Source organism: Neomonachus schauinslandi, chromosome 5, assembly GCF_002201575.2.
Source record: "Neomonachus schauinslandi chromosome 5, ASM220157v2, whole genome shotgun sequence".
Classification (NCBI taxonomy): Eukaryota; Metazoa; Chordata; class Mammalia; order Carnivora; family Phocidae; genus Neomonachus; species Neomonachus schauinslandi.
Window position 1 is genome coordinate 12,794,195 of NC_058407.1, and position 71,544 is coordinate 12,865,738.

Here is a 71,544-nt window from a genome sequence, read left to right on the forward strand (position 1 = left end):
CAGGTGTGAGGTCATCGTGGTTTGGATTTACATTTCCCTGATGATGAGTGATGTTGAGCACCTTTTCATGTACTTGGCCATCTGTGTGTCTTCTTTGGAAAAATGTCTCTTGTCCCTTGCCCATTTTTTAATTGGGTTCTTCGTTTTTTTGTTTTGTTTTGTTTTTCTTTGTTATTGAGTTGTAAGAGTTCTTATATATTTATCAGATACATGGTTTGCAAATATTTTCTCCCATTCTTTGCATTTTGTTGGTGGTTTCCTCTGCTGTGTGGAAGCTTTTTAGTTTGATGTAATTACTTCTTTATTTTTGCTTTTGTTGTCTGTGCTTTTGATGTTATATCCAAATAATTATTGCCAAGACCCATGTCAAGGAGGCTTTTCCCCTTTGTGTTCTTCCAGGCATTTTATGGTTTCAGGTCTTACATGGAAGCCTTTAATCCATTTGAGTTAATTTTTGTGAGTGGTGTAAGATAAGGGCTCAATGGAAACCCTTTTGCATGTGAATATGCAAATTTCCCAGCACCATTGATTGAAGAGACTATCCTTTTTCCATTGTGTATTCTTGGCACCCTCGTAATAGATTAGTTGGCTACATATGTGCGGGTTTCTTTCTGGACTCTATTCTCTTCCATTGGTCTATGTGTCTATTTTTATGCCAGTTCACACTATTTTGATTACTATAGCTTTATAATACAGTTAGAAATCAGGTCACGTGATGCTTCCAGCTTTGTTCCGCTTTGTCAGGATTGGTCTGGCTATTTGGGGTCTTTTGTGGTTCTGTACACATTTTGGGATCACTTTTTTTTTTTCCTGTTTCTGTGCAACATGCCATTGGAATTTCGACTCGAATGACTGCAAGACTCTTGATTATCCTCATGCTTTAGAGGTAGGTTATATATATCAATGCCACATGATTCATTTGAGTAATTTCCTACTGAGAATTTACAAGGTTGTGTAGAAGTTCCTAATTGAGAGCTCTGAAAATGGGGGTGAGGGAACACAAAAACCTTAGAGAATATTTTATTTACACCCCCTAGAAAATTTCAGTGTAAGCATATGCTAACTAAGGTGTACTTAGCATCTACTATGTACCAGGTGGTGCTAGGTGATTCTCTGTGCCTCTGTTTCCCATTGACAAAATAGGAATAGTAACAGTGTCTACCTCCTAAGGCTGTCAGGAGGGATCAATGAGTAATATTCATGAAGTGCTTCTAATGGCACGTAGTATTGTACCTTTGCTTCATAGATCAATATATAGGCACTGACCCATGCAGCAACTTTGCAAACGAGGCTTATGGCTTCCAATCGTCAGATAAGGGAACTAGGCCTGAGCCTAAGATTGTTGACCTTTGTCAAGGGAGAGAGACTCTACCATCTCTTTCTACTCAGTCGTGGGGGTAATCATGGATTCCCAGAACCACAAGGGTGCACAGGGCTGGAGGCCACTGGATGCTAGAATATGCCATACCTTTCTGCTCTCCGCCACAGTGTTCTCCCACCCCACTCACCCAAGCGCCACCACTCTGGCCTTCCTTGCATCTGCGAACATGCCCAAACTATTCTCCCTGCAGAGCCTGCGGACTTGCTGCATTGAATGCAGGGGACACTGCTCTGATCCCCTCAGAGCAGGCTTCCTCCCACTGCTTAGGCCTCAGCTCAAGTGTCTTGATCCGATAGAAGCTTCTCTTGCTCACCCTAACTCAGTTAGCCCCTGTCCTCTTACTATCACATCACTCATTCAAAATCACTATAGCTCTCTGAAATTATGATGTTTATTTTTGTCTGCTCAGTTCTTATCTGTTTGTCTTTCCTCCCCATCAGAATATAAACTCCAATACAGAAGGGAGTTTAACTTGCTCACTATTGTTTTTCTACCTTCACCTTCAGATAGTGCTTTGAACGATACAGATTCTCAAATATTTACTAATTGACTGCATACTACACTCCTGAGGGCCCGTTCAGCTTCGGGTCAGATGCACGTGCTGCCAGGGAGCTTGTTCCTTCCTGAGGCCGTCTGCTCTTCTGTCTATGACTTTGACTGTTAGAAATTTCCTTCTTTAACTGGATTAGTTCTGCCCCTTTGGTACCCACAGAATAAATCTATTCCTATTCTCTTTGGAGATGAGCTTCAGTTGGTGGCCCCATTTTTGGCTTGTCAAAAGCTTCTCTTTGTCCTTCTTTTTCCCCTTTCACATGGCCTTCCAGGGAAGACATAAAAATGGAGGTTGTGCCCCCCTGCCTTTATCTTCCGAAAGTATCCACTGATGGCAGACTGCCAACTGCTAAGTGCAATGACCTGTCCTAACCAGGGGGCTTGTAATGTCATGGAGCAGAAACCCACTCAGTCTTTCAGGCCAAGAATGAGAAGGAAACTTGGACAAATAGGCTCATGTTTCTAGAGGTTTATTGTGCTATTAATAGATTTCCTGTGGGAGGGAAAATGTTCAGTGGTCAAAGTCTGAGACACACGGGGTTTTACCGAGTTCAACTTTCCTGTAAATCCTGGTTTCTTTTCTGTAGATCTTCCAGAAACTTTGAGATGCCATGGGCTCTCTAATTCTCTCTGAGGGACCCAGGTTACAGATTTCCCAAATGGATTCACCCTCGGAATGCTCTTCATCCAACACCTGTGAACATCTAATGAACCCTAGATGTATACAGGGTTTCTAATTTGGGAGATACTTTACTAGATGTTTCTTTAGCCTTTTTGGCTCTGAGATTTCATGATTCTGGAGAGGAGCCAGCTAGGGATAGAACGTTTTTCTCCTAAATCCACAAGGAGAGGGCTGCCTTGTCCCCATCTGATGAAGGGGCAGGCACACCGATGGGGTGTTTACATTTTTCTCTTTTCCCATCACCATGGGCAGCCATTTTCCTCGTCTTCTCTTGTCTATCCCCCCATCCCCCAACCAGGTTCTTAGTTTATGACCCCCTTCAAATAACATCTCAAGATTCTTGGGGAGATAAGATCACCAGGTAATTGTTTAGGAGCTGTAAAATGACTTAAATTGGTTAGGATTCTAATTACCACAAAATGATTTTATTGCCTCCTGGTGATAACAGGGCTGTAACCTTCCTACCCTGGGGAGTACAGGTCCCCACCCCCAGGGTCACACAGCGGTCAGGGCCCTGGCAGCTGGGGAAGAGGAGAGATGCCTTCTTCTCCCAAACACCCACTCTCTGACCGCACCAGGGAGCAGCCCGGGCTGGTGGAGGTGACCCCATTGGGACCCCATCAACTCCTCCTCTCCTTCCATCACTCCGTTGACTTCCCGGGGATCTTGGCAGGTGGCCAGTGGCAGGAGCCACTCTCTGAGTCTACATACTTATCTGCAAGGACTTCACTTCTACTCCATATGGAGTTCTGGAGGCTAGTCCTGTTGATTTAGCCTAACTATCCAGAAGTCTACCATGGTGAGCAGTATTGTGGGGGAAAGCATATACAAAACTAGTCATAATGCAATATTTATTCATTCACCTATCCATCCATTCTCAAATATTTACTGAGCATTTACCATATGCTGGACAGCATATGTGTCTCTGTAGATTTAGACATGCATACATGTGCCATTGATCCACTCATATGATGAATAATAATGTGTACATACGCAGGGGGTCAAAGGCAAATCTGAGTTTAAACGAGACCTCTGCTATGTGATACAAAATAAACTGTGTCCCCCTCTGACACTTACAAAGCCTACGTCACGGGACTGGTGTGAGAATGAAAGCATCTGGCACATAGTAGGTCCTCAAACACACGGGAGCCACTGTTATCCTAATAGAGGTACACCATATTGCAGGAGGAAGAAGGAAGATCCACTATAAAAGATAAGATATAACTGATCTTTGTTATTGGTCTATAAAGATAACGTAAGCTCTTTCTAAACTTCCAAATCACATGCATGTAGTAGCCACCAGCGTGTTCTAAGCACTTGTAGGATGTTATTATTTCAAAGGGGAGATGGAGGGCAATGGGGGAGGGCAGGGTTGAGTCGGGCCTTGCAGCATGAGTAGATTCCAACTGCTGGGTTGAGGGGAGGGCATTCCTGGCCGAGGAACGCTCAGGGCAAAGGGCCTGAGATAGGAATGTACCTGGTGCCTTCTGGGAGCCTCACATGATGTCTTGTGGCTGACACGCGGGGCTCTTAAAGGGCTGTGCTCGAAGAAGAGGTTGGAGAAGGGGGGCAGAGAAGGGACCTTTGGAAAACCTTGTCTGTTAGTTCTTTGCACTGATCTTAAACTTACCTTCCTGTAATTTCACTTAGGTCCCGTGTTGTCCACTGGGGCTGCACAGAGCTAACCTTCCTTTTTAGTCCAGACAAGCTCTTCAAACACTTGAGTGCATGCTTAGGTCTCCCGGAAACCCTCATTTGCCTCCCAAGCATCCCTGGCTCCTTCACACCACCCTCGGGAGACCTGGTTTTGAGAAGCTGTCCCTTCCAGATCTTTTCTTTTCTGTTCTTCTTTTTGATTTTTAATAGATGAATGGCTTCTGTATTAAAATATTTTTAGTATGGAAATTTTCTGGTGTATACTAAAGTAGAGAAGAGAGCTTATGAACCCCCATGTGCCTGTCAACAAGTCTCAACAATTGACATTTCTCCAGCCACGTTTGCTCTATTCCCTCCTTCCCTCTTTTGCTTGTGCATTTGTTTGCTGGAGTATTTTCAAGAAAATCCCAATCATTTTCAAGCAAATCCCAAGATTTTAGTCTCTAATGAAAAGGGATGTTAGAAAACCAGACCATATTGTTTTGATAATCAACACAATTAATAGGAAGTTACAGTATTTTTTAAAAATGTTTTATTTATTTATTCATGAGAGTGAGAGAGAGAGAGTGAGAGAGAGAGAGGCAGAGGGAGAAGCAGGCCCCCCGATGAGCAGGGAGCCCGATGCGGGACTTGATCCCAGGACCCTGGGATCATTACCTGAGCCGAAGGCAGACGCTTAACCATCTGCGCCACCCAGGTGCCCCAGAAGTTACAGTATTTTTGATTACTCAGTCTATATTCAGAATTCTTGATGGTATCTAAGATTTTTTTATAGTTGTTTTTTAAAAATCAGGATGCAAAGAAGATTCCTATCTTGCATTTGCTTGTTGTATCTTCTAAGCTTCTTTTTATTCTGTAACACTTCTGTCCCCATTTTTTTTCCATCTGCCAGAGATTTGTTGGAGAAACAGAATCATTTGTCCTGTTGACTAGCTTATATTCTGAATATGGCTGATTGTTTATTCATGGTATTTAATTTGTTCTTCTATCCTCTATACTTCCTGTATATAGGTAGTTAAGTCTAGAGCATGATTGGAGTCAAGTGCAATTTTTAAGGCAAGAACAACTCACAGATGGTGCTGTGTGTTCCCCTCCCCACTGCCTTACATCAGGATTCACACGGTGGTGGGTTGATCCACTCTTAGTGAGACCAAGGCTTTTGGGGGTTCATATGGTGTCAGCCTCATCTCCCTACAGGTCATCACTGCTGAACAGAGTCTAGTTGGTCTATTCTTCTCTCATAAGAGGAAGCACCAAGAAGGGAATGCATCACTACCTCTGGGGTTGGATTACAGAGAAGAGTATCACCTCCTTCAATCTGCACCTAATGCTTCTACTCATGCAGCTGAAGGCTCCATCATTAATTCATTTGGGGGCTGCAGCACCCTGCTAACTTCCACCGAGTTCAGCTTTGAATAAACCACCTACACCTTTTTCTCATGGACCATTGATAAGCCATCTTTCTTCCTGGAACCTTCTGGTTCCAAGGGAACTTTCTATTTATATTATATATTTATATATATAAACTTTATATCTATATTATATATGATATTTACATATATTATATCTATATTATATTATTCAGAGTGAAGTTTTGTCTTGTTTCAGCCAATCTTCAAGGTTCATTTCAATTGTGATTTTGTCATTATAGGAAGGCTGATAGGAGGAGGGACTACCAAGAGCAGTGATTTAAGGTCTTCCTCTTTATAGCTGAGGGAAGTGAAGTGCAGAGAAATTTTCTGTTTTTAGTTAAGTTGCTCAGGATCATGTGCTATGGGGCTGATGGTTACTCAGGCGACCGCCGTAAACTGCACTTCTGGATCTTCCTTCAGTTGCGTAGTCCCCGCCCACATGGGTGCCGGGCGTGGCCATGTGACTTTCTTTGGCCAATGAGACGTTAGCAAACAATGTTCGCATGGGCTCCCTGAGCACTTAGCAGGTGCGTGTCTTCCGGGAGTGCTGGGTCTGGGAAGGCTGTTGGGGAAGGACCTTGAGAGCAAAGATGTGGGCTGATGGGCAGGGACCTTGAGAGCAAAGATGTGGGCTGATGGGCAGGGACCTTGAGAGCAAAGATGTGGGCACAGAGTGCTGCCTGGGTAACTGAGACACCTGGTAACTGCCTGCATCCTGCTGCTCCATGAACAAGGACAGCAGAGGGCTGACTTTTGGGGCATCTCCAAGTAGAGTCTTCTGTTGAAATCCTTCAACAGAGACTCAGGGCTTCAAACCTGACTCCAAGCAAATGAACCAACAAAGACCAAGACGTGATCTTGAGGGCCTGGAAGTAAGGAATGGTGACCCCCTACGTAATAGTATGGTGTGAGCATGGCATGGGACACACAAGGTACTTGAAACCGGATATCCATCCCTTGGTTACACTGCTTTGAGGATCCTCTCCAGGGTTTAGTACAAATAGCCTGGCTTTGCTATTAGGAAATACAGGCTGCCCTTGACAGTTTGGAGTCAAAGTCTGCAGAGAAATTTCCATTGAGTTCTCCTTCCAGGTTGTGTGTGGGGTGTGCCATCTGCAGCCAATCTTTTGGTTGTCTGCGATTACTGAACCGATTGTCTGCATAGATACCTGGATTGGGTAGGTGGCCCCTACCTGATTACACCAAGGGAGATTTGGGGATCTGGCTTGGCATAGAAGAAAAATACAATCCCAGACATCCTTATTTCTGGGATTGTGTACCATCTTTTACATTTGGCGGCAGATACAATTTTGTGGAGCCTGAAGTTTAAGCAATTTGGGGGTCCCTTTAAAAGCAAGAAAATGCAAAATTAGATCTTGGAAGGGGCTTGTGCAAGGTAGGGCCCTGAAGTTTAAGCTTCATAGCTTTCAATAAATCCAGCTCCATTTCTTTTTTTTTTTTTCTATGTATACAATCATTCCTTCAGCCAGAGTGCTCTTCCCCCTACTTCTTTACCTCTCAAACTCCTACTCAACCTTCAAGGCCCAAGTCAAATGTTTCTTCCTCTGGGAAGTCTTCTCTGGCTTACCTCGGTAAATTGAATCACCTCAGTACAGTGCTCCCAAGTGGCTCCATATGACTCCTATTCCCCCAGGTTCTAATGTTCTGCTCAAGTGTCTGTCCCCTCTTGCTAGACTGTCTACTCATGAGACCAGCACCCCTGGTCTTTGATTTTCTGGTACCAAGAAGACAGGCGAGGACTCTGTAAATGTTTCTGGGATGCATGTAACCCTTGTTTGAATCTGGAGATTACCCATTCCATTGTCAGACTCAAGGTCAAACCAGCTTCTTTAAAGCTGGAACATGCCTGGTAGGGAGGAGAAACAGTAAATTGTGGTCAGAGACCTTTCTCTACTACACACACACACACACACACACACACACACACACACACATGCATACCCACAGACTCACAGCTTCCCAAGATGATACCAGTGGGTAGGGCTCCATTGTAAGGAGTGGAAAAAGCCCTATAGTGTGATGGCATGAGATCCTTCTGCTCTTCCACTGCATTTCACTCCAGATCAGGGAACCAAACAATTGGCTGGAGTGACTCAGACCTGAGGGGGCCATTTTGTTATTGGTGACCCCAGAGAAACATTAGTAATAGCTTCCATTTGGAAGCTTTCTCGGCAGAACCTGAGGCTCGTGGCAAACCACAGTTATTAATCTTGATCTCTGCCTTTCTGGAGAAAAGGGGTCAGTGCTTATTTGGGCCAGTTTCTGACTAGGACCCTGGGGATCATAAAGGAAGCCAGTCAATGTCTCCTGGGAACTCAGGCAACAAGTCTGGGCTCAGACCCTGGCTTTCTGAGGAACAAAGAATATCAGAACCGGAAGAGATCTCAGGGGCCATCTTGACCAGTGTTATTTTACAGATGAGGACACTGAGTTGCAGAAAGGGGGAACAAATTGACCCACAGCCACACGTGATAGAGATGGGACCCAGCTCAGGCTTCCTGAATTCCCAGGCAGAAGTTTATTTTATACCATGAAAGTCTGAATAAAGAGCGCCTAGAGACCCATTATGGAAGAGGTTAGGTCTTAACAGGTCCCCGGAAGGGGAGAAGGAGAGAGAAGCAGATGACTGCCATTCATCCTCTCCACCTTCTCGGGGCTTGTTATCTTTTAATGAAGTGATTCTCCTCCTTTGTGTAAAAGAAACATAATCTGTTTACTTGGTTGCTCTTGGCTCCCAGACTGGGTTTCAGAGAAATCATGGCAAAGGAGAGAAGACTGTGGTTCTGGATTCAAAAGTTTTAAGATCTAGCTTTGTGCTTTCTGACCTTGTCATCCCAGCAAGTCACTGCCACAATGCCTGTGTGGCAGATAGAGTTGTTTTTGATTACTGGACACCCATTCCCAACCTCCTACCCCATTGCCAGCCTCCGCTATGGATGCTTGGAAAATCTAAATACTTGCTTTCTCTGCTTCCCTTGCATCTACATGTGGCTTTGTGACAAAGTCTTGGATCAAGAGTCTTAAAGAGTGGAAGTCTGCTGGGGGGGTTTCTGAGAGAGCTTTGTTTTTCCTAATAGAAGAATCAGATGCCACTGACACTGCTTTCTCTGCTTCTTCCTAACTTGAATGCAGATGTGATGGTTGGAGCTCAGGCAGCACTTGATGGCCATGAGAGAAAGATCAAGAGAGTTATTGACATGCTGGTCCTATCTCCAGGTTTCTTATTATGTGAGAAATTTAAGTCCATATTTGCATAAGCCACTGTTGGGTTGGGTTTCTATTTTTTTTTTTTTTACAGCTGAAAGCATTCCTATGTGTATAACGTAGATAACATTTTGGGCTTTATAGCAAATACCTGTTGTTTATCAACCCAGAATCCATTTTCCTTTCTTCTGGTACCGGCATCCCAATTTTTCCAGGGGGATCCCCTGTTTCTCTACTCTCAATCCACGTGGTTTTGGTGGAGCTGACTTTACTTCTGTCTGCACGCCAGGGTTGGTCAGAACATTGGGCCCCCACCTCAGCCTTATGGATAAATAGACTGAGGGATGGCCTGTGTCTCAGACATGACCAGTGGCGCTCAATCCCAGGACCTTTGTGTTAATTCTTGGAAAGAGAATCTCTGTCTCGGCATGACCTTGGGAAGATCTGAACTGGAAAGTTCCGCTGATGCAGAGGGGAGCAGTGTGGAGAAATGGGCTCCAGGCCCAGAGACGTGACTGAGTTTTAGATCCAACCACACTTGGATTTTTCAGTTACTTCTGTTGACTTGCATTCATTTCAGGAGTCCAGACTGGGTGATTCGGTGGGGCCAGGTAGCCCTGAATCAAGGTTCTGAGCACAGGGCAGGGGCTGAACATCTTGCAAAGGTGAATCCCACGTTTGGCCGAATTCTGCAGATGCTTCGTTTATGGCAGGACACCAGGAGCCAGTCCTCCGGCACCTCATCCTCGAATCTCCGATAATGTGTTGTTCAGAACTTTACGCGAGCATTTAGCTCAAGGTGTTGCTTCTGCTCCTATGTGGATCTACCCTCTTGCTAGATTGAGAGGCAGTGAATGAGCTTCTTGGCCTAGTTGCCATAAGGGGTGTTTTCCTACCTGACTGTCTTCTGCATTTATCTCCCCGAGATTACACTAAAAATCCATCCTATGGGGGCACCTATGTGGCTCAGTCGGTTAAGTGTCTGCCTTCAGCTCAGGTCATGATCCCAGGGTCCTGGGATGGAGACTCGCATGGGGCTCCCTGATTGGCGGGGAGTCTGCTTCTTCTCCCTCTGCCCCTCCCCCTTCTCGTGTTCTCTCATGCTCTGCTCTCTCTCTTTCTCTCAAATAAATAAATAAAATCTTAAAAAAAAAATCCATCCTACACTTAAGGGTCTTGGCCAGGTACTTTCTCTTCCTGGATTCTGGTCCTACCTGCTCTGTGTGCTGTTTTCTGTGAATGGACTTGATGTTCCTTTCTTTTAGTCCCAGATCCCTCCATCCACTTTTCCTCATTGTCCCCTGTGTCTGTCTTCCCCGCATCAGAGAATGAGTTCCAGCCCTCTCTTCTCCCTCCTGGGATTTTCAGCATTGACTCATTGGGTAACCCCCTTTCCCAAAGGGGGTCCCTCCAGCACCAGAGGAGGCAGAAAACCATTTTCTTTGATAACAGAATGGAAATCACTAAAGCACAGGGAAAGTGAGAAAAAGCATTTATTGTTCTCTTTTTTATTAACATTTTTTTTTAAGATTTTATTTATTTGAGAGAGAGAGAATGAGAGACAGAGAGCATGAGAGGGAGGAGGGTCAGAGGGAGAAGCAGACTCCCTGCCGAGCAGGGAGCCCGATGCGGGACTCGATCCTGGGACTCCAGGATCATGACCTGAGCCGAAGGCAGTCGCTTAACCAACTGAGCCACCCAGGTGCCCTTTTTTATTAACATTTTGATTTATAAAATTATATACTTATGACAAACAGTTCAAACATTCAAACATTGCAGGGCAGCGGGAAAACAAACATTTCTCTCTCCATCACGTGATACCACCAGCCCACTTTCTGGAAGTAATTGCTGTCCCTCTTTGTGTATCTGTCTAGGAACCGTCTCTGCATATATAGATGTGTGTGTGTGTGTGTGTATGCGTGTGCATCTTCATGCATGTATAGCAAATATCGAGTGCCTACTATGTACCAAGTCCTCTTTTGATTACTGAGAACATAACAGTGTACGAATCACTTAAGATCCCTGACCTGATGGAGTTTTCATTCTAGTGTCAGGAGACAGACAATAAACAAATGTATAATATATCAGGTGTTGATAAGTGCTGTAAAACTAATAAGATGGGGCAAGGGGCTACATGGTGACAGGCTGTGTATGTGTGTGCTATTTTTGATAGGATGGTCAGGTGGGAGTGGATCTATGGGTGCTTTGTGAGTGGAGACTGGGAGGAAGTAAGGGAGGGAGCTAGGCAAATAGCTGGAGAAGGATGGTTCAGGCAGAGTGACAGTAGGTGCAAAAGCCTGGGGGCAGGTTGTACTTGGCTCCTTGGAGCAGTGGCTGGTAGGAAGCCAGGGTGGCTAGTACAGAGAGTACTGGGGACAGAGCCAGGAGGCAGGACCTTTCATGTAGGCCACAGGAAGGACTTGGACTTTTTTCCAAGTGAGACAGAAAAGAACGTGAGCATTTTGAGAGTCGTGATCCGACTCACGTTCTCCCAGGATCACTGGGTGCCGAGTGAAGAAGAGAGCCCAGGTGTGGGTCGGGAAACACAGGGAGGCAGTGGGGCGATGCCTGTGGCCGGCATCAAGGAGGGGACGCTGGATTCGCTGCTCCATTAGAAAAGAGAGTGGTCAAGAGCACTCTCGGGACCCTAGCCTGAGTGACCAGCGGAAACCTGTCACCATTGCTGAGAGGAGGAAGGCTAAAAAAAAGGCAGGTTTGGGGTGGGTAGAAATAGAGTTTGGTTTTATTTATTTATTTATTTTAAAGATTTTATTTATTTATTTGATGGAGAGAGACACAGTGAGAGAGGGAACACAAGCAGGGGGAGTGGGGGAGGGAGAAGCAGGCTTCCCGCGGAGCAGGGAGCCTGATGCAGGGCTTGATCCCAGGACCCTGGGATCATGACCTGAGCCGAAGGCAGACACTTAACCACTGAACCACCCAGGCGCCCCTAGAGTTTGGTTTTATACACATTAAGCTCGAGGTACCTATTACACGTTCAGAAGGAGGTGTGGAGAGAATGCAGGGAAGAAACCTGATGAGGTCGCCATTCGGGGGGTTATGGTAGATTGTAGACATGGTCACACACTTTGCAGCTCTTCCTGTCAAGAGGAGTCCGTTTTCCATCCCTTTGAATCAGGGCTGGTCTTGTGAATTGCGCTGACTGATAAAATGCAGCAGAAGTGACCTGTGAAGTCTGAGCCCAAACCTCAAGAGCCTTGGATCCTGTGACCGCTATCCTCAGAAGCCCAGCGACAGACACATAGCCAGGTCCCCCTGTCACCCAGCTGACAGCGTGCCGGACCCCCAGACCTGTCTGTGAGTGAGGCCGGCCCAGAACACCTGGCGGCTGTCCACTGGCCAGCTGACCCCGGCCACATGTGCAAGCCCGGGCTGACATGAGCCCAGTCAGCCCAGACCCGACGAAGAACTGGTCAAGCCAGAGTCACAAGTCAAAGAAATTGTTTCAAGCAACCGAGTTTTGGAGTGATTTGTTAGGGAGTGAAAGCCAAAGTATGCAGAAATTCTCAGCACAGACGTAATGTTTTTATGTATCAGGACATCGTTATCCTTTTCTTACTCAAATGAGATCATAATGCCCTTCTGTAGCTTGCTTTTTCCACTTAATGACATGTCTAATGACAATTTCCCACGAGGTGCATTTCAATCTCTCTCATTATTTTTAATAGCTGGATGAATATACTGTAATCGGCTCAGCCAATATCCTGCGTAGGTGGTCTCCGGTTTTTGCGATCACAGAGCCTTGGTGAACATTCTTATATACGATATTTATACCCATGTGTATTTATCAGATCAGTTCTTGCAAATAACGATTATGGGTCAAAGAGCTTTGCATTTAGAATATTAATATTTGTCAAGTTATCTTCCAAAATGATTTCCTAATTCCTACTTCCTTACATGTGAGAGCGAGTGTATATATCAACCCCTTACCAACACTAAGTATTTGCCAATCTGAAGGAAAAAAATGTATTCCCTTACTGTTTTATTTGCATTTTAAAATTATGGATGAGGTTGAGCATATTTTTATATGTTTAGTATCTATTTGTATGTTTTTTTCCCCTATGAATCTCTTATTTCTGCTCTTTGCTCATTTTCCTTGGTTTTTTTAGCCTTCTTAAGAATTGAACTTAAAAGGTCAATGGATATTAAGGAAATGTTACCATCTTTCAAAACAGCTTCTAGATATAGACGTTTAAACTTGAGTTCTAGAGGAGTTTGCAAAGAAATACAAAATAATTTCCTGCATTCATAAAGTGTTTTACAAGTACGAGACGCTTTAAAAACATCATCTCCTCTAATCCTGCAGCTGTCTTCCGAGGCAAGTTTGTTATCCCATTGATTTAATGGTTGAGGAAGGTGAGATGCCGAGATTCAGTACCTTTAGGTGAGGAGAAATTGCGAAATACTCGGAAATAGGCATGAAAATGTTACAAGGGGTTCTGTCTAGCACAGTCTCCAGGGTATCAGCACCTTCCCCTGTCTTTGAGCTCCCTTTCAACTCTTTAAATGGCAGGAAACCGATATTAATGCAAATGCTTCTTGTCCATAGAAATGCAAATGAATTGTGTCTGGCAGAGATGCAACTGATTCTGTCCCTGATGGCGATGGGTGCTCTGTGTCTGGGTTTGTCATTCATTTCAGCCTTCCCGACTGCCTGTATGTGTGTCTCAGTTCTTTCAGCTCTTCTTGGAGTCCCTATGATGTCTTACTGGCTTCCCCATCAGCGAGTTAAATAAAGCTTTGGCACTTGTTCATTTTTATATTTGTATGTATGATTTTACCTTAAAAAAGTGATCTTTTCACTTTTCTCAAGTTTCTAGTCCACACAGCCTGTCAGGATCTGACTCAGGGCTGTCTGACGGGGATTCTTTATTAGGATGATTTTTAGCTGATGAAAGCAATGGACCCTTTCCCTGGGAAAAATAAACAGACACACACCATTTTGCATGCTCTTTTGAGAGTTCCTTGGCCTCTGGGACACTGGTTTAAGGACTCCTAAGATAGGGGCGCCTGAGTGGCTCAGTCAGTTAAGCGTCTGACTCTTGATTTCGGCTCAGGTCCTGATCTCACGAGCCCCTTGTTGAGCCCCGTGTTGGGCGTGGAGTCTGCTTAAGAGTCTCTCTCTCCCTCTCCCCTTGCCCCCTTACCCCAACCCCATGCTCTCTTTCTCTCTCTCAAAAAACAAAACAAAACACCACAACAAAACCCCCCCACAAAACTCCTAGGACAGAGTCTGGGGTCAGAATAGCTGCTCAAGATCAGAAGTAGAAAGAGGAAGAAGGGAGAGTTGGGAAAATGGCTTTTTTTTTTTTTCCTCCACACTTGTCATGTGCCAGACTGTACTAACTCATTTAATTGTCACAGAAACCCTGAAAGACCAGAAACAGTTCTACAGAGGGGACATGTCTCTTGCCCAGGTCACACAGCTGGTGTGGGTTCTAAAGTGATTCCTTTGCACCACAGATATAAGGTAAGGGAATAACACAGTTCTTACGGGGAGAACATAAATCCCTAGGGAGGAAGAGTTGCTCCTCCCAAATCAACTTTAAATCGGTACTGAACCTGAGATGCTCTGGTCACCTGAACCTCTTATGGTTGGCGAAACTCTGTTTCTGGAGGATGCTAGGGGGAGGAGGGTATGTGACTGGGAAAGGGGTGGGGATCGTGACGGTTAATTTTATGTCAACTTGACTGGGGCCACGGGGTGGCCGGATATTTGGCTAAGTGTTATTATGGGTGCACCTGAGAGGTTGCACTGGATGCAATTAACATTTGAACGGTAGACTGAGAAAAGCAGATTGCTCTACCTAGTGTGGCTGAACGTGAGGCCTGAATGGAACAAAAAGGTGGAGGAAGGGAGAACCGGCTCTCTGCCTGCCTCTGAGCTGGGACTTTGGTCTCCTCCTGCCTTCGGACTCCCACTAAAGCTTGTGCCGTCTGCTCTCTCCTGGGTCTTTGGCTTGGGGACTGCAGACCATGGGGCTTCTCAGTCTCCGTAATTGTGAGGGCCAACTCCTCATACTAAGGAAAAAAATATACATACAGTTTTGTTTCTTTGGAGAGCCCAGACTTCCACGAGGAGCCCAGAGCAGAGCAGACCTGTGCCTTTTCATTCCACCTGGAAGGTGGGGCATCTGTGATCTTGTCCGTGACCCTCCTGTCGCCAGGGCCTGAGAAATGGCTGCAAGAGGTCTAGGTGGAGAGTCCCCTGCCTGGCCTAGGGTTTCCATGACCCTGAAGGGTGGGGGGGGCTATTGACTTTTCCTCCAGCTCCCAAGAGAGGAGGAACGGGGGCATTCATAAATTGAGAGGGTGCTGCAACAGAGGATGTGGGGTGAACCCCAGCAGGGGATGGAACAGGTGGTACAGCACCAGGGCGGAGGGGTCACGGTCAGGCTGGCTGAGGTGCACCCAGTGGATGCCCTCGGGGGACTGAGAGAGACAGCTGGGAAACAGATGTCCCCTCCCTGCAGCCACTGCGGTGGTGTTTGTAGGAGCAAGGTCCCAGCCCCACCCTCTGTTAATCGGCTCTTTTGCTCTCCCAGCCCTTAGCCTTCTTTCATCTCGAGCTTGCTGGAGACTAGGTGTCTGTCGGTGATAACATGCATGGGCTCTGAGCAATATGACACTTCTAAGTTTATAAAGCACATCCCGTTTGTGGGCTGTAGTCGGATTCGGGCATATTGCACGCCTGAGGGAAGAGCTGTGTGGGGCTGCCTCCAGTTTATAGGTGAGAAAGCGAGGCCCAGAAGGTTTGGGTGGCAAGCTTCTACAGCAAATCAGACGGAGGACAGGACTAAGACCCAAGCTTCCTGACTCCCCGTCCAACTCCTGGCTGCATCAGGGACTGGGCCGGATTGCAGAGGTTCTGGAATTTGGGGACAGATTACCCAAACTTCTGATTTGTGCACAGAGGTCAGTCCAGCCTGCTTAGTTAGGAGGAGCAGGTCCTGCCCTCCGCAGCAGGGTACGTCTCGGCAGTGCTCAGGCCGAAGGGAAGGTCGAGGGTGAGCTCCCTGGGAGTAGGGGTGGCGTATCCCAGGGCCCGGACCCAAAGTAGCCCCTTTCCTAGTGGGATCTGGGGACAACGCCATCGCTCCACAACGGGCGCGGACCTCACACTTGGTGAAGCACTTCCTCTCCCCTTCAGAGCCTCCCGGTTGCTCTTCGAAGCAGGCAGATGGGGCTTACCACCTCCGTTTTACAGATGTGGAATCTGAGGCTCAGACCAGGCCTGTGATTTGCCCAAGGTCTCACTGCAAGGAAATGGCAGAGTCCTTAGGCTCTTCACAATGGAGGGAGGCTGGCCTTCCAGCTGGTCCCTTGCACTAGTCCTGGGAAATAAACTCTGAAAACAGCTTCCTGTCATATTCTTTATTCAGACCGGAAATGCAGCATCCCTCCCCAGTCCAGCAGGATAACCAAAGTCACTACATTCTGTCTTAAATTAAAAAAAACTTTCCCTATATTTCTCTCCCAGTTTGTACATTCATATCAAAGCCATACAGAATTTGTTAGGCATGGACCAATGGCAAGGTCACTGGGCCAACAGCAAGGTCATTGAGCACACGTTCTGCTTGCAGGGGAAGCTCAGCACGACCCCTTGGGCCAAAGTGGACTGAGCTCCGGGGGGCAGAGCCTTGGTTGTTTGTGTCCAGATCCAGTTCCATTTATAGAGTACTCAGTAGGTGCTCAATAAATGTGTCATGCATGAATGTACAGGCAACCCCTCGTTGGCCTCCTCTCTGCCTCTGTTCTCATCATGGTTCACCTCAGCAAAGGAAGAGCCAGAAGGGCCCTCGGAAGTCACCTTGTCCAACTGTCTGTGTTAGAGATGAGGTCCAGAGGGGGTGAGTAACCATCTGGAGGTCACACAGCGAGTTAGAGGAAGCAGGAGTGCCAGATGATGCCGTCTTTGGTCCAGAGCTCATCTGGGGATCTCACACAGCCTCTGTCTTCTGAGCCAGGAGGGCAACCTTGGGAGGAGCGAAGAGACCTCCTGTATTCCTCACTTTGCTGCTGAGTCCAATGCAAACTTCCTTCCGGGCGTGCTCAGGGTCATCTTTGGATGGTGAGATGGATTCCTCCAGAAGCCTGGGCACCCTCCTGCCACTTGTCTTCACCTGGAGAGGGAAGCGGCGCCATTGCCGAGAGGTGAGTCGATCCCTATGTTGAGGTGGCACAGGGGCTGCCCCATTTGGGGTTTGCAGGTGGGAGGAAGCACAGAGCAGGGATGCAGGTTGGCTGGATGAGAGGGCCTACGAGAGGCTGTGTCTCCCACAGGTGGCATGGCAGGAGGGTGACCCGGCCAGGGCACCAGGCAGAGGCCGGCTGGCTGGGAGCTGGTGGATAGCACCCGGTGGGGAGAGCCAGCCGGGGCGGAGCAAAGGGTTGCAGCCTGGAGCCCTGTCACAGGGGGAAAATCAAGAGAGAGAAGTGAGTCCTAGGCTTCACCCGGGGCTGTCCCGCGGCTTCCCAACCTTTCCCCCAGGACTTGGACAGCTCAGGGTGGGTAGGGGACCACACTGGGGAGAAACGTGTGCCCTGGGGTAAACCTGGTCCTAATCCTGGCATTTATAGGACTTGCTTGATATGAAAAAGTCACTTTGCTTCTCAGTGCCCAGTTTCTGCATTAGCAAAACGTGGATAAATAAAGACATCCTACCTCAAATGTCACTGCGGGCATGCGGGAACCTCTGACCGCAGGGCTGTCTGCGCTGTGTACAGCTGGCTGGCGCACCATCCGATATGCACGGACCCCACGGATGGCCCATGCTCACGCCAAACCTTTTCATGTCTCAGCGATTTCACCCTCATCGAACTACTACTCTCCTCGGAGGGGCCAAGTGACTCTTCCGGGCCACACTGCTGCTAAGTGCAGAGCTGAGATTCCAACCTGGGGAGTCTGACTCCAGAGCCTACCTGCTCAACCTCCGGGCACCTGCCCTTTCTCCCTGCCTGCCTGGTCCTTAGACTGTGAAGTTCTGCCCAATAATACAAGCCCGTCTCTGGAGGAAGGAGAGGCAGAGTGATTGTCACTCAGGGAATGAGGATGTGGGGAGGGGCAGCGGCTTGTCCCAGGTCCCACAGACATCCAGCGTACTCTTGGCCATGCTCTTTCTGGAAGAGTCTCCCTTGTACTCTTTACTGTATGCAGAGCCCCCAGGGTTCCTTGCTTCTGGTTCTGGGTGGGATGTTTGCTGAGAGGCCCCCCCCCAACTCTCCCTTGGTGCCTCAGCCACTCACGGCCACGTCCGGGTTCGTGGCCAGGGCCAAGCGGGCCTCACTCAGCTGCTGCGGAGCCCCTGGGCTGCCGGTCTTCTGCTTCCGCCACTTGGCGCGCTGGTTCTGGAACCAGATCTGGGGTGGGCGAGAGAGAGGATGGAGATCAGCTGCAGGGCTTCTCTCTATCCAGTACGTTCCCCAAAAAGCGTGATCCTGATGCTTTCCCAGGGACTGGCACTTTACAGTTTAGAAAGCTCCATGGCATCTGGATTTCCTTGGCTCTGGAGGTCTGCCCTCTGAGAGGGGACCGGGGATCAGAACCTTCGGTGCCTGGGGCGCCAGGGGCTCATGCCCGAGTGCAGCAGCTGGATGCCGTATAAGTAGGAGCAGTGGGGTCCATGGGGAACAGAGCCTGAGGGCACAGCGTCTCAGCTTCAGCCAGCAAGCATCCTATAGATATGCGAGCCTGGCATTACAGGCCCATCCAATATCTAAGGCGGAAATCTCGATTTTTATGTGAACGCTTTGATATTGAAAACGCTGTGCAGATCAAATAAAACTCATCTGTGGGCTGTTTCCTGCTGGCGGGCCACCGGCTCGCAACCCCCTGTGGGCCCCTGGGCGTCTATAGGTTGAATATTGGCAGCTCCCTGTCTTCACGAGTGCCCTGGCTGTCCCTGACACGTGGGTGTTTGTTCTTGGCCATTCTGCCGAGGCAGCTTTACAGCGGACGCAGGTGCTGTCCACGTAGCTCCTGACTGATTCTAAATGGGAAGGGAAAGGGAGAAGGCTAAAACAGCGGTGGTCCTTAGCCAGAAGAAAAGTAGGTTGGGATAAAATTAAGAGTAAAATGTTGACCTGGGCCCTGGCTCAGATTTTTGAATTTGGAATGAGTCCATCATATTGGATGGAAAAAGAAAAAGAGTGATGTAGAGAAGTGTTTTAGAGCCAGCCAACAGTGCCACGATTGGATTTGGATTTGCTAGAGTGGTACTTGCAAAACTGGGGGTGTGCAAAGAGGCAGGACATGCCCTTGGTGATTGACAAGGGCTACTGTATCTCTAACCACAGAAGAAGCCACAGACACCCCAAGGGGAAGAAATGACAGATTCTGGATTAGGTAGATCTCCGACCCTGGATGGCCCTTTCCCCATCTCTGTGTTGTCTTCAAAGTGACACCCATGGAGTCTGGATCAGGGCTTGGCAAACTAAGGCCTGCAGGGTAAATCTGGCCTTCCTCCCAGTTTTTGTATGGCCCATGAGCTAAGCATGGCTTTTGCATTTTTAAACGGTTGGGAAGAAAGATAGAAAGGAGAAGACTATTTGTGGCACATGTAAATTATACCAAATTCAAATTGTAGAGCTCATCAATAACGTTTTAGACAGTGACTGTATGGCCTCACAAAGCCCAGCATAATTACCATCTGGCCTTTTACAGAAAAAGGCCACTGGTCTTTGATGACCACTGGTCTAGATTGTCAAGATCTATTTTGTGAATGGGGCTGCATGGGCCATTTTCTGGAACTACAGCCAGGTGGAGAGGGAAGGCAGGAAGCAGATATCAATGGCCATCACTGATGCCGCCTTGCTCCATTTCCACCTCCTAAAGAGAGAAACCATCTTGTAGCCATGGTGACCTCATTTCCTGGAAATAATATTGGGTGAATGTGACTGTATTCAAGGGATAAAGGATGGGAAATTTCAGATGGGGCAGCCCTGGAGGGTTCATGATCCACAGGGTCTCATCCATGTCCCCCAAAGCCTTGAGGTCGGAGGCTGAGGGTGGGGACAGCTGTACCTGCACCCGAGCTTCTGGGAGGTTGATCCTGGCTGCCAGCTTGTTGCGGATGTGGACGTCTGGGTAGTGGGTGAAGTGGAAGATCTTCTCTAGCTCATGCAGCTGCTCGCTAGTGAAGGTGGTTCGGACCCTCCGCTTGCTCTTTCTTTCCTCTGGATGGAAGAGGGTTCAAGTTGGGTTAGTGATCTTGCTGTTGGCACCCTGGTGAGGCTTTTGTGTTACTTGGTTTCACTCTTTCAACCCCTGCTGCCCACTACAGAGTCTTGCTACTGGCTCCTCAGCTTGGAGTTTTGCAATATTTTGCAGTAGAAACCCTGCCCCTAGGTTGGCCCCTCTGATCCATCCTGAACAGTGGGGGTCAAGGTAACTTTCTAGAAACCCTTGTGACTGTCCTTTTTGCTGCTCAGATGCCTTCAATGACTCGCCCTTGTCTACAACAGGGCATGGCAAACTATAGCCTGAGGGTCAAATCTGGCCCACTGTTTGTTTTTGTAAATAAAGTTTTATTGGAACACAGCCCTCCCATTGGTTTATGTATTGTCTATGGCTGCTTTTGCAAGCAGCTTTGAGTAGTTGCAACAGATACCATATGGCCTGCAAAGCCTAAAATAATTACCATCTGGCCCTTTACAGGAAAATCTTGCCAGCCTTAGTCTACAAAGTAAAGACTGAACTCCACAGTAGTCAGTGCCTTACAACCTGTTTCCAATCTAACTGTCCAACCTCGTGTCCACTCAGGGCTGGCCTCATCAGCTCTGGGGCCTAATGTAAAATGAAAATGTGGTGCTCTTGTCCAAAAAAGCAGGAAAAAAGCTATTTATTTTCTTCTGCATTCTCTCTCTTGACCTGTCAGTGTGGTTTTTTTTGTTGTTGTTGTTTGCTTAGGTTTTTAAATTTGTAAGTTCATGCTCCCTTGAATACACAGGGATGCGAATAGGGTAAGTGTGGATCCTTACAGGGACCCAGGGCCCACCTGTTGACTTGGCACCAGGGTCACATATACCTTGACCTTCCTCCCATCCATATCCTGACACCCCTCCCCTCCCTAGAATCACACAGGATGGAGGAGGCAGCGGTTACTGGGTAAGGATGGGGAAACAAGTGGCCTAGAGCCCATCCCAGGGAAGCAAGGAGGTGGTAAGAGGGGCATTGAGCATTGAGTCAAGGCTTCAGGGCTTTAGTGCTTGCTTCCTGGTCCCACTGAACTTCACTTACAAAGCACAGATTCACACGTGAAATTATTAAGAATTTTAAGATGACCATAAGCATTAACCCCAAGTGCCAGGCTTCCGTCTGTATGCAATACTGTGGGCAACTACACTGGTCCCACTTGTGCCTGTGAAGCCAGGTCTGCGCATGTGTGTGTATGATGGGGAATCAGCTATTCTACTGGGACATGTGAACTTTGAGACGCCTATTGGGTGTTCAAAACAACTCTCGAATAGGTGGCTGAATATATGTTTGGAGCTTAAAGTGGGTCTCAGGACTGTGGTTCAAATTTGGGAAGGGTATGGCTTGGGTAGTCTGGGCATAGCTGAGATCACTCAGGCATGAAATGGATGTGGAGAAGAGTGGGAGGTCTAGGGGTAAGCCTGGGCCCCTCCACTGAGTAGAGGATCAGCAGTCCATGAGGGAACAAGAGAAACCAGCGAGGGACACCATGCTGGGCAGGTCCCCAAGATAGGAAGAAAAGGAGGACAGCCGGTGAAGAAACTGTCTCAAGAAAGAGGTTCAGCTGTGTCCATGCTGGGGATAGATTAGTTCTAACAGGGACAGAGAATGGTCATAGCGGTTCCATGGAACAGGCAATGAGGGCTCGGTGGGCAGTGAAAGGGCGCCAAAGGAGAGGCAGCGGCTGCAGACAAGTCCACAAAGGTGTGCCGGGCATGTGGAGGAAGAATGGCAGTTGCTAACTGGAGAGAGAGTGTATGGTCCTGGGATTAAAACAGAAAGGACATGATAACATCATGAAAAGCCCCCAGTAAATGTTCTCCAGCAAATCTCTATGTCACTCTGTTCTCTGGGGAACCTGACCTGAGCCAGAGGAAGCTCAGACACTAGCAGTACCCAAGCAAACACTTGGGGAAGAGAACTTTAGAAAGGAGTGAGAATAGAATTAAAAACAAGGGAGGGTGAAGAGGAAGAAAAGTCAGAAAATATCAGTGTGTTTATTGAACACCTATTATGTGCTGGGAGTGGTGCTGTACCTTGACTTTGGCCTGCATGCGTGCACGTATGTATATTTAGCTTGTCTTGTTCTGAGATGAATTTGAGGCATGTGGTCCTGAATTTGGCATTTAGGAGGACATTGAGGACCACAGAAAGACTACTTGGGTAGAATTATGATGGCAGAAGCCAAAGAAAGAGGACCTATGTTTGCATTACCCCAAACACACCCAATGTGGCATCTGATACTTCGTAAAGATTCTGACAAATATACGTTAAATTAAAGTGGATGGAGGCATGAATGGTTGGGGAGAAGTGGCAACAATAAGTAGGAGGAGAATTCAAGTCTTGAGAAGGTGCTAGAAGGGGTGGGGGAAGCTGGGGAGATGTTTCAGAGAGTAGCCTGGACCGCGTCTGAAGACCAAGGCGGAGAGAGGGCTCTGGATGGGGCAGTTATAGGACAGACTGGTCATAGACAGTCACTACACAGGTGAGGGTATCGTGTGAGTTTCAGGGCAGGTAAGCCAGAAGTCAGGTCTCCAGCAGAGAGTGAGAGAGGTGGAGGGGTTAGGGCAGGAAGGATGAAGAAGGCTTTGGGACAGCTGCTCTGGAGAAGGGCCAGGGAAGCAAGAAGAGTAAAGAAGATCTTCCATTTGCAGCCTCCCCTGTACCTCCTGATAGGGACAAAGGTCACAGACGGTGGAGGAAGGATGGAATCAGATGGTGGCGGGTTTGTTTTCCTGACCATGCACTTCTGAGGACAGGGCTGCAATTCTAGTTTTACTTGGACAAAGTCCATGTGATGTAATTTTAGGAATTGTAGGAAAGGTACAAACCCCCTCCCCAAATCCCTTTCACTTTTGAGGACCAATGTCAGATGTTACGGGTCAGATGGGATGACAAGAAAAGAGGGTGGGGATCTGAAATCCTGCTGAGGTCTCCTTTCTCCCACCTAGCTCACTTTCTTATTCCTTCCAAATAAGAGGTAAAACCACTGCAGGCTATGAATTGGAGTTGACACTGGGTGAAGAGTAGATTTCAGTTGTGATGGTTTAACAACCAAAGAGTGTGTGTGTGTGCATGCGTGCGTGTGCGTGGCGTGTGTATACGTACATGTGTGTGCATGTGTGTGTTGTGTGTGCATGCATGTGTGTCTTGAGTGTGTGCATGTGTGTGGCATGTGTGCATGTGTGCAGTGTGTGTGTGCATTGTGTGCATGCTTGTTATCCATCCTGTTATCATTCGCTAGAAGGAAACCCACTGAACTGGACATCAGGAGACCTGAGCTTTTCCTGAACTTTACAACTTGGGCCACAATTTCATTTACCTTCTGGGCCTCAGTCTCCCCATCTGTGGAATGGGGGAGGAGAGCAAGCCAAATACACCCTGACATCCTATAATTCTCTTTCTCTTCAGGTGGAGGCTGAATGGCTTAAAACACCTTGCCTTGGGCCTGCCTGGGGAACCAGTTTGCTTGGTGGCGGGTGAGGGCCAGAGAGGAGAGATTTCTGCTGAAGCTACTCCTCATCTCTGGGATTAACCAGGCCCAGTTGCCTCAGTGACAGAAATGGCATTTCATAGTCTGCCTTTGGTCTCGCCCCTCCCTACTACCCCTCAAGCTTGTTGTTAATCTTTCTTTTCCCTCAAAAGACTTTGACTCATTTCACTGACTTTTGGGAGATTCTTGGGGGTCACAGACTGTGAGGTCTCAAACATTATCATCCGCTAGAGCAAGCTCTTGGACTGTGAACCACCTGATCGGACCTGATCTCTCTCTTTTCCTATCCCTTTTCCCTCCCCTAGTCTACCTTCTCTTTAAAAATTTTAAGAAGAGGTATTTATTCTGTGTGTAGGGCTAGCAGTGTGTTTAGGGGTAGAACTGAAGTCAATCAGAATTGATGCAGAGAGAGATGGCAATGTCAACCCATTGCCGAGTCTTACTGAATATGTCCTCTGTGCCCAGCATCTCGTAGGCACCGGGGGCCTGTCTGCAGGAGTACAAAAATGAACGAGCCGTGCTGACAGTATTGCATTCATTCATTCACTCCCAAAGGCCAGCATTTTAGGTGATAGTAATACTGTGCAGCTCTATAGGACATTGCAAAAAAATTTCACAGGATGGAAGATTTCAGGTTGGCTGGGCAAATTGCCCAGACAGTATGGAGTTAGGATTCTTCTGGGAGTACAGAGCTATGGAATGGGGGATCCTGGACAGAGAATGTAGGGTGCAGACCAGAACTTGGGAAAGCAAGCATCACAGAGAACAGAGGATTAGGAACAGACTGTAAGTGATGACAAAAAGAAGCCCCCTCCTCCATTCTCTCCAGAAGGAAACTTAGGCAAACAAGGTTCATGACTAAGAATAGACTCCTTAATAGAATAATTTTTTCAATGCTTCCATTTGTGTAACTAAAGGAGCAACTGTTAAGATATATGTGGCTTTTCCTATTTCTGGCAGGACTGGAGGGCATAATTTGGAGGTCAGGTGAAGAATGAAAGGATCTACTTCTTTTCTGCATAATCTCTGACTTTGTGGAGAGTGGGCTGCCTGCAAATTACTGGTCAGTTAGAAAAATATGTTTTCATATTAGTTCTGAACTACACATTCTCAGGATAGATGTTCGTCTTTGAGAGATGATGATAATGGTGACGATGATGATATGATGGTGGTGATGGTGATGATGATGATGGTGGTGATGGTGATGATGATGATGATGACAGTGATGATGATGGTGGTGATGGTGATGGTGATGATGATGATGATAGTAATGATGATGATGGTGGTGATGGTGATAATGATGATGATAGTGATGATGATGATGGTGGTGATGGTGATGATGATGGTGATGAATGTGTGTGTGTGTGTGCATGTGTGTGTGTCCAATGGTTGTAGTGACTTCTCCAGGGAATAAACAGACATGTCCCAAATCCACACTGGTGGAGAGATGGAGGCTGAGCCCAAATCCACCAGCCTGCAGGACTCAGAGTGCCAAAGCTTCTCCCCCAAGACTGACCATGGGTTTTTGGGGGTGCAGATAGTCAATAGTGATTGTCCCCCAGCCCTTTTTGGGATGTTATTCTAGACTGAATGGCCTCAAACTGGAGGACTATAAAACGGAGTGGTAGGGATGGAGGGGTCCCAGAGCTGAGATCACTCCCACTGAGTGAGGCTCCCTGAAACTTGACTCATGAGACTAGACCAGAAAAGCAGTTTGGGGAGAGTCAGATAGACTTGGACCTGGCTTCAGGGAAACGAGGTTTGGATCAGAAGCAAGATGTTGTTAAAAGTTTAGCTCCTTAGATCTGCAGTGTTCAATACTGTAGCTACCATCTCCATGTAGCTATTTAAATAAAATAAAATGAAAGTTCAGTTTCTTAGTCATACTAGCCATAGCACAATACCCACATGTGGCTAGTGGCTACCATACTGGCCAGCGTAGGTACAGAACATTTCCATCCTCAGAGAAAGTTCTAGTGGATAGTGCTACTTTAGAGGTTTTTCCCACTGGGTTCATGAAAAAGTCATACTCTGGGTCTAACTTTAAGCTTCCCCCCGTGTTGTTGCAATTTCCTATAACTTCCACCTATTTCTGGGAAAGAGTGAATCCATTAACTATTGAGCCGATTCTGATGGCACTGGGGAAATGGGAAGTTTAGGGTAAATAAGAAGAAGGGTGAACTGGCCCAGGCCCACCTCTCCGTTGGTGCCTGGGGAGAAGGAGGATGTCCAGAAGAGGGGACGCGCTTAAGAGCTCTGAGTACTGACTCAGAGCAGTGAACCAGAAGGAAACTCATTCAACAAGAAGCTGGAAATAGGAGCTCAATGTGGGAGTGCCCATGCACTGGATAAGGTTCCTGATCACCAGGAAGGGCTGGGATGTCCTGGATGCCCCAGAGGGGAGGATGATGGGGGTGCTGGGTCCCCTTTTCCCAGCTCTGGAAGGAGCACTGGATTGGGAGTGAGAAAATCCTTGAGCCCCTGTCCAGGCCCAGCACCTCCTAACCAGGTTCTTGGCAGAGAAGCCAAGGAGCGTGTGGCCACAGTGCAGCCCACCCACTGCAGTGGGCCAAGGGTACCAGGGAAGGGCAGGAGGTGGGTGGGGAGAAGGGGGGAGGAAAGTGGCAAGGACTGCCACCCCTTTCAAGTTGCTCCTCTCCCTGTTATCAATTGTGTGAGCTGTGACTCACACTTCAGTGGATCTTCAAAGACGAGTTAGTGGAACTTAATTAAACCTGAGCCGTTTAGCACATCGATCATAAGAAATACACAATTTACACAGGTGATTAGGCCACCTAATTATAAACTGATGTTTCTCTGCGCTCGGCTCCCTCCCCTGATTGCTCCTTCTCGGTGGTCTGCTAATTGGCCCTGGCTGCTCAGCTAAAGGCCCCAGGGGCCTTTGCTCCTAGAGTAAGTCTCTGGAAATGGGACTTGTTCTTGTCTTTCTAAGGCAGTGGATTAAGCATGGAGGGGATCCATGGCACCCTTTGGAGCCTTCCTGCAGTCTGGGGACACTGCTTGGACATGATGTGTGGGGTACAGGACAGGAGCCTGCCAGGGCAGACATGGGCGTGGGCTTTTCTCGCTAGCCTGGTCATGGTGGACTTCTTACAGTTCCCTGGTGCCCACAGAGTACAAGGCAAACTCCTTGGCATGGCATTCAAGGCTCTTCAAGTCCTCCCTTTCCAGAATCATCTGCCTTCTCCCCCATTTCTGTTGTTCTTTTAGTCCCACCTGATCATTTCTAGATTCCACAAATTGGTCATGCCCTTTTATTCTCTAGGTGCTTGGTCTTGCTGTTCCCTCTGCCTGGAATACCTATCTTCTTTCTTTGTCTGGTGAACTCCTACTCATCTGTCAAAACTCAGATCAATCAAATGCTTCCTTCTCTCCAAGGTCTGTTGTGAATCTCTGTAGAAACACAACACATTTTTTTTTTTTTTAATAAATTTAAGTAAAGAGCATTTTTGGCTTGCACCCTCAGCCTCTGCATTTGTGAAAACAAAATTCTCTCTTAGTTTTTCTCTTTGTGTTTACATATTTTTCTATTAAAATGTTAATGGTGGTTAATACTAGATGATGAGATGGTAGAGTTACAGCTACATTTTTTTACCTTCTTTTAGTTTATCTGTGTTTCCTATTTTTCTATAATATAAAAGGATTATTTGTGTGAATAAACAACAGCAAAGAGAATACAGCCAGGGTGGGAAGAGATGAAAAGAAAGAAACCACTGAGGGCAACAATTGTCCAGAAGACCACTGAGAAGCCCCTGGCAGAGGATTTTGACCCCCAGGGAGGACCAGTGAGCACTCTCTCGGCAGAGTCACGATCGTTATTTTCCACAGGCATGGCTTCACTTGTATGTTTTTATGTATGGATCTCAGCCAGTGTGCACATACACACACATACGCTCACGCCCCCGCACTTTTGGTTTGTATATCTTTTTTCTTTTTTTAACAGCAGGTGTACCCTTTATTTAAAGGGAATTGTGTGGGGAGCCCCACAAAACAGATAGTGGCAGAGCTCCTTTGTTGATGCATGTGGGGGGCCCCAGAGTGCAGCTTGCTCAGCATCCCTTCGTCCACGGCAGCTCTGGCCTTACATCTCTGGAAGCCCGCCTGTCCCCCAAACATAGGTTTTAAAGATGCTGATGCGCGTAAATAAAGTCCAAAGTTCCCGGCTTGGCACACTTGACCTTCAGTCTCCTTATCTCCCTCTTCTCCTCTGCCATTGCTCTGGGATTTTTAGATGCCAGCCACGCTGGATTTCTTTGTTTCTCAAAAGGAATACTCCTTTGGGGCGCCTGGGTGGCTCAGTCGTTAAGTGCCTGCCTTCTGCTCAGGTTGTGATCCCAGGGTCCTGGGATCCAGCCCCGCATCGGGCTCCCCGCTCGTTGGGAAGCCTGCTTCTCCCTCTCCCTCTCCCCCTGCTTGTGTTCCCCTCTCTCGCTGTGTCTCTCTCTGTCAAATAAATAAATAAAATCTTTAAAAAAAAAAAAAAAAAGGAATACTCCTTTGTCTCCCTCAGGGCCCCTGCACGTGCTTCCCTCTGCCCTGCGTGTCCTCTCCCTTTCTCTGCCGGACTCCATCTCAGAGGTCACTTCCTCTCTGAAGCCTTCCTGGAAGCCTTCCTGGAAGGCTTCACTATTCCCTCCGTGTTCTCGGAGCACTTGGTCAGGTTCATACGCTGTATCTGTGTCATGACAATGTGATTCTCATGACAGCATGTGTAGGTCTGGTGAGACTCACACGTGGGGAAGGGGGTGGGCACAGAGGACCAGGACAGGGTGGCAAGGGGCCGATTTCACGGGCTTTCAGAGGGCGTGCATGTGTTCTCCCCTCCTGCCCCCATTCCTCTCCAGTCTGTGCTTGTAGCAACGCAGGGGAACATTCAGACCTCACAGGCTGTGGAGCCGGAGCATATTTCATGCTGGGAAACAGGAAGTGTCACAGAACGAGTCCCTAGGCAATGGGGGGGATCCAAATTTAGTTGCCTCCTGCCAAGCATGGAGGAGAAAGTTAACTGTTCTCTTCGTGGCCAACCCAAGTGTAGGGGTGCAGGGTGCTCAGATTAGAGGTATGCAAAGCTCTGGGGCCCTGTAAACAGCAGGGAGAGCTGTTTCTGGCCGAAAATGGGTTACCAACTACTACCTTCCGAGGAGCATCTGGGGAAGCAAACCTCTTTGGGAACACACCATTGATCAAACAACAGCAACAGACAAACAAAAAAATCACTTAGAGAGTTCCAGATCTGGAGACTGAAGATGACCTATGAAGAGTTATAAGGGCCCTGAAATGAGAAACCATCATCCCAGCATGGAACAGTGTCAGAGAAGAGGATTAGCAAGAAGAAGACTGCCCAAACACACCCCTTTCTCTCAGCCACCTGCTCTGGCCTCGGCTGACTGGTCTGGAGGTGGACATCTCACTCAGGCTTGGCCAATGGGTCCCTCCTCTGGGACTTTTGGACTTGGGACTTTAGAGAGCTTGAGGGAAGTTACGGAGCCTGATGCCACTCTTGGAGCGATTGGGTGTCATTTGGAAGGAGAAAAGGTGAGCTGATGCACAGAGAAGCAGCTGGACAGACCTGATGGTGTTGGTTCTGGCTCCCATCATGGCTGAAGCCTGCTTACGATCCTGCCCTTCCCGTGGCTCAGTCGGAGCAGAAATAGGAATCCCCACCATTTCCTCGATGGCCCTGCATGGCTGGACCCCTTTCTAGCTCTCAGGCCTCATCTTGCTCCCTTGAACGTCTCGTCCACCACCAAGTGCTTGCCCTGGGGGCTCCCTCTCCCTCCCTCCGGATCCACATTTCCCCCCACTCAGCCTTCAGACTGCAGCTCTACCATGACCTCCTCCGGAAGCCTTTGCCGGCAGACCAAACATCCCTTGGCACAGGCCCTCAGAACCATGTCATCTCCTCCCTGGCACTTAGCACAGCTGTCCCTCTGCTTTCGCTTATGATTACTGGATGGCTCCTCATCGCCCCTGCTAGACTAGAAGCTATGGGACAGCAGAGGCCAGGCTTGTGTTTTGTTCCCTACATCGTCCCACTCCCAACTAAGCACCTGGGGTGGCTTTAAGACAGGTTTGCAAATTCTTGGGTGCTTTTCCCTAGGAGTTCTTTTCATCCGTAATGGGGCGCAACTCAAGTGACTCACAGAGCAAATGGAACGCAAGGGGAAGGCTGCTAGCAACTTTCTTAGGCTGGGTCGTAAAAGGACGTAAAAGGACGCCCTTTTACGACGCAGCTTCCACTCGGCTCGCTCTCCCTTGGATAGCTCGCCCTGAGAGAAGCTACTGCCATTCTGGGGGGACACTCTAGTGGCACGTGGAGAGCCCTGCGTAGGGAGAAACTGAGGTCTCCTCCTCAGCCAAATGAGCTGCCACCAACTCACCAGCCACAGAGTGTCCACCTTGGAAGCAGATCCTTTATTCTGGCCCAGCCTTCAGGTGGCTGCAGCCCTACATGACGTCTTTACTTCAGTCCCATGAGGGACCCTGAGCCAGAGCTCCTCAGTGAAGTCACTCCCAAATTCCCAATCCACAGACTCTGAGTGAGACAATTAATGTGTATTGTTATTTTAAGCCACTGAGTTTGGGGATAATTCCTTGTGCAGCAGTAGATATGCCTGCCAGTCAGTAGATTTTAGTCGCTCTTTGTCACTTGCCTGGATGAGGAATACAAGGGATAAATCAAATTTAAATGACAGCCGATGCTTTGTGTGTCCTGTCTGCTCTGATTTCTCCTGGCTCTGATGTTCCGCGGCCCTATCATTAGAATAATGTTGTCAGTGCCCTGCTTGTAACCCTCAGGACCTCTCTGCTCCGGATCAACTTCCTACCGCCAGGATGTGTATTTCTGCGCTCAAAAGCCCAGATGATTCTGAGGAGTATAGTTGCTCCATTTCCCAAAGGATTTAAGCTTCAGTTTCCCACAGTGGTCACTGGCTTAATCACACATGCCTTCTTTGTGTGATTTCACTACCTCCATGCTGTGTCCTTGCATGTCCCACATAAACCCCTTGTACTCCAATCCTTTCCTTCCGGTCTGCTTTTTGGGGGAGCCCCCAGGAAGACACTGCTTTTTTGCAAGCTGGGACCAAGACTTGTTCTTCCTTGTACTCCCACAGGCTTAAGATTCGGCCAGGTTCTCAATTCTAGAATCAGCCCCCAGGTGCCCTCTAGGAGTGTCTCCATGATCTCCTTAGGCTGAGGTTCTGGTGGCAGGGACTGAGAGAGGGGGCGGGGCAGAGAGAGACCAAACCCACACTTATCCTGGGGGACTCCAGGCTCTTAGCTCTCCTCCTTCTGCCCCACTCCTGCCTGCTTTGATGGGAGCCCCAGGATCTACCTGTCTGAGAGTCAGAGCTGCTCATCACAAGGCAATGAGACACCCATGGGTCTGGCGGCAGCCTGAGCCTGGATTCCCAATTCCCGGGACCAGGAGCAGAGCAGTGCCGCTGCCTTGGGTTCCAGATGGGGTGGTCGGGGAGGGAGGATGGGGAAGAGAGAGGAGAAAGAGGAAAACCAGGGCCTCATTCAGACTTCTGCCCTCCAGACCTGTAAGAATCAATTTCTGTTGTTTTAAGCCACTCCGCGTATGGTGGTGATTTGCTACAACTGGACCAGGAAAGGAAGGGGGTGGGGTGGGAGGGGAGCAGAAAGAAGACGGGAAGGAGCTAGAAGAAAGGGAGAAGGAGGAGCAGTGGCTTTTGAAGGGCAAAGGTATGGAGGCATTTAAAGGGAGGGAAAGATCAGAAGTCAGGCTACTCTGTGTGCCTGGAGGGTGAGCCCGAGGCAGCAGGGCAGGTCTGTGAAGGACTTTGAATATCACACTAAGGGGTTTAGGGTTGGTAAATTGCAGCCCGAGGCCAATCGACCCTCTGCTGGCTTTATAAATAAAGTTGTATTAGAACACAAACACACCCACTCAGTCACACATTGTTGCATTTCAGCTGTGAAGGCAGAGTCCAAGTGGCCCTTTGCAGAAAAACTTTGCTGACCATGGCAATAGGGTTCCCGCAAAATCCAAGGATGCCACCCTGTCCCTGGTCAGCTCCACCACGGAAGCACTGCCCCAAGGGGATGTTGCCAGGACTCTCGAACTGCTGACCCCACCCCCGCTCCAGGGGGATGTTCACTGGGTCAGCTTTGCTCACCTCCCTAGTCCCCAGCCCCACCAGAGTAAGCACCCAATGGATGAGAACAGAGCTGAGCCCCCCCCCACAGGCCAGAAACCCTGCCCTGGTTACCCACTGGGGTGGCCTCTTCCTCACCTTCCCCTCCCCTTTGCCCCAGGCATCACAATTTCCCTGCAAAGGGTCCTAGGTGGCACAGATGACCTCTCTCTTCCCCAGGTCTGGCTTCCTTGTGATTGGGCCTCCCGTGACTTTGGAGGGTCCTGGGCTTCAGGGTGGGGCTTGCCTCTCTCAGGAGTGAGCGGACAGCTGGGCTCAGCATCCTTTCAAGTAGGGAGACCCTCTTGGATTTTTCCACTGGCTTGAGACGTGAGAAGGTCCAAGCCTGAGATCATGAGGGTTGCCGCCGTGAGAAGCGGGGGAGGCAGGGCACTGGCCCTGGCCTGGGTGACCGAGCGGGCCCCGCACGTGCACGTTTCAGCCGTGTAGCTCCGAACAAGCCGTTTGCCTCCCTGGGCCTCAGCCTCCTCCAAGAGTGTCCTTGGACCACCTACATCAGGGTCCTTTGGGAGAGCTTGCAAGGATGCAGATTCCTGGGCCCCACCCTAGACCCAGAGTCAGAGTCTGGGGTACTAAGCCTGCAGTGCTGCAGGTTTCCCAGCTGTCCAGGTGATGGGGACAGAGAGAGCATGCTTGCCAGTCACCTTCTGCGAGCCCCTCTGCGAGGCCCGTTAAGTGTTAATGTTATTTCTCTGTTTTTATTACTGGGGCGGGGGGCCCTGGATGCACCTTTTCTGGTCCTGTTGCCTTGCATTCTCGGAGGGGCCCCGCGTGTCAGAGGAAAGCAGGACAGAGAGGTGGAGAGGCATTAGCAATAGCAACAAGCACGGGGCGGGGTTGCGCCCCTGGGAAGGAGCGGGGAGGCAGATGCTGCTGAGGCCATTTGCCCTCTTGCCCACCGCTCTGGGCTACCCTGCTCCTGACTGGCACGGACAGCCTCCACCCCTCTCTGCAGGGAGGAATCCTCTGCCAGAAAATGACCATGAGTGACACCACCGAGGCTTTCCAGCCATCAGTTTTTCATGGAATCGGTCATGGCACATTTGAGCTCGGAGGAACCTTAAGAATATTCTAGTCCTGCTCTTTCATGCTCCAGATGGGGAAACGGAGGCCCGGAGAGGGGAGCAGCTTGCTCGAGATCCTCCTGTGAATTAGTAGTACCAGATGGGGGCTCAGAAGCCGGATTTCTGGAGTCCAGCTCCCCATCCTCCACGCCCAGCATCTCACAGACTCCAGCTCGTGGGCAATATCTGCCAGTTACTTTTGTAGTTTCTGACATGTTGGCATCCCATTTGTATTATTATTTGCTTGGCATTTTCCCAAATAGACTTTTTGTTTTACCTAAATAAATAAATCCATTTAAAAAAGAAACCCTCGCATCATGACCATAATTGGATAACTGGTATCATGTGTCAGAAATAGAAGGTTAGCATAGGAATAATTACAGAACTCTTGACATAAATAAACTCAGTCTGCGTAGTCCTTAAACGCATTTTGGAAACCACCAGCGGAATCTTCACTAGCCTTTTGGAAATGCTTGATTACAGCATGGTGGGAGATGTATAGATTTAAGCCGCATTCCAGAATGATCTCGAGTGGAGAGTTGCAGGCCACTGGGGTTCAATTCTAGTGTTAACTACTCACGTGGTTTCTGCAGGTGACTGCTCTTCTTGGGTCCATCATCTATAAGGTGGGGTTCACCACTGTGGCATTTCCGTGGGAAACAGCCAGGGGAGTGCCTCGAGAGCCACAGGGCACTATGCATCCTGATGTGTGCTATTTCGGCCAACCCCTACTTGGGGGTCTGCTCTGGGTCCAACAGGATAGCTGACATGGAGCAGGCCAGCATCTTCAGGGGGAGGTGTAGAATGAGTGGCTCCCTTTTTGCCATCAGCCATTGTCAGGCTAAGGGAAGGGAAGCTGCTCTGGTAGGGGGATCGGACCTCTCTTCCCTCTCTCCTTCCTTCTCTCTCCCTCTCTCTCTCTCTCCCTCCCCCGCCTCTCTTTCTCTCTCATTAGGACAGAGAGGGCAGTCATGGATTTTATGTAGCTGCAGCGGGGGAGATTCAAGTTAGACTCCCAGAATTGTTTCTAATGCTCATTCAATTCACTGGAAGATATTAGTGAGCTTCCAAAAATGAAGCTGGGGACCATCTCCTATGATAGACTCAGCCGCAGGGGACGGGCAGCCCTCCAGGGTTTTCCCCTTGCCTGCACTGGAGCACAAGCCTGTCTTGGGAGACTGAACTTGGGCGAGGCAGCAGGGCTCGGTGATGGTAGGAGAGGGCATCGTGGGCTCCCTTGAGCTGCCTTTCCAGCCTTTCTTTGGATTCAAGGGGTTGAAAGAGGAGACAACTGGGAACCCCACGAGTGAGATACTCCAGTCTCACCGACAACAACGCCCCAGCAGACCCTTGTGACCTCCCTAGCTGCCTTCATCTTCCCTCACTCAACCAATTCCCTGAGGGTGAAGCGGAGGCCAGAGAGAAAGGGACATTCCTGAGGTCAGGTGGCAGGCCAGGGCAGGCCGGAGAGTGACACGGAGGATTCCTGCCTCCCAGCAGGTGCATGTGTCCACCTCGATGCCCTTCCTCAAACTGGTTCTCAAGGACAGCTCTGAGATCTGCCTTGTCCTTGTTGTTCGGGGACATGCCCCAGGGTGGGCTGCTGGCCTGGGAGGGTGATCAGGGTGGGCAGATCCCAGGCAAAGCTTCAGCCACGGGAAGACATGCAGGCTGGGCTCTGCTTACGAAGAAGACCGGGTTGGACTAAGCAGGTGTTTGGGGGCCGTCAGAGCCCAGACCTGCTCTCAGGCTGTGTAACGTGGGGACATCATCCACCTCTTCTCTTTCAGAGCTGAGTTTCCTCCTCTGGCAAGTTATGATAATCATGCTTTTCTACTGACATGAAAGAGGAGACTCTAGGACAGCACCGACCGCAGCGGGAATGCCGTGTAAATAAATGGGCACCGGCTTTGTCAGCTGTGGCCGACTTACAGGAACAGGCCTGCGTCCCTGCATCTGCCGCTGAGGGAACCTTGGGGTCTGCATCTGAAAAACCCCAGTCCTGGCCAGACAGAAAGGGACTGGCCCAACACCTGACCTCTCTTTGAATTTGGGGGCCTTCTGTTCTATTGAAATGGAGCAGCTTTTCCTCTGCCTGAGCCCAGCTGGCTCGTGGGGACCTGGGAATGGAAAAGAAATGACCAGAAGACACTTACCTTGGTGCTGGGCCTGTGGGGGCCTCTCTGGTCCAGAGCTTATAGCTGCTGCTGGCCTGGTGTCCTGCCCACCTGCCTCTTCCTGCCTGACCTCATGGCTCCTCTCGGTGGGCCTCTTTAAGATCTCCTCAATGGAGAAGGACAGCCCCAGCTTCTTGGGGCCCCCCCAGCACCCTGGGCTTTTCCTCTCCATACCCTGCAGAGGGCAGGGCTTGCCTTGGGGCACTCTGTGGGCGGCTGTGAGGAGAGGCAGAAGGGGACTTTGTGTGCGCCCAGGGCGATGCTGGTGGAGGGTGGTGTACTTCCTCCCCTGGAACTTCTGGAATCAAAAGGGCAAGCGGAGGTGGAGCACGGGGAGCCTCGTGTCAGATTATCCAAGCACGATTCCGTCTCCACACGGACTTCCATGGGCTACTCTAACCCCCGGCCCCGGGTGGAGGAGGCAGCTCACATTGGGAGAGCTGGAATGGGCTGTAACCCAGGCCCGTGGGCTCAGAGCTCTTGCAGGCTTGATGTCACGGGGGCCACCATGGCCACTCTGGGTTCGGTTGTACTGCCAAAGTTCTTCTCCAGGGTGGTCGCTTTCAGAATCCTCAGGCTAGGTCAGGGTCCCTGATGTCACTGTCAGTGCGGACTAAGGTAAAGAGATGGAAGGAAGAGGAAAGTCCACCTTTGCCTTTTCTCTGCCTTGTGGCCCTTGCCTGCCGGCTCTGGCCAGCCTCTGGAAGGCTGGAGTGCCACCTTTGGGCCCCAGGGGGCCAACTCCGATCCGGGCCACCCGCAGCTTGAAAGGTGTTCCCAGAAGCCCTCTTGGACTTTGAGTTCTGCTGCCTCTGGACTCCAGAATAGGCTTTCGGAGCACCTGGGCTCCCACTGTCCAGCAGGTGCAGGCTTAGGTAGGGGGTCTCTGGACCACCACAGGCTGGCTGTCCGTGACGGGGCTGGACTGAGTGCCGGTGTCTTTGGTCTTCCTTCCAGTCTCCCTGACCTCACTTCGCAAGCCTCTCCAGAAGCTCCTGGCCCAGGGTGACTCTCCCTTCCTTTTGGTGTCCTTTCTGCTTCTTCCTGGCTGGCATGCCCCTCACCTGTCCCCCGAGATAGCACCGAGGGGACCCTTTCAGTCTGTCCCGTAAACTGTTGGCTGGGAGCTGACAAGGCATCCACCTGTCCTTATGGGGAATTCTGCTCCCAATTACTGTGTAATCAGGGAGGAGGGGGCAGTAAAAAGCTGATAAGAGAAGAAAGCTTCCACCCTCCTTAAGGCCGGGACGCAGGTGTTGGGGGGAAGGGGCAGGGGGCAGAGTGGAGCTGAAGGGTGGGCAGGGGGGCCCTGGGGAAGTGCCATGTTGGGAAACTGGCTAGGTGGGAGCAGGACAAGGGAGGTTGGGAACAAGCTGGCCAGGAAGTGTCCCCAGGCCCAATAGAATGTGTTTGCTCAGTTAGGAGAGTTTATGGGTCACATGGAGGCTGGGGGCTGGGCCCGAGTGCAGTCTGTTGGGTGTCAGCTATGGGCGGTCCCTGTCAGACTTGCTTTCCTGGGCTTGCAAATATCAGAGCAGGAGACGCTTCTGAGTTCTTACGGTGTATGTGGGGAAACCGAGGCCCAGATCAAGGAGGCAGAGTGGATGTCAAGGCACGGTCTGATTTAAGTACTCCACCGGGGAGCTCCAGGATGCCGGGCTGGGCACAAGGACCAGTTGGCACGAGAGTGACAGATGCCCCAGGACGGTGAACGCGCGTTGGGACACTGGAAGCCAGACCTTCTCACAGAGGGTGGGGGGCGGGGAAGGCTGACCCCTGCTCCCTATGCAGGATGAGTCCGGAGAGTGAGGGACTCACCCTGAGATGGGGAGCAGGTAAGGATCACTCATCCTGCTTTAGAAGTGGTACCCCTTGGGAGTGTCAGGCTATCCGATGGAGCTAGGGGGCCCTGGGCTCCACGAGGCAGTAACGAGCCAACTCTACAATCTTGGGAGTGTCCTTGCGCACCCATGCCAAAGTCTGATGTAGTTGGACATCTGGCTTCTTCTAAACAGGGATGATACCACCCTCCAAGTTTTCCCCGGAAGAGGAAGGAATTTTAATGAGTCAGAAGTGGAAGTGTAACTTAATGTAACTTCTGCTCATATACTGTGGCCAGAACGAGTCACATGAACCTGCCTACATGCAAGGGGGCTGGGAAATGGAGTTCTCCCTGTGCCAGGAGGAAAATGAACCATTTGGGTGAATGCACAGTGCAATGCCTGCTGTATACCGTTATGGTCAGGAGGCCAGAGTCCCAAAGTGGTCAGACCACCATTGGTTGGCTAAAAGAGTCGTTAATTGCGAGGACATGTTTCCCTCCACTGGGGGCAGAGAAAGGGGTGAGGGTGTTTGCGGTGGCTGGTCAAGAGTGAGGAGAGGGACTTTTGGGGCCGAAGCAGCAGAAGCAGTGAGGACAGGAGGAGAGGCCATGGAGCTAGGGCCTGTGCATTCACTGCCTCATTTAACCCACCCCACAGCCCTATTAGGTGGCTGTCATCCATGCCGCTTTACAGCTGAGATGTGTGCAGAGAGGTGGAGTGGTGGGTATAAGGCTACACAGCTAACCAGCAAAGAAGCAGTGTTGAAACCCAGGTTGGTCCTGCCTCAAACCCTGCTCCCTTTGCCATAATCCCCAGAGACCATCTGGTCCAACCCTGTCATTGTACAGATGGCCCGAATCCCAGAGAGAGAAGTTGCCAGAGTTACTACACCTGTCATTTTCAGCACCTCCTTTGAGTTCCTTATATTTTACCTCTCTTGGGGGTGAGCCTCACTCCCCAGCAGGTTAAGGAAACACCCCTTGTCATGTGGACCTGGACACTTGCTCTCCTCCTGACCCGTCGCCCACGGCTAGCCACAGCCCTGGCATTCACGCTATGTTCATTCCAGAAATGTGCCTCGAGCATCCACTGTGTGCCAACCACTAGGGACGTGTAGATGAATGAGACACAGACCCTGCCCCGAGGGACTTACCTTCCGGGGCTGGGGAGGGGAGACTGGGGCTGCAGACGGGCCAGTGTGACAAAGTGGAAAGTGGTTGGGGGTCAGGAGGGGCTCTGGTGGGACTGCAGAGCTTGGGTGGCCCCCTGGACGCGGAGGAAGGAGAGAGGCAGGGGTGTCATTGCATGCGGGCTCCCTTGTTTATTCTCCTCGAAGACACACAAGCAAATAAAAGCACGCTGCATGGTGCACTGTTCCTCCTTTCATTGATGGGAGAGGGCTTTCACTTTCTGAAGAGGTATTTAGGAAGAACATGCTGGAAAAGTAGGTTGGAGCCATCTGTTCATTTATGCATCCATCAACTATTTTTGAAGCACCCGCTCTGAGGTGCCCCACTGCGACTGGAACAACAGTTGCGATCCAAATAGACACGCTCCCTCTTCTGGAGCTTACCTGGAGACTAGAGATGATAAATAAGTGCCCAATCTGATTTCCATGTGTGATAATGTGATAAATAAAACAGGATGATGAGCCCGAGAGAGCGGCCAGGTGAGGAAAGGTACTTTGGTTTCTTCAGATGTGAATTTCATCCCTCCCCACCCCCCCCGGAGGCAATACAGAACCAGGGGTGTTTTTGTGAGCAATGGTTCATGAACCGAGCTGTAGGGTTAAGGCAAACATCAGGGACAAAGGGGAGAGAAGTTATGGGCTGAGGGTGTTGGTGTCTGGGAGGGAGTGTGTATCAGGATGCGTTCAGCTGTAAGTAACCAAATACCTAACATGAGAGGTGCAAACACTAGGGGTGTGTTAGTTCGCTTGGTGATGTGTGCAGGTGGGAGGAACCAGGGCTGGTTAATTCAGGTATGATAACAATGTCAAGGGCCAGGCACTTGCCAGCTTTCTCCTCTGCCATCCCCAACGCATTGGTTTTGTCTCTGTGCCTGTCCCCACATGGCTGGTAGATGGTTCCAGCGGCTCCAGGCTTCTGGCCTCATACACACACAAGCGGGCTTGCCATCCCCCACTCTTTTTCTCAGGGAGGAAAGCCTTTCCCAGAAGTCTCCGAGCAGATTCCTTTTATTTCCCCTTGGCCAGAACTGTGTCCCCGCCCCTAAACCAATATCTTCTAGAAAGAAGGAAATGACCACGACAGATGAAATTATTCAGGGTTCACTCCCTGAGATGGTGCTGGAGCTGCCTTTCTTAGTCATTTTACTGCTCAGTTCCTGGACAACACTGGGGTTTGTGAGCCAGGAGGAAGACGAGTGACTGCTGTCGAGGAGAGGCCAGACGTGTCTGCTTCAGGAAGTGAGTGGCGGGTCAAGTGGGTTTTGCTCTGGGAGGTTGTGCAGGAAGGGGCGTGCACCCAGGTGTGCAGGGAGGGCAGCACTTCCTGAGCAGTTGGCGCATTGGGTAGGCCCCTCCTGGGATGCGGGGAAAAGAGGAAGAGAGGAAGCAGGGAAGGAAGGAAGAACCATCCCCCCTTTGGGCAGCTTGGACACGTCTCACAGCGAGACCCTTCCCAAAGCCATTACTGTGTTCCCCCCTCTGCCGCTCACAGCCTTCATGGGACAGGGAGTCATTTCTGTTGTGCAGTTGAAGGGATTAAAGCCTGATGAGGGAAGTGACTCACTCAAGGTCTCTTTGTTAGTTGCTAGCATATGGCAGAGTCACGGCTTGGACCTAATGTTGCTGTTACCCAACTGCAACCTCTTTCTAGCACTCCACACAGCCTCCTGGAGTTATTTAAAAATCCCGAGTTTTTAGAAGGAACTCCCAAAGAAGCATCTCTACGGACACCTCAGGGGGTTGGTGGTTGAGAGATTTGAGGTCTGCGGGACTCCCACTCTATTACTTCCCTCCAGAGCAACTTTTCTGGCTCTAGCCCTCTGTGTATTTGGGATTCTGTGGTGCTAGCTTCCTGAGCAGAAGAGGGCATGTTCAGGGACAATGACATGAAGGTGGTCTGCCATGCGGATGGTATGGTGAGAGGATCAGGGGTTCTTAGTGGACCCCTCCCACCCTCGTCCTTGCACAATTTGCCCTTGAGACTTGCTTCTGCCAATGGCCTCCTGGGGGGATGGAGATGCCTAGATCTGCCATTCTGAGCTCACATTTGATTCTTTTTCACTCCAGATTCTGTTGAGGGCATTCAAAGCCCTTCCATTGTCCATCAGATCCTTAGGCTCCCTTGCTTGGGAATGAGAACTTGTCCTTCCGAGCAGGCTGGGCAGATCCTAGAGGCACCCTGCATTGGGAAGGCAACACTTTGAACACAGAGCCCTTTCCCTTGGGGGTTTGATAACCAGTGGGGTTGGACCTGGCGTCAAGTCGAGTCACACCTCCCAGGTCGGGTACATGCAGGCTGCTTGGACCTTGGGTTGTGTGTGATGGTTAAAATCCTTCATTTGCATCACATATTTAAAGCCAGTCATCATAACCTCTGAAGACCAGAATATCAGTACTGACATAGGGCTTGCAGGGTCCTGCTTGAACTGCTTTGGAGTTGACGAATGGTTTCATATGTAAGTGACAGTTTCCTGTATTTAGAGCATATCTCCTTATGGATAGCTGTATCCAGCAAGAGGACAACTCCTGACCAATGGATTTAGAGTCTAGTGTTTCTGAGTGTTAGTGTGTGGCATGGATCTGGGGAATTTTCCATTTGATCCTTCATTCAACAAACATTCATTTGGTGCCATTGTGTGTCAGATACGAGGTTAAGTGGAAGAAATATATGAAGACCAACTCCTGCCTGATAGGGTTATAGATCAGAGAGAAGACATGATCAGCAAGCAGACAAATAGATAAAATAATTACCATAAATTGTATTTCAGTTAGCCTGTCTTATTTATTACTAGGTTTAGGAAGGTGATTTTCAGGCAGGGACTAAGTAATAATGATCCTCCCACCTTAACCGTGGGTATTGCCCTGCCTGAGGCTATTAGGACTCATGGTTGTACTTCAAAGGATGGGGCTATTGCCAAGAGGGGAGTGGGACTTTCACATTGGTGGAAATTGCTTGTTTGAGAATCTCTTGAAATGCCAAGAGATGCCTTGGATTTACCTTCTCATCCATTATCAACGGGTTGCTGGCAAGTTAAAATTGGCTTTGTTGGTTCGTTTTGACTTGGGTAAATGTGGATTTTGTCACTGTGGTTCTTGGTTTGATAAAGACTGTCAGAAAGCAACAAGAAAACACATGAGCTTAGAAATAATACAAGTCTTAAACTGTGGCCAGGGAAGCGAGCTGATGTGTGAAGAGGGGCTTGGGGGAAAAACCATAATAGCTACTAAAAAGTTCAAATCTTGCCATATGGTCATGGGGCATCACGTAGGGGGATAGTTCTCACGGATGTGATGCAGGTGAGCCTGGCTGATCTTTGCCACACTCTTGAAACTCCCTTGGGAAAGCACTGTGCTGAGATGTACACACTGGCTCTGGGTAAGACCCATGTGGCAAGTTTTCTCTCTAGGGTTGGAAGAAATTGCTGTTTCTGCAGGTAGGTTCTAGATGGGGCAGTTGGCTTGCATGTGCCTCATGTTGAATGGAAACAGTACATTTAAACTCCTGACTCCCACCGGCATAGTGACATGAGAAAAGGACAGGAAGACTCTGGCAACACCCACTGAGAGGCAGCTGAGAGCACCTCCCATGTCATGGCCCTCAGGCAGTGCCTCTCAACCTCGGCTGTAACTTAGGATCCTGAGAGGGGTTCTTTCACAGAATTCTTCCTGGGGGTTCCTACTCGCACCAATTCTGTCTGAATCCCTTAGCGAGTGCAGGAACAACTTGATGCCTAGTAAAAGTTTATGGGAGGTCAGATTCTGGGATATGGTTCCCTTAACCCTGGTTGCACATTCAGATCACCTGGAGAACTTGTTAACATTCCTGATGCCCCAGCCTCACCCCAAAACAACTGAATTGGAGTCTCTAAGGGTAGAGCCCTGGGATTGGTGCCTTCTAACAGTTGCCCAGGTGATGTCAAAAGCAGCCAGTGTTGAGACCACCGCTCTGAGGAAATGCTTCTCCAATGTCATGGTGCTTAATTCTGCATATGGCCCAGGCCCCAGCCACTCCCGGTGTGCATGCAAGTCCCTGGGAGTTGTTAGAAATGTCAAGTCTCAGGCCCCAACCCAGGAGCACCGAATCAGAACCTTGCAGTTCAATAAGCTCCCCAGGGAACTGGATACACATGGAGGTTTGAGAAGCTCTGATTTCAGGATTCAGTTCAGAACTGGTCTTCAGAAACCACAGACTCCAGATTCCTGCTGAGGGAACCATATCCCAGAATCTGACCTCCCATAAACTTTTACTAGGCATCAAGTTGTTCCTGCACTCGCTAAGGGATTCAGACAGAATTGGTGTGAGTAGGAACCCCCAGGAAGAATTCTGTGAAAGAACCCCTCTCAGGATCCTAAGTTACAGCCGAGGTTGAGAGGCACTGCCTGAGGGCCATGACATGGGAGGTGCTCTCAGCTGCCTCTCAGTGGGTGTTGCCAGAGTCTTCCTGTCCTTTTCTCATGTCACTATGCCGGTGGGAGTCAGGAGTTTAAATGTACTGTTTCCATTCAACATGAGGCACATGCAAGCCAACTGCTCTACAGGTTTACTATTGTGTGTGTGTGTGTGTGTGTGTGTGTGTGTGTGTGTGTTTAGTTTGAGATCGGTGCTGTTCAATAGAAATATAATGGATGTATTAGTTATCTATTGTGGTATAATAAATTATGTGAGACTTAGTATTTGTTAAGTCACATGGCTTCTGAGCATCAGGAATCCAGGGATAGCATAGCTGGGTGATTCTGGCTCAGGGTCTCTCATGGGGCTGTAGTCAAGATGTGGATTGGGCTGCAGTCCATCTGAAGGTTGGACTGTGGTCAGAGTACCTGCTTCCAAGGTGGTTCACCTACGTGGGTGTTGGCTGGAGGCTTTAGTTCCTCACTAGGTAGGCCTTACTCTAGGGCTTCTCACAATGTAGAAGCTAAATTCCCCTGGAATAAGTAAACTAAGAGTAGGGGTGGGAGGAAAGGGGAGAGAGAGAGAGAGAGAGAGGGAGAGAGAGATTGGTATCAAGGAAGAGAACAAAGCAGAAGTTGCAGGGTCTTTTGTAACCTAATCTTGGAGTGACATGCCATTACTCCTGACCTATTCTGTTGGTCACACAGACCATCCCTCCTACAGTGTGTGAGGGGACTACCCAAGGGTGTAAGCACCAGGAGGAAGGGCATATTGGGGGCCATCCTGGAGATGTCTACCACAGTGTGCATGCAAGTGATTTAAAATTCTCTAGTAGTCACATTTAATGACATTAATTTTCATAGCATATTTTACTTACCCAACACATCCACATATTATTTCAACATGTAATCATATAAAATTATTTATGAGATATTTTGCATTCTTTATTTTTGTGCTGAGTTTGAAATCTGATGTGTATTTTATACTCATAGCTCATCTTAGTTTGAGATTCGCCACATTTCAAGTGTTCAATAGCTAAATTGCTGCTCTCCTTAATTCTATCCATATGGTCTTGTCTGGAGGGTCCCAAAGGGTAGATTATCCTACTTTGTAAAGGCCCATCTCCTGTTCCCCCTCAAATGATTGACTGATTGGTTTACTTGATATTCCAACTGAACCATCTGTCAATTTCCTCTTTTATAAATCACAAGTCTGGGTTTCTTGGGCTGATATTTTGTAGGAGGAAGCCCTTGGATTTTTAGCACATTTATTCCACACTCTTGACCTTTTTATGCTACTTGCGCAAAAATTTGTCAGGAACAATATAAAAATTACAAGAGCAATGACTGATTTTGGCCTTTGACTCAGTGGAGAGAAACTAATTATGTGGAGAGAAACCAATTATGGGCTAGACTACAGGCACTCAGTACTAATCCCCATCCTGCCATGGGCCCGTCTACATAATCTGCACCTTGGTGCAGAGTGAGGGGTGCCCGAGGGAGAAGCCGTATCTTGAGGAGCCCGACCATTAATTTCCAGCACAGCACCAGAGCCATGTGCTTTGGCTCTTTATTTTTAGAGTAAGATAGGTTACAGTCTTACCCTTTAACAGGTAGTTTAGGGCTTGAAAGAATTTTTGGATAAGCTGAATGAATTGCCCTTTGCGACAAGGAACAGAAAGTTAAAAGCCTTTTCTATGCAGATGACATGGTTTTATTGTCACGAATCAGGAATGGCCTCATTACTGTCAGAAAAAAATGGCTCAGAATGAACTGTTCCAAACCCCCAATTGTCATTTTTGGCAGATGTCCTTCAACATTGAATTGGCTTTTATTCAACAACCTGTGAATTGCATTCACTCGTTTAGTCACTTAGGGCTATGGTTTCCTACTGAGCCATTTGGGGCACTCACCAGGAGGTGATATTTTGCTTAACATTAGGTGTCTGGGGTGTGGAATTAGGGTTTTTCCAAGGCCTTCCTGGGAGATTTGTAAAATGTATTTTGAAAAAAATTTTAAACTAAAATAATTGTGGCTTAACTTGATGGACTAGGACATTATTCCCACAGGTGTTCCCACAGGTGTTCCCTCAGGTGTCACAGGTGTTCCCACAGGTGTTCCCACAGGTGTTCCTTCAGGTGTTCCCACAGGTGTTCCCTCAGGTATTCCTTTAGCTTCTCTTTATGCAGGGGTTGGTTCACTTGATTATTAATGCACATAGATCTTCCCTCAGCTGGTAACAAACACTCTGTCACAGGTTGGTTCCTACTACAATCTATGACTTAAAACTGTCTGCTGTCCACATTACACACCTAAAGAGATGGAGAGCAATAATTTCACCAGAATTCCCCTGAGGAATGGGCTCTTGCTGAGGCTTACCTTGTGTTTCCTTATGAGAACCCACAGTAGAATTCTTCTCAGACTGCCAAGCCAGAAAAAGTCCACTTCTCTTGAGAAGCTGGGTAGTTCTCTAACTTTTACAATCATTGTCATCCTGACCACCTGCGGATGGTTGTGTTTCTGTTTTCTCTGTGGCTCCTAGGAAGGAGTTTAAAAAACTCATTTGGCTTCTTGGATGTTAGAGTGTCCCGGGCTTGCTTTCCTTCACCATCCATTCCTTCTTCTGAAGTATGTGCTGGATCGTCTCTTAGAACCTTTTCCAAGCTGAGGCTGGGATGTAAATAAATACTAGTATGAGGAACAGGACAATCCACCTGTCATCCTCAAACAACTGATGAGTATTGTGAAGGACTGGGGCCTGGGCCTCCTGACAGCCTCGCTGGTATTTTCCTAGTTGACCATGAACTGGGCACATGAGTTTAATAAGAAGAGGTTAATTTTTGTGGAGGCAATGCATTCCTGCTCCAACAGATAGAAATCCTGGATAAAATGTAACCATAGGTTTTTTGATACACTGGTGAACTTCAAACTCAAGGTATTGAAACCAGAAGGACCTCAGCAGAGGCAGCACAAAAGTCAGCTGAAGGTGTGAAGCCTTAGTGAAAAACCAAACCACATGAGGAAGTACGTTGTAAGGGATGGTGGCAACCCAACCCAGAGAGGATGGTGTACCTCCAGTCACACTCGCCTGGGGACTTGCCAAGGGGAGGGGCTGGTGACTATTCCAGCAGAGGAAACAGCCTGGGCAAAGACCAGGGGGCAGGAGGGAGCCTGGGTGGTAGGGAGAACCACAAGAGGTTCAGGATGGTTGCAGTCTGTGTGTGCGTGCATGCATGCATGTGTGTGTGTGTATGTGTGGTGCGCATGTGTAAGTGTATGCTTGGGTGTGGGAGGGGGAGATCCAAACCCTTCAGCCTGGCAAGTGAACTTTCCATTATCTGCGTCTGCCTCTCTGCCTCAAACCTGCTTGTGTGACTCCTTGTTCCTGAGCAGGCAGCCTGCTTTTGGATGCCTTTCTCTGCCCTCCTTGGTTAGGTCACATTCCCTCCTTCATACACTGTTACTCCTCTGTGTCCCTCAGCCCTCCAAACTGCCCACCATTAGAACAAAATGGCGACCGGTCTTTAAAACCCTCACACAGACAAAACCACTTAGGCCACGTGGGCAAAACGAACTCTACCTTATTTCATGAACATGAGCAAAATTAACTTAGGTTATTTCTTGTAAATGTCTCTGATAATCATAAAAGGGATGTAAGTCATTTTCCTAAAATGGTGAAGATAATCACTTCTAAACACACTGCACCTCCTGGAAACTCCATTGTGATAACCAATCGCTATACAGGTTGAACAACTTCCTCACTTCCACTTTATAAGCCATCTTGTAACGTCATGCCTTTCAGCTTCATACCAGGCTTGGGTTTGAAGTATCCCTGTTCACAAACAGTTTGTTTCTTGCTGAATAAAATATTCATGCCAAGTAAAGCTCTCTCAATTTTTCTTTTGACACCATTATCATATCATAGTTTCCTTGTGGAATCTCTTGCACTGTGAGACCCTTGAAGGGTAAGGGCTGTGACTTACTCATGTTTCGTACTGTACACCTAACACAGTGGTTTGCACATAGCAGGTGCTCAGGGAGGATCTGCTCAATGAAAATGCATGTGTTAGCACATCAATCAGCATTATGTTTGGCTGTATGTCACAGAATACAGAAATATATGACTTAAAAAATACAAATCTATTTTTTCTGTCATGTGAATGAAGCCTCCGGGTTGTCAGGCCAGTGCTGTGTTCCGCAGACTCCCCGTCATCAGGATCTACTACCTTAGTATCATTTTCTTTTGTCAAGGTTGCCTCGCAGTCCAAGCCACCTGCTGGGGCTCCAGGCATCAGGTTCAAATTCCAGGCAGAACGGGAAAAGGAGCAGTCTTTAATCTGAGTCAGCCCCCCTCAGGAGCTTTTCTGGAGGGAACCTCACATAGTGACTTTCTCTTTCGTCTCATCAAATCTTCCCTCTAAGCTGCAAGCAGGGCTAGGAAATGCAGCCTTTAAAAACCTCGGAACACGGGCGCCTGGATGGCTCAGTTGGTTAAGCAACTGCCTTCGGCTCAGGTCATGATCCCGGAGTCCCGGGATCGAGTCCCACGTCGGGCTCCCTGCTCAGCAGGGAGTCTGCCTCTCTCTCTGACCCTCCCCCCTCTCATGCTCTCTATCTCATTCTCTCTCAAATAAATAAATAAAATCTTTAAAAACAAACAAACAAACCTGGGAACATTGCCACCCTGAATAAAATCAGGATTCTATTAGTAACAAGAAGGGAAGCATGAATATGGGGTGCACAACCAGTAGCCTGCACTACAGCTCGTGGTTGGGAGCTACGATGAGCAAGTCCCCTAAAAACCCAGAGAAAGGAAGTGAGATGGACTTTTTGGTGACAAATTTAATTATGAACACATAATCGCTGAAGCAGAGATGTGCAAAGGCAAGGTGAGACACAAAGCCCGTAACCCGTCAGGAATACATCGGTGTGAAAGCGGCTGGTCAGCTCCGGGGGCAGAGGAAGCCTGTAGAGAAGCAAAAGTAGGCGGTACCACTGCTTCCTGGCCGTCGGAACCAGGGAGTGTGGCCAGGGGGAGAATTTTCGGGAGAATTTGGTTCTTCCCACTGGGAAGACCATACCATTGAGATATGAGTATAACCAGTGGCCTACAAATCCAAGTCCACATCCTCATCTTGGGGTACAAGTTGTTGTAAAATTAAACAAACCCTCGGCTCATGAATGTGAGCATGCTGGGAGTCAAATAAATGTAAGCATGGCAGGCAATAAATGCATGGATGGGGGAAAAAAAAAACCAGAGACAAGAATGGAGGCAAAGTGCCAGAGAGTCAGGGAAACCCATCGGAAAGGGTGAGAGAGCAGACACTGAGGTGCCAGAGTCTTCATCCCAGCTCTGTCATGGATGTGCTTGCGTGTGGCTGCCACACTGGGGCTCAGTCTCCCCCTCCGTGGAATGGGGCCATTGGGCCCGGTGGCCAGAGGAGTGCAGTGATGAAGAGTGCAGACCCTTGAGTGGGTGCTGCCTACCTTTGCATCCTAGCCTAATTATTAACTGAGCAGGTGACTTAATTCTTCTGAGTCTCGGGGCACCTGGGTGGCTCAGTCGGTTAAGCGGCTGCCTTTGGCTCAGGTCATGATCCCAGGGTCCTGGGATCGAGCCCCGCATCGGCCGCATGTGTGTGTTTCGGGGTGGCTGAGCGAGGCAGTGCAGATGCAGTCCCTGCACGGAGTAGGTGCACGGTTGTTAGCGATTTCTTCCCCCGCGCACCCCGGCTGGACCAAGAAATGCTGTCCCTTCTTGATCATCTGCTTCCAGCTGTCACTGCCGCCAACTCCAGACTCCCTTTTGCAGCCCGTCTCCCTGGTGACAGTTGCTATGATTGTCTCAAAAGTTCAACGGCTACCACCCATCGCGCGGCAGGCCCCACGCCCTGCTGGCTGGAGTCCTTTTAACCCACGATTTGTTGGGTTTGTCATCCCCGATGACTTCTCAAATGAGCCCATAAATTAGAAATATTAATAACACATCCCTGGGGTCTGAAAGTGATAGCTTGTGCTATGGGGTCCATTTATGGGCCAATTATGATCAATTGACATTTCCGTCAGCCTCCCCATCCATCAGGGCACAAATGCTCTAGGACTTGTGCTCTGTAGGCTGGAGGGAGACATCAGCTGAGGGGCGGAGGGTTAGGTAGTCGCTACAGCCACGTGGGTCTTTGTTTTCTCTGCACCCACAGTCTCCATCTAGGTTCGGGGGGGGTATCGCTTAAAATCGCTTCATACCCTCTTGTCCCCCTTCTGCATTCCAGAGCTTTCTCTGGGTGGGTGATGCTGATTCATTCCTTCATTCCTTCATTCCTTCATTTGTTCTTCATTCACTTACTCCTTCCTTCTTGCCTACCTTCCCTCTCTCCTTTGTTAATGTTTATTGAGACCCTCTTATCTCTTTGGGCAAGTCAGTAATTGTGACGAGTAGTGAGTAGTGACGATGAAGGTGATAATGATTTAAAAAAATCCCCTATTTGTTTTTGAGTATTAATATATGCCAGATTTTCCAGAGGGAAACCAGGGCACAAAAGCAGTCAAATAACTCATCTAAGATCAGAGAGGTTCAGTGACTTGCCCAAAGCCACACAGTAAAGGAGAGGAGGCAGGAAACTTTGGGCAAGTTACTTCAACACTGTGCTACAGGCAGTCCCTTCTCCTGTAAAATGGGTTTACTGGTAGAACTCGGGTCACGGGGCCGCCACCAGGACTGAACATAAAGGGGCAGTGCCCGGCCTGCAGGAAGTACTCTGGTCACAGTAGCTGCTCAACCTGCACTGTACCTAAAACCGATCAGTTACTTGAAGTTCCCCAAAAGCCTCAAAAGAAAAAGACATCCAGAGAGCATCCTGCCCCCCCCCCAAGGCTGCCAGCAAAGAAATGGCAGGGGTGGGATGTGAACTCAGGCCCACCTTGTTATAGAGCCCTCTTCACCTCCAGCTCTCATCCTAAAAACCAAAGCTGAAATTGATTATCAGCAGACAAGGAAAGAAGAAACTGTGCGATCTCACGTGGAACCCGAAGACACACAGAACACAGAAGCAGAGAGTGGAGCCGTCGTTACCGGGGTGGGGAGGTGGAGGATGTGCGGGGATGTTGGTCGAAGGGTACGGGGCTGCAGTTATATAGGATGGATGAGTCTAGAGGTCTGTTGTACAGCATGAGGACCACAGTTAATAGCACCATCATGAATACTGGAAATATGCCAGCAGAGTGGATTTCAGGTGCTCTCAACACACACACACACACACACACACACTATGTGAGGAGACAGTGTAATAATCATTACACTGTGTAGATGCATATCAAATCATCATGTTGTACGCCTTCAGTATATATAATTTTTATTAAAAAAAAAGAAGATGAAACTGCCTCTGGGGTTTCAAGTGGAAGGTTAGAGTCTCCCCCTTCCCCAGGAAATCAGGGAGGACTTCCTGGAGGAGGTGGCCCTTGAGCAGTCTGAGAGGATGGGGAGGAAGAGGTGTCATAGAGATGGGGACAGTAACCCAGAGGGTGGGGCTTGGCTGAGGAGAGTTTGCCCAGAGCTGGGTACTGGGTAGAGGGAGGTGGAATTCTGCTAAGGACCCTGGGCTCTGGGCTGCCTACACCCTCCTGTGTCATGCCCTCACCTCCCTAGCACTGGGGGTGGGGGTGGGGGAATGAAACAACTCTCCCTCCCCGGTTGTTGTGAGGGCCAGCCGAGACCAGGTGTGTGACTGTTGTAGGAGCGCTGTGCATGGTGCTCTGGGGACTTGCATTTGTGGACCTCATTGTGGTTGGAATGAAGCCCTGACTTTGAGCTATTCTTTTCCTGATTGTCTGATTAAGGGACAACAGAAGAGAGGAAGGGAGTGCACCTCTGGGCTCAGCAGGTAGGCACGAGGTGGGTTTGAGAGGAGCCCTGAGGGTGTGCGGCCTCACAGGGCTGCTCTGGGAGGTTTTCTGTGCAGAGGGCAGTGTGATCCATTACTCATTCTGAAAGGGTCCATGGTGCCCTCTGGAACTCTCTGGAATGGCGGTGTTCATACAGACAGAGGGTTTTTGAGCAGAAAAGGCCTGGAGGGACCATCTAGCTCAGAAGGGAAACTTCAGCCTATGAGGGAAGCAAGTTTCCCAAGGTCCCAGGGTCGGTTAGTGGAAAAGCCAAGACCACCAACACCTGAGTCTCTTGACTCCTGATTTCATAGCATAGAAAATCTAGAGCTGGGGACCCCTAGAGGTCATGTCTCACATAGGACAGCAGGCCAGAGAGGAGAAATGAGGGGCCTGGGCTGGGGAAAGAGAGTGCCACACAGTGGCTCAGGACACACAGACTATCCAGTCACGCAATGCCATGTTCATGTCTTAATTCTGCCATTTACCAGCCATGTGAGTCTTGTCTAGTGACGTCTCTGGGCTCACTGTGCCCCTCTCTTAAGCGGGACTGATCATTCCTACGTCACGGGCTTGTTGCAAGCGTTAAATGAGACCATATGAACAATGCACAGAAAATCCCCAGTGTTTCAAGGCTGCACATGGTGGGTGGCCCTAGTGTGGTAGGCACTGACCCCCCTCACTCATTGCTCCCTTGCCCAGTTGGGTGATGGCGCTTTAGTTTGGGGAACTGATCTAGGCTTCAGGGTGGAGCCCAAGACCGCCAAAACCCAAAACCTAGTAATTATCCAACTCCTTCCCCTCATATCCCACATCTAATCCATCAGCAAGTCCTGTGGATTAGACCTTTCAAATGTGTCTGGAAACCCATCACTTCCCACCACTGCCTTGGCTGCCCTCTGAGGGGATCCAGCTGTGGCCCCACCTTGGACAGCTCTGCATTAGGTTTCCTGCTTCTCTCCTTTCCTCTCCAGTCTGTATGCACCATCACTGGTGTCCCTGCTTGAGCGCCTGTCCTGGCCCCCCATAGAGGAGAACCAGTAGCCCAAGAACCCCTATGAAACCTGACCCCCGTGGCCTCCTTTCTGCAACTGCACAGACCTCCGCGCAGTTCCTCTGAACACATAAGACACACTGGCATCTTTGAATTGCTGTTCCCTCTGCCTAGAATGCTTTCCCCACACAGTCTCAAGACTCGCTCTTTTATTCCTTCTAGTCTGCTTAAACACCACGTTTTCAGCCAGGCCCTCCCTGCTTACCTCTGCTCTGGCACCCCTGATCCTCCTTTTCTTCTTCTAGAGCTCTTAGCTCCTTCCTACATGCTATGTCATTCACTTACTTGGTATGCCTGTGGCTTAGAGCTTATCCCTTACCCCTCTCACCAATTAGATGATAAGCCCATGAAAGTTGGGATTTTTTGTCTATTTGTTCATGACTGTATCCTAAGCGTCTAGACCAGTATCTGGCACAATATTTATTGATCAAAAGAAAGAAGGAGGGGCACCTGGGTGGCTCAGTCGGGTAAGCCACCGGCTCTTGATTTCAGCTCAGGTCGTGATCTCGGGGTCCTGGGATGGAGCTCCGCACTCAGCATGGAATCTGCTTGAGACTCTCCTTCTCCCTCTTCCCCTGCCCCTCCCCCACTCATGTGCTCATGCGCATTCTCTAAAATAAATAAATAAATCTTAAAAAAAACAAGGAAGGAAGGACAGTCTCCTGCTTTGTTTCCCCTGGCCTGGGCCCCCTCTCTAGCCACATGGTCATTTATGTCACATAAGCGGCACGTTTTCAACTCCCCATCTGGACCTCAGCTCCATTTCTGCTCAATGCCAGCCCTGTGTGTCACTCTCTTGGATGGGACCAACCTGTCACTGAAACGTGAAGCTAAATGTAATGAAAGCAAGTAAATGGTATCTTATGTTTAACACTATTTTACTATAATTAAAACAGCGCACTAATTTTTAGAATGAACAAAGAATGAATCACATTTTCTCTTTCTGGTGGGATTTTCTTGAGAAGATGGTATAACGCTCTGTTAGGACAACCTTCACTTCTTATCAGATTTTCATGACACAACTATAAAGAGGGTCATTTTTGCAAAAATGCTTGAGGGCCTCATAAGTTTTCCTAAGGGCCTCTCTCTGTACTTTGATATTGAAATTATTCTCTTTTGAGGTACTTATTAATTATCCTCATTGAGTTCCTTTTTGTTCATAATTATCAGACCTCACCCTTCCAGACAGTACTAATAACCAGCATTTTTTGAGTGCTTACCATGGGCCGTTTGTATTAATGGATTTATTCTTGCTGCAACTCTACGTGGTAGGACACATTATTACACGTATGCTATAAGGAAATTGAGGCACAGGGAAGTAAAGTAAGCTGCTCAGTGTTGTGCAATGAGTAAACGGAGAAAGAGGGATGTGAGCTGTAGAGTCTGCTTCTTCATTACTCATTTGTCAAAGACGTTGTGTGTGATTTGAGCCATGTTCTAATCTCACTTGTTGACCTCATGAAATCCGGCCTCAAATTGGTGAGATTTGCATTTTCACATGAAATTAACCTGCAGGTCACATGCACAGGATCATGGGAGGTGAGTGCCCCACAGTCTGTGGGATTGACCGCTGGCTGGCCCAATGGTGCGCTGGGCCATGATGGACACTGGTGTTAAATGGGGTGGGAAGTTTGAGCCAGGATGTCTTTATAAGTGGCCAGTTCATGGATGATTCTTGTGTTTGCCCCTGGAAGAAACTGCATGAGAACTGCGCTGGGGATGACTGAATTCACAGCTGTGTGTTTAGAGTGAAGAGCCCAGGCGTCCCCCGGGGCTATGTCCTGGATTCCTTCTTGGACATAATGGAAAACCAGTCACGACTGTTCAGTGGGGGTGGGACCAGGGCTGGAGGGGGGAGATGTAGCGATGGGTCATCAGACTAACATTTGTTGGACACCAACTCTGTGCCAGACCTTCTGGGAGATTTCATGAGTCTTGACCACAAGCCAGGGAGAGAGGTATGACATGCCCATTTTACAGAGGAAGAAACTGAGGTATGGAGAGGTGAACTCACCTGGCTTAGGTACCCAGAATCAGATTTAAATTTGGGTTTATGAGCCTCCCAAGTCCAGACTTCTTCCATTGCACTGCCTTCTTGCTAGAATAGAAGCATTAGCTGGGGGAGACCCTGGGGACCCCTGGCAGAATGGGGCGTGCGGTGTAGCAGGAAGCGAGGCAGCTCGGGATAAACACAGTGGCGCCAGCTTGCCAGCACCTGTTCCCAGGCTGCCTGGCCTCTCCCATTCCTTGTGTAATTGGAAACAAACTCTCTTTCTAGGAACGAAAAGGGAGGATGGCCCCTCCGATGGTCTGACTGCTGCCACTTACAGAAGCCGGAGAATATGTCACACCCCACTTTAGAGGCTGCAGCAAAGTTTCTCCTCTGCCAGCCTCAGAAATGTCAGGTTGTCCAGCTGGAGAAGTGTCAGAGTGAGGCAGAAGGACACAGGGAGGTTTCCACAGAGCCCCATGGTACATAAAGGGAGTGTGTCTCTTGATTCATGTACCAATTACGCACAGTGTATTACATTACAGGGCTAATAGGGAATAAACCAGAGAAGCATCTGTCCATGCCCAGGCCCATGCAGGCCTCTGGATTGCTCGGCCCTGGCTGACCGCCTCCTGGTCTGGCCCCTGGAGGATGATGAAGTGGATATTTTTTTGGCACATCCAGGAATCCCTGGACTATGACACACATGTCATAGTCATTCTGCATAGGCTGGGAGATCTCCTCCCCCACTCTTAGTTTCCCTCCATTGTTGGGGAGGTCAACAGCATCCTTTTGGTCCAGGTCCTTTGAGTAGGGTCCTTGGCTGAAGAAGTGAAAGATGGGTCTCCTGCACCCTCCCTCCTCCGTGGCCAGAGCTGTGGCCACCCATGCAGGGCCTGCGGCCAGTCAGGAAGAGGCACTCCTCCGGGCAGTGCAAGAGGGCACAGAGCCCAGTAAACAACAGAGCTGGGTTTCCCTGGCCCTCTCGGCGGGTCATAAGCTATCCAATCATGGGCCGCCACGGGGCCCAGTGCAGACAGAAGGAATCCACCTGCCAGGAAGGCAAGTGGTCGTGCTCCAGAGGCTGGCACTGGATTTGGGACCTCCCTCTTCTTCCCCCTTCCTCTTTCCTCAACCCCCTAGGATGACTTCCTCCTGTTTCCTTCTTTTCTTCTTCTTCTTTTAAGATTTGTTTATTTATTTTAAAGAGAGACAGTGTGTGAGTAGTGTAGGAAGTGGAGAGGCAGAGGGAGAGAGAGAGAATCCCAAGCAGACTCCATGCTCAGCATCAAGCCGGACACAGGGCTCGATCCTAGGACCCTGAGATCACGACCTAAGCTGAAATCTAGAGTTGGATACTCAACCGACTGAGCTACCCAGGCATCCCCCTCCCGTTTCCTTCTTCCTTTCTCCCATCTGTCCACCCTATCTTAAGATGACCCCACTGGGGCTTCGGGAAATGGTCTTGGGATTCTGACAGACTCTGGAGGAAATGGAAATGATTATTGATAAAAGGAAAAGCACTTCGTCTCATCAGGAGCCCAGGAAGGGTCTGACTCAGCCACCCAGGTGCCCCTAAAGACTCTTTAAAAAGTGTGATCACTGCTCAGAAGTGAGACGTGATGTCAAAGAATGTGAAAAAGGTGAGCTTGAATAGCCGAGGGACTTAGGAATCCAAAGGTCTGGGAAGGACCCATCCCTGGCTCTGCCTTCTGGTCATGGTATGACCTAGTCCCCAAGGCTTTTACCATCTTGGCATTCCTTGGCTGTAGACACATCACTTTGATCTTTTCCTCCATTGGCATGTGGCCTTTTCCCCCTGCTCATCTGTCTTGGGGTCTCTTCTCTTCTTAGAAGGTCACCAGTCATATTGGATTAGGACCTGCCTTAATGACTTCATCCTAACTTGATGACATCTGCAAAGACCCTATTTCCAAATAAGGCCATATTCACAGGTCCTGGGGGTTAGGACTTCAACAACTTTTCTGAAGAGGACACAATTCGACTCACAACAGTAAGTAAGGCACTTAGCTTGCTGCTGGTGCCCTGTAAGTATTCAATACATATCAGCCATGATTGTGGCTTCTGAGACTCGAAGGAGGTAACGTGTGTCAAGCCCCTTCACAAATGGCAAAACACCGAGCAGAGCTGTGGTTGGCTCTCAGTATTTTATTTATTTGTATAAATGGGAGGTGCCTTCGGACAGAGGCAGGAGCCATGGGAATTCTCAGGGAAGAGAAGAATAGGGCTAACGAATAACTCTGCTTGCAGGTGTTAGCTGTGGAAGGCAGGGTGGGGAGAGAAAACCTACCAGGCCTGCAGTCACCCATCCACACTGCTGGCTGGCAGTGGGGTGAATGGCAGACACACCCGGAGCAGGGCTTAGAGTGTGGGCAGCTCAGGCAGGATCAACAAAGGGCAAAACTGGGAAGAAGATAGCCACCTCTTGGACTGGAGTCCTCCCAGCCCACCCAACAAAGTCTTGTTGTCTTTACTGGCAAAATACATGCCAATCCACACTTCTCCTGCCTCTACCACTCTCTTGTTCCAGCCACCATTGCTTCTTACCTGGACAACCCAAGTGCCTCCTGAGCAGCCTCCTCGCTTCTCCCTTTGCCCTCCGTCACCCCAGAGTCATTTGCTAAACTCAGCAGCCACACCGCTCCTTTTAAAAACATCAGGAAGATCATGTTTACAACCTGCCTACAACTTCTAAAGTCTTCTCACTGCACTTGGATTACCGTGGACTACGTGCTCTTTTTGATCTGCTTCCCCACTACCCTTTGCCTTTGCTCCCCCAAGTACACCTTCCTGTTTCTTTCAGTTTCTCCAACACACCAACACAAGCCTGGCCCTGCCTCAGGACCCTTGCACTTGCCACGTGTTCCCTCTGCACGGAAAGTCTGGGCCTGGCTTCCTCCCTCTCACCGCTCATTCCTGTCTCTGCTCAAACGTGTCTCCTGACTGCCTGCCCCAGTCCCTCTCTGCGTGCTTTCATTTTCTTCCTCATACTTACCTTGATCTGAAGTTATCTTGTATTTTATGTATTTCCTTGTGTGCCTGTTTCTGCTGCCCGAGCATAACAGGCACAAAGACATCAGGAGTTACAACTACCTTGTTTACTTTTGTATCTTTAGTGTCAAGAACAGGGTATGGGATGTGACAGAAGCTCAGTCAAATTTGCTGCATGAATGAAAAATGGGTCTGGGACCAGTAGGACCTGAATGTGTGTGGGAGAAGGCACCAGAGCATTTGGCGTGAGCCCTTCTCACCATTCCTTGGTCTCCAGTTTTGATAAATATACCTCTGCCTTGTTTCTTTCTCTCTTTTAAAAAAAGATTATTTTATTTTAGAGTGAGAGAGCTAGCACATGAGACTGCGGCAGGGGCAGAGGGAGAGTGAGAGAATCTCAAGCAGACTCCCCGCTGAGTGCGGGATGGGGGGGGGGACCTCGATCTCAAGACCCCGAGATCATGACCTGAGCCGAAAACAAGAGTTAGAGACACCCAACCGACTGCCACGCAGGAGCCCACCTCTGCCTTGTTTCTGAAACCCAGTCCCTACTTCCTCAGCTTGTGTGTTCACTCCTCTTTCATTCAACAATTACTGAGCACCTACAATGTGCCGTATAATAGGTGCTGAAGAGGCAGATTACAAAAGCTTGATAGGGAGAAGCGCAGAGAAGACATGTACTGAGACCTGGAGTGGGAGAAAAGCAGGGAGGGCTTCCTGGAGGAGATGGTGCCTTAGCTCGCAACGTCAAGGATGTGTGCAAGTTGAACAGGCAGGAATGGAGGGGAATGGCGTGCGGGAGGGTGTGGCTGCCAGGCCAAGCCTAGCGGAGCAGCGGAGGTTGAAAAATATTCAGAGTTGCCACTTATTTAACAACAGGTGTGCTAAGCACCTGGCTCATTTGTCTAGGTGACAACGCTCGAGGCAGGTGCTTTACCATCCCCATGTGGCAGAGAAGGGAATTGACAGAGAAGTTCCATTGTTTGTCTAAGAGAACACCTATAGTACTGGGCGGGGGGTTCCAGGCTCCAGTATGGGCTGTTCTACTCTCGGGCTTACCTCTTCTGTCTCTCAGCCCTGAAGGAAATGGCCTGATGGCACATCCCCAGTCCTTGCTCTACCTCCAGTTGTCCCATACGGGGCCCTGCCCTACTTTATGAGGCACTTCATTCAGGGATTATGAAAGTCTTCCTGGGGGTTACAGCCTGGCTGCCAGACTTCTTTGAGGCTTGACCCTCCAACTCTTGCCTTTCCCTATATTCTGGGTTGCTCTGCCCCGGACCCTGAGCCCAGCAGACCCTCCTTGAAATTCAGATGGGATACTTTTGGATGCAAGTGATGATTCCCCAACCCAACTGTTTTAAACAAGGAATTTCAGCATCTCCGGTAACAGGTGTCGCGTCCTACGTCCACCCTGCCTCCAGCAGTCAGTTGCTGTGTCTCGGGAATCTGTCCCTCTCCATCCTCGTTAGACAGGGAGGGAAGCTCCTGAGGCTGCACACTGAGGTCCTAGAGCCTGCAGAACTGGCTCTGAGCTCAAGGACATGGCCATTGGATCAATGAAGGAGGGGGCCACGGTCCCACGTACAGCGGCCTGGACAAGAAGCCAGGACTCCTGATTATCACGGTGGAGCCTAGTGGGAGGCAGGGCCACACAGGGGGCTGAGGACAGATTCTGGAGCCAGGGTCCTCTGTGGGAGTCTCAGCTCTCCCACTTGGAAGCTGTGGACGCTCAGGCATGTCACTTACCTCCCAGTGCCTCAGTTTCCTTTTGTGCAATATGGGGCTAATTTCGGAGCCCGGCTCCCAGGGTGGTTGTGAGGGTTCAGGGAACAGTTGTGTGCAAGCCCCTTGGCAGAGGGGGCTTCCCAGGGGAGCTAGCCACTCCAACCCCCACCCCTGCACAATCATCCCTTACTGCTTTCGGCGTCCCTGATCTGTCTCCATTTCACACATCTCTGGACTCCCCAAAGCAGTGGCACACCCAAGGGAGGCAGCTGTCGGCCTGGTTCAGGCAAGAAAGACTAAAGAGAATTTAAAAATAAGAAGAAAACTATGAAAGTCATCCTGCTTCTTATTATCACCACGCACCTACAAAGTCGAAACAATGTGAGATAAAATATTCCTCCCTTCCGGGGCAGATCGTCCCACCTCCTCATGCCCCAAGGACCCCACAGCCCAGACCCCTCAGCTGTGCCCTCTAGAAGTCAGCCGCGCTGTCGGCAGGATTCCCCGAGAACTCAGCCTCCTCTCTGTGCATTCCCAGGAGGACACCTGGATCTCCCCCACACCCCCAGTGCCCCAAGGTCCCTGGAAGCTTTTCAAGTCGGCTTTTCCCCTCTCCCACCGTGGGGACCCCGTGCCCGTCCTTGTCCAGGCTAAGCCACAGACTAGGCGTTTAAAGCCTCCTGACACCCCTTCTTCCTTTCAGCCATCTCTAGACCCTGAGTTTGTGTCCCAGGGGCTGAAGAATTTATTTCAGCCCCTGGCTGTCTGCCGAGCCTCCAACATGGACTTCTGGGGGCCTAAATTAGGGGGATTTAGTCTGCAGAGAGGATCCCCCAAATCACCCAGCCTCTTGGTTCCTTACATTTCTCTCTTCAGTGAACTGTCCTCACCCAGTCACCCCCATAATTACACCCACACCCTGTTTTCATCAATATCTGGCAACTGTCCCTCTCCCAATTCCACACTTTAACCAACACCTCCTGTTTTCCCTGTTACTCCCTGCGGTTGCCCGTCTCCGTGATTCTCGTAACCTCACCCGGACCTCTATTCCATCCCCACTGCCGTCCTATTCCTGCCTCTCGCCCCTCATCCCTAACTCCCTCCTTAGATCCTACGGCCTAAAGTAAAATCCCTCTCCGGCTGCGTCCACACCCATTCTGCTGCCCTCCTCTTGCTGAGTGGTACGTGCTTGAGAAAACCCTGCTCTTGGGGAAATCCAGCTTTCTCTCCACTCCACGCCTGTACGCAGGAATTCCTTTCCATCCGCGGCCACTAACTCAAGCCAGCCCTCAGGGTGTGTCCAAAGCAACTGAGCTTCCTGGACCAGTGTTTGCCATGTGACAGGTTGAGATTCATTTGTGGGTCAAGAAACCAATTTAGTGGGTCCAACCAGCATTTAGGAAAGGAGAGGAGAGAGAATAGAAAAGGTCAGAGCCCACTGAATGTAACATGGTTAAATGGCATCCTGTGGGATGTGTGTATTCTAGGTCTCGATGCAAATGTATTTTTTACTGCAGCGAGTGGTTAAAAGAAGGTTGGAGTACAGAACGGGGCTCATTCCTGCACACTTTCCTGAATGACTGTTCCATACTTGCTTCTCTCTCTTCAACCCCAGAAAAGCCCTCCTTTGTCCCCCCATCTCAGGGGTGCCCTTGCTCCCCATTTCACGGAGACAGTAGCTGTGATGACAAGCACTTCCACGCAGCTCCGCCCACTCCAGGCAGGCCTCCTTGCTTCTACCCGCAAGGAACCCTCTTCCTCCCCCCACCCCAAGGTCAAGGCCTCCCATCCCCTAGCTTCCCAAGGACACTGAGCCACAGACCTCCCCCTTCCTCTCCTGCCTCATCAGTTTCACATTCGCTACAGACGCATTTCTTTTTTTTTTTTTTTTTAAGATTTTATTTATTTATTTGAGACAGAGAGAATGAGAGACAGAGAGCATGAGAGGGAGGAGGGTCAGAGGGAGAAGCAGACTCCCCGCCGAGCAGGGAGCCCGATGCGGGACTCGATCCCGGGACTCCAGGATCATGACCTGAGCCGAAGGCAGTCGCCCAACCAACTGAGCCACCCAGGCGCCCGCTACAGATGCATTTCATTGGCCTATAAGCAGGTGATCGTCATAATAAAAACATACCTGCCTTCCTTCCACAGCGGCCTCTGGATATCGCCCCACATTTCTGCTCCTCTTTATAGCAAACCTCCGCCAAGGGTGTCTCTACCTGCCAACTCTGTTTCCTCTCTCTCTTTCTGCTTGCACCGACCTGGTCAGGCTTCTGTCCCCACCCCAGCACCTAGGAGCTGCTCTCATCAAAGCCTCCAGCAGCCTGCACCTTACCACCTACCGCCAGTTGGTCCTCAGTCCTCACTTATTTGACCCCTTTCTCTTCTCCTTGAAATACTTTTTATCTCCTGGCTCCTGGGACTCCACATTCCCCTGGTGTCCCTCCTCACTACAGGGCCGGCTTCATGGGTGTGGGACCTGTGCGTCTGCCGAGCCACCGATGCTCACGGAGCCCCGAGCTTCATTCATCTGCTGCTGCCACCTATTCCTAATAATTTCAAGCAAGGGGTCCTGCGTTTTCATTTCGCACCAGGACCTGTGAGTGATGGTGGCCAGCCTATTCACTGGTGGCTCCTTCCGTCTTGTGCTGGTCCCTTCTCTTCTTTCTGAGCTCTTTATGTTGGAGTCCCAGGGCTTGCCCCTTGGAGGAGCCTCCTCTCCACTCTGCTGATACCCGCTCCCTGTGTGACCCCATCCAGGCTCGTGGTCGCTGTCTCTAGTCTGGTCCTTTGGAATGCAGAGCTGTCCAGTCGCCTGCCTCCTTGGGTCTCTCATGGACATTTCAAACTGAGCGAGTCCCACGTGGGATTCCTGACCGAAGGCATCCCCATCTTAGAAGATGGTGACTCTGCCCCTCCAGTCCCTATAAGCAAACCCTTGGGGTCATCCCTGCTATCCCTCCTCCTCTCACAACTACTTCCTGCTCATCAGCGATCATGTCGGCTCTACTTTCATAACCGATTCCAATTCTGACCACTTCTCACTGTTTCTGACACAGTCACCCTTGGCCTCTTAACTCAGACCTGGTCTTGCTGTTTCTGCTCTTGCCCAGCCCCTCCAGTCTACACCAGAGAAGCCGAGCCACCCTTTACAAATACATGTCAGATCATGCCACTCCTCTGCTCAAACCCCGAACCCCCCAAGTTGCTTTCTAGCAAATTTGAAATAAAATCCAGAATTTTTTCATGCATCATCTGTCTCCAGACCACCTCTCTGACCTCATTTTCCACTTCCCTCCCCTGACTCGCTGTCCCTCCCCCTGGAAAGTTCTTCCCCATGTCTCTCTGTGGCTCACTCCCTCTCTCCATGAGGTCTCTGCTCAATTATCACCTCTACCAGGAGGCCTTCCATAATACTCACTGGATAACACCTTCTTCTCCTCCTCCTTCTCCCATTCCACTATTTTACTTCAGAGCACTTACCACCCACTGATACAAACCATATATTTTTTTTTTTGTCTTTTGTCTTCTGAACCCACTAGACTACAGCTCCTGAGGACAGAACTTGGATCTGTTTTGTTTCCTGTTGTATCCCAGCCAGTCGACAATGGTTACAATTTTGAAAAAGTTTATGATTCAGGGCGCCTGGGTGGCTCAGTCGGTTAAGCGTCCGCCTTTGGCTCAGGTCATGATCCCTGGGTCCTGGGATCCAGCCCAGGTTGCATCCAGCTCCCTGATCAGTGGGGAGCCTGCTTCTCCCTCTGCCCCTCACCCTGCTCGTGCTTTCTTTCTCTCTCTCTCAAATAAATAAGATCTTTTTTTAAAAAAAGCTTATGATTCATGTCATTCTCTGCTACCCACCCTCAACATTCCCACATTTCTGAAATCGGGATGTTTTTTAAAATCACCACTGGCCAGACAGCAAATCAGGACATAGTTATCACAGCCTGTACACGAGAATGGAAACTTCCAGATCAAGTGTCAGCAGCTGGGAAGAAAGTCCCCAGAGAACAGCAAAGCCTTCTTTCAAGAAATGCTGCATTACACAGAGACGCTGAGGACAATAGTGTGTGCAAACCCAGGACCAAACTGATTCTGAGTCAAAAAGTGACTCGGAAGTGTGGGTCTCTGGATATGAAGACGTTTAGGAAGACCTCAACTAACTTATTTTGAGTTGAGCACATGTTCCTTTTAATATATTCACAAGTGTGATACAAAATCTATGTCTAAATAGTCTAAAATAACGTTTAATAAATATAACATTTAAAAAAATCCTGGTACTATAAAGGTATTGTGGTATAGTTTGATTTGATAGCATTTTCCCTTGGTGGTGGTACATAAAAATGGTGCATCTCACAAACGATGATATGTTAAACCCACGTTGGCAAACTCTTTATGTACATAGAGAGTCAATATCCTAGGCTTCTGGGGCTAGACCGTCTCTGTTGTAACTACTTAGCTGTTGCTGGTCCTGCCAGCAGCCACAGACAGTCCTTCAAATGAGCGTGGCTGAGTTCCAAGAGCACTTTATTTATGGAATTGAGATTTCATGTAATTTTCACGTGTCATGAAATATTATTCTTTTGATTTTTCCCAACCACATAAAAACGTAACACACACGGGCACACACTCTCAGCTCCCGGCTGTAGGAAACAGGCTTGCAGGCTGCTGTGTGCTGAATCCCGTATGAAATTCAGCGAAAGGGGCTGAACCTATTTTACAGATGGGGAAGCCAGGGGCATCACGGAAATGTCTTGCTCAGAAAAGACTCGCAGATCTGGGAGCTCTCAGGCATTGTCTTCCTCAATTCCGCCTGGCAGATGCAACAGCCAGACCCAGGCGCTACACAGGCTGGCTCGGCTGGGGCAGGATGCCTGGTGTTAACACCCCGCGTGTTTCAGACACAATACTCGGTGTAAAAGTGCTGAGCACAGCGCAAGCACTTAAATTCTTATTCAGTGTTCCTCCCCCCTCCTGCAGGCTCGCTCCTCTAGCCAAGCTCCCACTCTTTCCGAAGGGGAGCATCCCCCCCACCTCGCTCCTCCCGTCGTTCTGCCCGGGGCTGGGGGCTGGGGGCTGGGGAGGAGGGCAGGAGGGCAGGAAGGGAGAAGGGGCTCTGCGATCAGCCCTTCCAGCTCCCGGCCCCGGCCCCCGCCCAAAGTGTGCTTCTCTAGGCCAACACCGAGGGCGGCCTTCCTCCCCTCACCTCTTTCTCTCTCATTCCGCTCTCTCTTTCCACTTAGTGGTTCATTTACTGCTCAATCTGTGATTAATTAAAACAATTTAAATAACTGTGCGGATGCTAAATTCATTTACAGTCACCTCCGCCGCGCATGGCTGCGTGAGCACAGGGGGGCCCGGCGCGTACTGGATCCGACCGCCAGGGGCCGCTGTGGCCTCAGGTTTGACTGGGACTGGTGGCCTTGGCTTAGGGCAGATGCCTGGGCAAAGAAAGAGTTAAAACGGGCCCACCTCCCCTTCACCCACTTTGCCTTCTTCCACGTGGGCTCCCACCGTGCCCCTCACAGTCCCCAGAGACCCTCTGGGCTAACCCAGGATAGGAAATGTCAGGGAGCGAACTCCTTTTTCCTGCCCTAAGAGGTCGGCCCTGGAATATTGCCCGGAAACCAGGAAGGTCTTGTTTGCAGGAGGGGAAACAGAGGCTCAGACTGTCAGCCAAAGACCTGCAGGGATGGGAGCAGAAGTATAGGGCAAAGACCCTGGCCTCCGTTCCTCCACCATGAGTTATGTACTGGGTTGAATAGGGTCCCCCCAAATTCATGTCCACTCGAAACCTCAGAACATGGTCTTGTTTGGGAATAGGGTATTTGCATATGCAGTTAGTTAAAGATTTCAGGTTGCAATTATCCTGAATTTCGGGTAGGCCCTAAATCCCAGGACTGGCATCCTTCTAAGAGGGGAGGATACTGAGACACACACGTATATAGAAAGAGGGCTATGTGGGGACCGGGGCAGAGACAGGAGCGATACAGCCACCAGCCAAGGAGCCCAAGCACCCTCAGAAACCTGAGAAGGCAAGGAAGGATTCTCCCAGAGCCTGTGGAGGGAGCATGGCCCTGCCAGGGCCTTGATTTCAGACTTCTGGCTTTCAAAACCATGAGTAAATCCCTGCTGTTTTAAGCCAACCAGATTTGTGGTCATTTGTTAGGTCAGCCACAGAAAATGAATGCAAGGTGTTAAGACAGAAACCAGCATGCCAGAGCCTATTCTGTGTCAGGTGCTTTGCTGGATGTGTTCACGAATGTTTTCTCACTCAAGCCTCGCCGTGGTTAGACGAGGCAGGTTAATACCAGCATCCCTGTTTTGCAGGGTCACATAGCTGGGAAGTGGCGGAACCGAGTGTGCCTCGGCCATCCACCAGTTTACCTGCCTCACTGCTCCCCGGCCCTGGAGATTCCTGGGATCTTGCCTTGAGAACAATGAGACCAAGGACAGAGAAGTTTGCTGGGTGGGCTTAGGATACTGTCAGGAAGAGCAGGGCCAGCAGTGGGATCAGGGACGGCACGGGGACGCTCGGTGTCTGGGCGTGGCCAAGCGCATAGAACTTCAGGACCAGCTGCCTGCTGGCAGGTTCACATGGAATGAGACCAGTATGAGGCAAAGGGAGTGATTTTACCCCTCAGTGACTCAGTTCTAACCGGGGGGGGGGGGGGTTGTCTCCCAGTGAACATTTGGCAATGTCTGGAGACATTTGTAGTTGTCCCACCTGGGGGAGGAAGTGCTCCTGGTGTCTGGTGAATGGAGGCCAGGGAAGCCGCTAAACATCCTACCATGTACAGTTCAGCTCCCCCTCCCCCAACAGAGAACGATCTGGCCCCAAATGCCAATAGTGCCGAGGACGCTGGTACCTATTCTTTTATTCTCCAACATTCCAGGCACACCCCTTGGCTGTCTGGTCCTGCAGATATCTGCCTGGCCAGCCCATTCCATGTCTTTCATATTTTTGCTCAAATGCCGCCTCCTTGACAAGACCTATTCTGACCACCTTATTTAAAATTGCAACCCTGCAACCCTCCTCCCTCTTAACTTGCTTTAAAAAAACCCCAAATCCATAGCATTTACCACCTTCTCGCATCCTCTGTATGTTTCTCATTTCCTGTGTTTCTTACTTACTGTCTCCAACAAAGAATTTATTTTTTGGTTTATCTTATTGACTGGTGTGTTCCTAGTGTCTAAATAATCTTTGGCACATAGCAGATGCTCAATAAATATTTATTGAATCAAATGATGCCCGTAGGTAGATTTCTGACTCACTGGAGCACATGCAAAGGTCCTGAGGAACCCAAGAGCAAAGAAACTGGTATTGCTTTGTCTTACCTGGGTTTCTCCATCTCACTTGACCACAGACCCTGCTCCCTCTCTCACTTCATCCCCCATCAACTAAGCCCGTCCTGCAGAACTCACTCTGACAGGTGCCTCTCTGTTCTAGACCCCTTCCTGGGGATGTCGGAGGGCAAAGATTCTGAAGGGAGAGGTTGGGGAGCCCTGAACAAGGTGTGGGGCAGAGTTGCCACTGGGTCTGGAGCCTGGCCACCTGCCAGCTGGGAGGGGAGGCTCAGCTGGATAGCACTTCCTTTGTACCTGTGCAAATATTACGTTTTATGAGGCCTGGAAAGAGCAAGACAACATGTTCCCAGGGATTCTCTGGAGGAGCTGGGAAAATGAGCTCTGGCCTAATGGGAAACAGACAGTAGTTCTGTGAAAAATCAGACTGTGCGTTTGGAAGATGCTGACCATCCTGGGTGTCTCTTTTGAGGCCGGGCATGCTGGGAAGTGGTTTCTGGGGAACCAGGACCAGCAGGATTTGGAGGGATGCTGGCATTCCAGCCTTCATCCAGGGCATGAGGAAGAGAAGGTGAGGTGCCCGAGTGCATGCTGAGGTCAGCTGGGGAGTGCTGAAAAGGGAGAGGACAGCAATCTTCATGGATGGGTGGACTTGACCCCTGGGCCATGAAGGCCAGAGCTGGGACCAATGAGGGGACCTTACAAGGAGAGGTGGGCCTCAGCCCAAGATAAGCCAGAAGCTTCTAAGCACTAGCACACTTCCTAAAGGACTGAACTATCTAATGAAGCAGCACACTGCTGTCCCCTGACATGTTTGACATGGGCCCTGGTGACCAGCTGACTCTGTCCACGCAGCTTTGTGCCCATGACAACCCTGATCCCTGCAATGCAGCGTGAAAAGTGGGGCCAGACCTGAATTCAAATCTCAACTGTCACTGACTTGCTGTGTGACCTTGGGCAAGATGGTTAACCTCTCTGTGTCTCAGTGTCTTCATTATTAAAATGGAGTAATAGCATCCCCACCTCACAGGATGTTGTGAGGATTAAATGAGTTAGTACACAGTGGGAGTCTGGACTGCCGGGCACACAGAAAGCACTAGATAAATACCACTGCTGTTATTCGGTTATCTATATCCTCCCCTTCTAGCCCTCAGTCCCTTGGCCCTGTCACTGGCCTTGCTCTGACCTTTGGTTTAAGTTTCTAGGACTTGTCCCCTGCCTCCAGATATTTTAGTTTCCCAGGCCTGGGTCTTCAACCCTCATTTGGCTTTCTTTGATTTCTCCCCCTAGATCTGTAGTGGGCATGGCTGGTCATCCATATCATGTCATATTAGTGTATTATCAATAAGAGCATGGAGTCTGGGGTCAGAGAGACCTGGGTTCTAATCCTAGCTCTGCCACTTAGCAACATGTGATTTGGGATCAATATCTGGGTCTCAGTTTCTTCATTTAGAAAATGGGTATGAATAATATGCTCACAGGTTATTATGGAAGTTATGCAGGAAATTCATAAAAAGTACTTACGATAGTGCCTGGCACATAGTAAGGGTACAGGAAGGGTTACTCATTGTTACCACTGTGATCATCATTGCTGTTCCCAGGGTGCTGTTTGCAGTAGGCCGAGAAAGGGAGATCCTGAGTTCAAATCCTGACTCTGCCATTTGCTAGCTGTGTGACCTGGGGTAAGTCACTGCTCCTCTCCGGGTTTCAGAAAAATCCTTTGCTCCCAGGAGAAGCCCTTTTGTGGCTGCTTTTCTCTCTTCTAAGCTCTGATGTCCTGGCGTACCAGTTTCTTCCTGACCCAGGTCTCCAGAGAGGCCCAACCCGGCCTGGGCATCGGAGCTCTGAGCCCCTGGTCCCTGATCTGCACACTCCTGATCTGCACCCTGGGGTCCGCCCTGCTAAAGCCCAGAGCCCCATTCCCACTTCCCTGAGGGGTTCTGTGGGGAGGACAGGGGGACTCCTTCATTGGGAGGGTACCTGGAGTAGTGGTCTCTATGCTGCCTCTGGCTCAGGTCACCCAAGGCTGTTGTTAGCTCTGCCACCATCTTTCTAGGTCCTGTGGCTGGATCTATGGATGTGTCAGATACCACCAAGCCTGTCTGAGCTGGACAGCCCCAGCTCCGGCACACATGGCCTTAGATTTAAGTCAAGCTGCCATCCAACCTTGGGATCCACCCCAGTTTCCATTCAACAAATACTAATCGAGTACCTAATCAAGTGAGGAACTGTTTTAGGCACTAGCGATAAACTAGCAAAACAAAGTTCCTAGCCTCTGTCAGACTGGTTACTGTTCACCAAACTCCATTTTTCCCCTTCTGGAGAAGGATTATACTTTCCCATCCCACTGAAGTCAGGTTTGGCCAGTGAAATCTGAATGGGATTATGTGTGCCAGCTAGTTTATGCTTTTGCATTCTCTTTTCCCTCTGGTAAGTCACCTGTAATATTCCAGGTAGTGGCTCTCCTTTAGCCTAGGTCTTAGAGTGAGGACAGTAGTGTCGCAGGATAGAGCCCGCAGCTGGCCCATGTTGGACAGGGTGTGAGGAATGAACACTTGTGCTTCTGAGGCACTGAGCTTTGGGGGTTGTTTGTTAATGTGGCAGAACCTAGCTTGTCCTGACTGACTTGCTGTCCTTGTGAAGATTCTATACCGGCAGAGAAGAGAGACAATAAATGATAAAGAAACGTGTAACATAATATCAGGCACTGTGTGGGAATACTGAGGAAGGCAGAGGGATAGAAAGTGATAGGGGTGCTACTCTAGGTGGGTGGACTGAGGAGGCCTTGTGGAGGAGGTAATGTCTGGCCTGAAGGAAGCCAAGGAGTGAGCCAAGTGGATATTCCAGGCAGAGAGGCCAGTAGATGCGAAAAGCCTGAGGTCAGTCTGTGGCCCATGTGTTGAAGAGACAGCAGGGGCCATTGTGCCTGGAGCACAGATGGAGTGGAGAGGGAAACTTCTGGAGAGCAGGTGGAGGCAAGTCACATCCTACATCCTACAGGAAAGATGTGGGATTTGATGCCAAGTGTGCTGGGAAGCCATTGGAGGGTAGACAGCAGGGAAGTGACGGGATGTCTCTTATTTTACAAAACAGGCTGTCCTCTCTGTGGAGAGCAGACCACAAGGGTGAGGGACAAAGCGGGGAGACCCGTCAGAAGGCTACTGCAGCTCCTTGCAGGCGGGGGCTCATGATGGCTTCCTCTGGGGCACTGGAGAATCAATGGGGAGGAGACTCAGTGCCCCTGTTGAAGGGGTGAGTAGTGAGGGCCACACGGGCTTTGATTGGAGTTTCCATCCCAATATTCTCCAGGGTGAACATGCATTTCCATTCATCTTTGGGTGTTATGTTTCATGGTTCTCAGACTCACCTGGGAACATGTGAAAATGCAGAGGGTCCACACCATCCCTGATCCCTATTCTGTTGGTTTTAAGGGCAGTTCAAGCATCTTCAGTAAGAACCCCAGGAGGTCCTGTTGCAGCTGACCCGGAGACCATACACTGAGAAACACAATCCTAGAGCATATGCAGAAATCACATAATTTGAGAACCCTCTGATCTATTGGGGTTGGACCTGGAGGGGCCCAAGCAATCTCTTCTATCTCAAGAAGTTGAATGATTGTTCCATCACATGGAAACTCTTCAGAGCTCACATTGACAGCATAATAGACTGAAAATTCCCCCAAAGAGTAAGAACCCTAAAGGAGGTCATTGGGTCATTTCTATCTGATTAGCCCCTCATCACTTATGGGGTGCAGCTTGGTTCTGGGAATGGAGGTGGGGGAAGGGGCTGGAACTGTGTGAGGTCTGTGAAATGTTTGCAATGAAAGGAGACTTTTAAAAAGTTTTATTTATTTATTTATTTTTATTTTTGTAGTGAGAGAATGTGCACATACACGAGTGGCGGGGAGAGGCAGAGAGAGAGAGGGAAAGAGAATCTTAAGCAGGTTTCACACTCAGCATGGAGTCCGACACAGGGCTTGATCTCACAACCCTGAGACCATGACCTGATCCCAAATCAAGAGTCGGGTGCTTAACCAGCTGAGCCACCCAGGCGCCCCTAACAAGTTTTATTTTTGACATATAAACTTTGGTCCGTCTTGGTTCCCTGAGAAACATCGGTAGCCTTGCTCCCATCCTGCAACGTCATTAACATATGAGAAAATCTCCCAACATCTCGTGAGCCAGGACATCTCTCTCATTCCCATTTATTCCAGGATCCCTCAAAGGCCACTGCTCCCCAGAGGGCAGTCCTGATACCGGACCGTGTGCATGTAGTCATTCTCAACCAAAGCCTATTTGGATCCAAAACAGAAGTCCATATCCAAATTGAAAGCCCCTAACTCTGGGCAGCAACAAAATTTGAACCATAAGAAGGAAGGAATCCAAGGGGAGTCAGCACCAGATAGTTCATCAGACAGATACCTTCTGGGCTCTTAGCTCTTGGGGATTTAAGTCAGAGCGTGGTTGCGCTTACGCCAATCTCAGGTGACTGCAGGTTAGTCTAATAGGTGGCCTCCATTTCTTGCAGCCCTCCGAAGTTATTCCCTCTCATTTGCCTGGCGTCCATCTTGCTCCTGCTTGTTGAAACCGTGAAGGTCAGGATTGTGGTGTGGTGAGCAGGGGCAGGGGTGGGAGTGTGAAGGAAATGGGCAGCTGATGAGTGATGAGGAGGTGGCTCTGTACCTGTAAGAGGTAGCTGATATTGTGGTGTCATGGTAACAGCGAACCATGGGCTGAGCTGGTGCTCCCAGATGAGTTGTTGGTCTTCTCCCCATCTGCCCTTTCCCTCCACATTGTCCCACATTCGGGCCCACTGGGCACCCTCCCATGTCTGCTGCCACACCCCATAGCCTTGCTTTCCAGGTGAAGCCACACTGGAGGCAGACAGCACTTACGCAACCTCAGTGGCCCCCCTGTGCCAGCCAGTGTGCCCTCCCAGCCTTCAGCCAGGACCTGGAGGCACCTCTAGCTCTGAGCTGCAATGGCAAGCGCCCCCAGCTGATTCTGGCAAAGGGTCGAGGCAGCCGGTTGGAGCATGATTTCAGGGTTTCTGCTCTCGCCCATTCCTGGGCTCTACTGTGTTACAACCACACATAGGCTCCCCACTGCTCTCCGCTCCCATGCACAGGTACCAGATCCGGATTATCTCCAGTTTCCATAACTGAAATTTTCTCTTTGAACTCTGTGCTTCTGTTGTCTGTTAGTCAGCAGGAGGCTGGGCACTCGGGGAGGGGAGCATGGGGCGAATGAGAGAAGCGATGGAGGACCACCCGGTTCTATTCAATTCATTCACTGAGAACTTAGCCTGTGTGGGTCCTGGGTTAGCCACTGGAAGACAGCAATGAATAAGACATCACCAGAACAACTGCATCCTTGACAAGTCATTGCCTGCAAGAAACTTGAACCAGTTCAGGAGGAAAGCTAGAAGAGACAGAATTTCAGTACAGAATGATAACGGCCATAATAAGGAGAAATATAGATGTGTTGGGAGCATGAGGGAACCCCTGAATTGGGGTGGAAGAGGGGAGGAAGAAGAAGCAGACAATCCAGAGGAGATGCTTGAGCAGATTCTCTGTGAAGTCTTGGAGTGAGCTGGGTGGAAAGATTTGGAGATAAGACTATTTTGAACAGAGCAAAGAGCAGGTGGAGAGTCCCCGAGGCCCTAGCGGGCTGGGTCTGTCAAGGAACTGTGGGCAGTTTTGTGTGGCCAGAACACTGAAGGCGTGGAGAGATATGTGCTGGACAGGGCCCTGAGGCCACTCCTAGAAGTTTGGGTTTTATCCTGTATACCAGGGGTCAGCAAATCTTTTTTTGTAAAGGACCAGATAGTAAGTATTTTTGGCTTTATGGGTCGTACCGTGTCTGTCTCAGTTACTCATTGTTGCTATTGTAGTATGAGAGAAGTCACTGACGGTATATTAAAAAATGGGTGTGGCTGTGTTCCATAAAACTTTATTTACCAAAACAGGTGATGGGCCAGATTTGGCCCATGGTCTATAGTTTGCCAGTCCTGATGTAGACACTTGGCGGGGGGCGGGGGGTTACTTGAGGGTTTTAAGTCAGAGAGAAACAGTCTGGTACTTAGTATTGATGACTGATTGATTTGATCGTCTATT

The 71,544-nt window shown here is 49.5% G+C and overlaps 1 protein-coding gene across 1 annotated transcript; it reads right to left on the reverse strand.

Moving 5' to 3' along the window:
• Nucleotides 1-17,095: 17,095 nt before the first annotated feature.
• Nucleotides 17,096-35,448, reverse strand: ISX (intestine specific homeobox). Its single transcript, XM_021687706.1, is given in 5 exon segments — nt 17,096-17,335; nt 18,176-18,289; nt 19,953-20,104; nt 35,041-35,235; nt 35,238-35,448. Coding segments are annotated over 5 exon segments (912 nt in total).
• Nucleotides 35,449-71,544: the final 36,096 nt, after the last annotated feature.